This window comes from Bolinopsis microptera, chromosome 12, assembly GCF_026151205.1.
Source record: "Bolinopsis microptera isolate Bmic1 chromosome 12, MBARI_Bmic_1.0, whole genome shotgun sequence".
Lineage (NCBI taxonomy): Eukaryota > Metazoa > Ctenophora > Tentaculata > Lobata > Bolinopsidae > Bolinopsis > Bolinopsis microptera.
The window spans coordinates 5,450,356-5,505,482 of NC_087083.1; the positions used below are offsets into that span (position 1 = coordinate 5,450,356).

Genomic DNA, 55,127 nt, shown 5'->3' on the forward strand with positions numbered 1-55,127 from the left:
CGCGTTACGATATCAATAATTCGCAAATCATTGGTCTTTATGAAGAAAGCCTCATCTGAGTTCTTAATTTAATTTCTAAAGAAAGAAACTTATTTATTATTATCCCGTACTTTCACCAATCACCTCTTCGTTGAAATGCTGGTAGAATTCCGACTATTTTTTAATCCGCTGGGGAGAAGGGAGTGTTTTTGTGTTCTTGAACCACCACCAATCAATTTGTCGTAAAATTTTAGGTCAGAATGATCGCAGATAAAGTTCCCACTAATGTGGCTGTACTTAAGCACTTTTCTCAGAAAACGAAATTTTCAAATTTTCTATTTCAGCGTGTCCCCTATTTACAACCAATGTTTCATCACAACAGTTTTAGGCTAATTTTTTGTTTTACTTTCGATGACCAATGGTTTGAACGGGTCATTTTCATCAGAACATGGAGCTTTTTCTGATGTGGCTGTACTTAAGCACTTTTCTCAGAAAACGAAATTTCAAATTTTCTATTTCAGCGTGTCCCCTATTTACAACCAATGTTTCATCACAATAGTTTTAGGCTAATTTTTCGTTTTACTTTCGATGACCAATGGTCTGAACGGGTCATTTTCATCAGAACATGTAGTATTTGCCGATGTGGCTGTACTTAAGCACTTTTCTAAGAAATTCAAACTATAATTTGTGATTTTGAGGCACTTTCCGAGAAGTTAGGATGATGAAACCTTGTCATAAGTCTCAAAAGTCGACAAAGTACCTTTGAAACATAGTGGGTGCAGTTTAAATTGGACAGTAGCTAGCCCAGAGCAATTACAGAATTGAAATCTTTAAAGTCAATTTGCACAAAATGAACCTTGTGTTACTTAAGCACTTTTGTCAGAAAACGGCAGAGTTTTCATTAGAACCCTTGATCAATGATGTTTCTTTTTTGAAAATTTATTTATCATACATTGTTTTATCATAAACCACAAACTGTCACAAATTCGGTTAAACTTCATATAATATAAAGTAAGTATACAATCAGTACATATTCATCGAATTAAAGTTACATTATAAAATCTTCATAGGCATCCAGCGCCTTTGATTATAAACTTCAGTAAAAATGTAAAAAATTATAAAAATCACTCAAAAGTTATCTCTTAGATGAAAAGGCAAATTAACACTTGGGTAACTGTGTTTAGATAAGAGTCCTGGGGCACGAGATTCTTCTGCAGGATGGACCCAACATTCAACAATTATACTGATATCAAAATGTGAAAGATTGACAAATAATTCTATAAAATGTGAAAATTCTGAAAAAAATGATTATGTGCTTCGAAACAATTCACAATTATTTACTCAGTCTGACTAAAGCTTTAAGACCAAACTCTATAATTATAACAATTTAATAAATTCTAAATTCTGTCATTTTGATAAAAAGCTAAATACATGATACATTCCAGGATAAGAGTTAAGGATTGAAAATGAAAGTTATGTATCAGCTAAATATTGACCATAGATCGAACCAATTAATTTTAAATTTCCTCCGAAAAACCCGATATACCAGGAGTTTTTTACTTGCCCTGATCATGTTTAAAAATTCAGATTCAAAACTCCAATCGGGTGTACTGTACTAACTGTATCATATTTAAACAGTTATTAAACTAATCAAATGGTAAATTTCTTCTGGCTATAATGCCCCGATTCATAAATTAACGTGACTTATAGTTTATTCTTACCAATAATCTTAATTAACTAATCTTAATTACTTGATCTTAATTGTCCAACAATTTTAATTATCATATTTCCAATCCCACCACAATTCTCAATATTCCGATTTACCATTTTCAAACTCAAACACAACAACGAAAATTTCTTCATCCCCAATAAAACAGAAGCCACAAAAACTTGTCACTGCAAAGAACAGAAATTCCGTTTGTCAGTACGATCCGCATTTTCAAGGACATCTTTCATTATGATACTTGCATCGTAGTCAAAATGTGTGTCGTCGTATTGATCCAGATCGCCGTAGCTGAAATTAAGTATCATGATATTTACCACTATTCACTACACTCGTAAATAAGGTATTTATAAATACGTTTCGATTTTTTATGATGAGTTAGGTAATAAATAACCTGGGAAGAAGATCGTCCAGCCTTAAGTTCTTCCTCTCGTAAAACAAGATGTAAGCAGGTTCTGATAATACACGTTTCTTTGTTGTTTTCTTCACCTGTGTCATACAAGGGTTATACTAACACGTAAGAGGGACAACAATATTTATTTATTTTGCGATTTTGACACTTGTTGTTGGTCCAAATTGTTTCCATTCACCATTTTTGCTAAGCAAAAAAGTAAAGGATGGTTAGTTTGGTTATTAATGACATGGATAGTTTGGTTACTAATAACATGGTTTGTTTGGTTACTAATGTGTTTAGTTTGGTTACTAATGACATGGTTAAATTGGTTACTAATGTGGTTAGTTTGGTTACTAATGGTGAAACGGTGAAGAAGAAGGACTTTAGAGATCGTAGTAGCTGGGTCTAGATATGTCATGTGACATGTGCACGGTGTGTAAACTAAAAACTAATGTATTTTACTTCCATCTTATTACTACTAGACAATTTTTAACCCCCCTGCCCCCTCCGTAATCAGCTTTACACATAGCTATTGTGTCAAAATTACACTAGCGTAATCATTTGGAAACCCCCCCCCCCCTCCCTCGGCTGATTTCTTAATATATGAACGCTCCCATTGTAACATTTTCCTTAGCACCCTTCAATACCTTCTGTAAGACAGCCCCGTGACTAACCTCAGATAAAAAGTCTCTGACGTTCAGACAGAAATAAAATAAAAAAGCAGGGCCCAGTGTGGTTAAATTATAATGAATCCTATTAATGTACGAACTACGATATAATGTATTTTTCAGGAATGCAATTTGTACGTGTAATCAAATTATACGGACCACCTTCAGATAGAAACCTTGAAAACACACAGCTGCACTATTAAGTTTTTGTGATACTCCGAGGAGCATACTGATTGTAATGTAATGTATGAGGTTATGGAACTGCAAACCGGAGAAATATCCGGAGAAATATCAGTAGACGATCTCCGTCTAATAATTTGGCATAATATCCGGCCATGGAACTGGGGGGAATGACCATTTTAAAATCTAGCGGATATTTGATCTCGTCACTTAATCAGTGATATCGTCACGTAAAAGTTCGTTCGTCAAATTTGTGTATTCTTCTAGTTCTACTTGTCTAGTAAACAACCATAACGGGACCATAACAAAATTCAATATAAACTAAAACAAGGATTGTTAATTAGTAGAGGTAAAGTGAGATTTGTGTACTAACGATCAAATAATGTTATCGAATGTGGGTGTAACAATACATGACTGAATTTTCAGAGTAACAATCAAACTACCGGGGTATTCCATATTTAAAAAGGAGTTTCAGCAGATATAAAATATTTTACGTAAAATTTAAGTTCGTTTGTTACGTTAATTTTAAAGTTCGTTCGTCAAATTTGTATCTTCACAGTTCACACGGAGTTATCTTTAACAGTGAGATTGAATAACGTAGCTACTTCCTACTTTGTGGCTTCAGTTCCAGCCGGTGATTAGCAGGATTGGAGTGATATCTTCTCAAGGGGATTAATAATAATATGTAATAGTTGTAAATTTGAACTAGAATCAACCTGGAGGAGAATTTTTAATTTTTTGCAGCATTATGAAATATTCACGTTCTATTTAGTTGGCGAGATTTCATAAAGTATAATTTATACTTACTTATAAACTTATTTACTCATGACTTATGACTTATGAAAAATTATCATTCAATGATAAATTTCGATCACTATGTATCTATGTGTTTTTACGAAGTGATTTTATAGTCTATTTGAAATTACAGAACAACTTTATACATTGATTTCTGACATCTGAAGACTTGATTTAATGTTTAAACTGCAAGATTTTCAATTAGGGTTTTTGGTGAATTCTTCGCGATTTCATTAAAAATTCTAAAACTAATTTCTTCAGAAAGAGCTTAAAACAACATAAACGGTAAACCAATACAATCACAATCTTATTAAGATTCATTCACAATGACGTGAATCCAATAGTTAGGCACAAAGTCCTCCTGTTCATTCTCCCTGAAATCTGGCAGCAGCCGATGCTCAGCTTCCTCTCCAAAAACTGTTTTAAGCAAGGCAGTAAACCCATCTAAAGTGTGAGGGTACATGGGGATGTTATTCAACTCCAATGTAGGAACCATCTTCCCATCTCTTTCCATCAACTTAATATCTGAGTCCCCCTCCAGCTCAGTGCCAGATACGTCCACATCCCATGATCTGAAGGTCATCTTAGCTGCCACTTCTTCCTTCTCGATAAGATCTGCTTTGATGTTGAATACCCTGTCTGAATTGTAGTAAATATTTCCGTGTGAATTTGGAGGAAATGTTTTATGAACTAAAGTGTAATCGTAGTTACGGTGATCAATAATTAATATCCCACCCTTCTTCAACAAATCCTTGAAGTTTTGAAGAGCTTTGAGAAGTGTTTTGTTCCCTCCTTCGAAGTCTGGAAGTGTGCAGAAGGAATTACCGATACAGACGATAGCATCATACCCCACTGCTGGGTGATCAACCTCTGCTGACTTCAGATCTAGCCAGTCTCCAAACCCGATCTGCCAATCAGCCAATTCCTCACGCTTCTGCTTTGTTTGCCGTGCTTTTTCAAGGAAATAATCTTCTGCATCAGTACTAACCACCTTGTACCCCTCCTCTAGCAACATCACACTGTCAATCCCAGTTCCACAAGCACAATCATACACCGTCAGAACAGATCGCTCCTCAAGGATCTTCAGGAGGGTTCCTTTGTAGTTTGAGAGTCGAGCGTCCACATCACCAACGTACAAATGCCAGATTCTAGCTTCCCTCCCATCAGCGTACGGTCGTTCGTCCTTACTCTCATAGTTCACTGCCATATTACAAAAGACTCGAAACTCACAGAGTGTTGATGATACACGAAACAAACAGAAAATTAATGAATAGAGGAAACTGTAAGGTGAGCCCCTATTGTATAATTAGGTATGTGTAGGAGACAAGAATGTTATTGTAATCGAATTGTTATTGTAAGAATGCTATTGTAATGTAAAGAATGTGGGTGTACAAAAAAAACGTATTTAACAGTGTAAGAATTAAAACATCTCGGGTACACTTGTTCGTCCAAGTACCTAGTGGTCGACACTTTGACAGTCATCACACTTAAAACACTTCAACACTTCAAAGCTTCCAATAAAATTCACAAACATACTGCACTGGTATAATATACTATTGTAAATGGAGACCATCCCACGTTTACAAATTCCGTGCCAAAGTAATTTGTAGCGTCAACACCCCAGTCAGGACCAGGACCGGCAGGAACCCTCTGAGGGGTTTCCCTGGCAACCAAGATCCTTCAGGAGTAGGCAGACCAAAGAAGTAGCGTAGAGATCCGGACTTGGTAATAAGGTAGGTGATTGTTATGATAAGAACGGAGGTAATGATAAGCATTATCGGAAAAGTTCGGAGGTAAGGAACCCAAAGAGCTCCTGCGGCGAACGCATCCAAAAGTTGTCGATGAATCAGATAGAAAGGCATAGCCATTACTCTGCATTTCTTGTGCCAATCCTGGGGAGTTGTGAAAATTTCCCTCGCTAAGGCTATAGACCCGATGAGAAACAGCCACTGTCCCATGCCTCTCGTGAAGCCACCTAATAAACCTGTTATAAAACGGTTTTTATGAGTGTCTTCACCATAGATAACCATGCCTATCAAACTTGTAAACGCCTGGTTATTTTCATTGCTTTTACTACTTATACCGTAAATAACGATACCGACTCCAAACACTGAACAAAGCACTGTTCCAACCAAGAAGCAACTCCAGGACCAAACCTTGCTGTGTTGTCTGATATCTCTCTCCGCCGCTGCTGTAGCGTAACCCATCAAGAAAATTACCAAGTAAGAGAAGATAGGAAATGATCGGAAGTACCCACCGTAAAGAAGATGAGCCGTCTCCACAACTCCTATCACTATGCCTGGTATGAGAGCAAGCCTGATTGGTCCACCTAAATACCATTTTACCGCAGAGACGAACTCTTCTGGAGTTAAAGCTGGCTTGAGAAGGAAATTCAGGCAGCAGAAGTATCGAGTGAGAGCGCTAAATGGTTTCACTGTGCAGCAGCAAGTAGTGGAGCCACAAAATGACAGCGTGGTGGTCTCAGCAGTGTTGTGAGCTGGATGAAATGTTCTGAACCAGAAAGTGAATAATTGGGCGAAGATGAAGAGGTACAAGAGAAACCATGACTGATGAAAGTATGGAAATCTATAAAAGCCTTTTGCGTACTCCCAATATGATTCCTCTACTAGAGGAATATCACGAGGAGCAAAGTAAGACATGGTGAAAGGGAACTGAGTTACCGAACACAGGAACAGAGTTGGAACCAGAAGCCGGTGTACTCTCTCGTCCCTGAACTTAGTCTCCGATCTCCGGAACAGAGCAGAGTAAGCGTTTTGTCCGGACAAATAGAAGAACATAGGCATGTTCCAAGCGTGCATGAACCCAGTGAACCAATGTACGATGGGCCCGAGGTAGATAGTGGTGAAGGGATCCTCCGAGGTAGACGAGTTTATCAAGTATTGGTAGCGCACTTCATGGTGGAGGTTACCAGTAGGTGTGTAGATTTTGCAAAGATGGAACAAGTAGATACCGTAAGTTAGGAATATCATCAACACATCAATATCTGCTCTTCTGCCGGGCGGTTTGTGTTCCTCTTCCAGGGCCTTCTCCTCGTCTGCAGAACTCTTGGAGAGGATGTAGCTGGTCTCGGTGTAGCCATTTGTAGTTACGCTTGTAATCGGCGGTGATTCATCCATCTTCGGGGGAGATTCAGCCATCTTGAACCCTTCTCCAAATAATGTAAATTTAGTTGATAATGGTAGGCAGATGACGCAAATTTTGTCACAATTGTATTCAACAAGCTTCATAGGACAAACTGGAATTAAAAGATTATATTTAATGATACAAAACAATAACTTGTAAACCCCAGTATCGTTATGAATCGGTATTCAGTACACTTACTGAGCTTGGAAAAAATCTATTTAATGCAAAGATTGACATAATGATATAGGCAGCTGTTGAAAACGTAAAGTTTTCTCCATCAGTCGATCATAAAGGTCGGTCGATAGATCCGTTCAGATCGGTTTAAAAAAGATTCAGTACCATAATAATCATCTTAAACACGTACCAGTGCAAGTGATCTAACAAAAGCAACACAATTATCTGTAAGATGTATTCAAATTTCAAACCAGGTAACTACAAACTAGGCGTGCTGACAGTTCGAGTTATACGCATTATATTTGGAATACTCTAATTCTTTATATAATTATTATACCGCTAAAATATCCGGAGATAGTATTATGACAACGTATGAGATAATAATACAGTTGAACTTATCTCGCGCCTTTTTTCACGCCGACGTATTTGTCGTGGCGGCCTTCTCCCCTGCCGCCATCAAATGCTGCTGGCGGAACATATGATGTCCAACAACTTCCTTTCTTGCCACCAATAATACCGACTAAGAACCCCCCCCCCCCCTGGCCACGCCCCCCCCCCTCCCCTCCCCTCGTGATTTCAAATGATTGATTTAAAAAATATGGATCACATCCCCAACATTGACAAGTTTCTAAACAGACGAAATAAATGATCACCGATATTTTATGACTAAAGACAACGCCTGAACAGAAGGAGATCTCACTGTAGGATATGTGCATTTACTATTGAGTAGAGATGTATTCTCAATTATCCTACATTTATTCTACATGCCGAATTATCCGCAGTCTTTGTCATCCAATCAAAATATCAAATGTTTTGCAACATTTATTCGGTGATAAAGGTTACAGAAGGTTATAATACCTAAATACCTTTATGGTATAGGATATTGAGCCTATTATACGAAGAGAGAGTATTAGATATAATATTGATTATGCCTTGATTAATTAGTTGATTATACCTTAAGAGTCAAGCTTATTTGTCAACAAAAACATGGGTTCGGCTTCAGCCGACTGTTTCAAGTATCTCAATTATTCCTCAGAAAACGGTGGGTTGATTAAATTATGGTCTACGATGGTGACAAACAAATCCACAAATGGTCGCAGAGGATGATTTCGGTATTCCGAAGTTGTAAAATATATAAAATGTTGGTCTCATCATAAAGTAGCCATAACCATATAAATTTCAGACGCGCCAATTATTTTGTCTCCCTATATTGTAGTATTCACGCAAGCTCACTGGCCAATGCTGAATACCAGTAAAGTAATTTCCGTATTATTTTGTAGAGCTATTGAGATATCACAATACCAGCCTAGTGGTGCATTAAATAATATAGCTTTACATCAAAGATGTTACACAGCAATACTCTGAAGCTATACCGAATCTTTCAGAATTTATCATAAAATATTCTCCCACAGTCCATATTTATTATCTATAGGCTCTAGCAATTTGTTATTATGTTCACGTGATATCCGGACGTCACGTGACAGTATATGCGTTGTATTGCTTTTTAACTCATCTCTCTGTAAAGGCTCAGTCGTTTCCAAGTTGCTCAAAATAACGAGTGTTTAACGAAGCAGTTGATGAGCTGTTTCGAATTTAGTCAACGTTCCGTCATCGTTCTGTCATCGTTCCGTCATAGTTCCATCATCGTTCCGTCATCGTTCTGTCATCGTTCCGTCATAGTTCCATCATCGTTGTCGACTTATCTATTATCTAGCTAACAGTTACAATCATCAGCTTAAGACTGTGCGGAAGGTATTGAGCCCCAAGTATGGTGTTTCACTAAGGCTTTTGACCTGACCAGTCTCTATAATTATACTTTAATAATTCCCCTTCTCAATAAAGAGCACAAACAACGATTCTCTTTCTAAAGGTATAATAGCCTGATAGCAAGGAGTGGCAAACTTTTAATTGAAGAACAAAGGAGCTACAGATGGCATAAAGTACAAGTCTGAACAAACGTGGTTTATCGCCACTCAATACTGAATAGTTAGTGTAGATCTTTTATATTGTCGCTTAACATTTTGTTTGGTTTTTGTTATCTGTTAAATGTTTGTTCTTTCTAATATCAGCTATTAAAGAGGTCTACACGGGCTTCTCGGTTCAATTTATCGATTGTAAATATGCCACTATCCAAATTGCACAAATTATAAATCTCGTTTGTTTACCGAAAGATAGGAGATGGCAGAGTCACACCCTGCGATCACTGGAAACCCAGAAACGCCACCAACTACTATTGGCTACACAGAGACCAGTTACCTCTTTTCAGCCCCTCTGGTCGAAGAAAACAAGCCTCGAGTGCGAAGAGCTGATGTAGACGTGATCATGATATTTCTAACGTACGGTATCTATTTATTCCATTTGTGTCGCATCTACACGCCCAATGGGACCCGCGCAGGAATAATCTACCCGAACATGTCAAACATTTCCACCTCTGAGGATCCGTTTACTACCATCTACCTCGGATATATCCTGCATTGGTTCACTGGGTTCATGCACGCTTGGAACATGCCCATGTTCTTCTATCTGTCCGGACAGAACGCTTACTCTGCTCTGTTCCGGAGATCGGAGACTAAGTTCAGGGACGAGAGAGTACACCGGCTTCTGGTTCCAACTCTGTTCCTGTGTGCGGTCACTCAGCTCCCTTTTACCCTTGCTTACTTTGCTCCTCGTGATTATCCCCTAGCAGAGAACTCCTACTTAGAGTACGTACGAGGCTTCTATAAGTCTCCACAGGTTCACCAGGCTTGGTTTCTCTTGTACCTCTTTATCTTCACCCAGGTATTCACTTTCTGGTTCAGAACATTTCACCCAGCTCACAACACTGCTGAGACCACCACGCTGTCATTTTGTGGCTCCACCGCCTGCTGCTGCACAGTGAAACCATTTAGCGGTCTCACTCAGTACTTCTGCTGCCTGAATTTCCTCCTCAAGCCAGCTTTAACTCCAGAAGAGTTCGTCTCTGCGGTAAAATGGTATTTAGGTGGACCAATCAGGCTTGCTCTCATACCAGGCATAGTGATAGGAGTTGTGGAGACGGCTCATCTTCTTTACGGTGGTTTCTTTCGATCCTTTCCTATCTTATCTTACTTGGTAATTTTCTTGATGGGTTACGCTACAGCAGCGGCGGAGAGAGATATCAGACAACACAGCAAGGTTTGGTGCTGGAGTTGCTTCTTGGTTGGAACGGTGTTTTGTTCAGTGTTTGGTGTTGGTTTTGTTATATCCGGTGAAGATAATGACGACCCCCGTATTTTTACGAGTTCAATTGGAGGCTTCACGAGAGGCATAGGACAGTGGCTGTTTCTTATCGGGTCTATAGCCTTAGCGAGGGAAATTTTCACAACTCCTCGAGATTGGCACAAGAAATTTAGAATGATGGCCATGCCTTTCTATCTGATTCATCTACAACTTTTGGTTGCGTTCGCCGCAGGAGCTCTTTGGGTTCCTTACCTGCGAACTTTTCCGATAATGCTTATCATAACCTCCGTCCTTATCATAACAATCACCAATCTCATCACCAAATGTGAGTCTCTACGTTACTTCTTCGGACTACCAACCCCTGAGGGATCGTGGCTGCCAGGGAAACCGCTCAGAGGGTTCGTGCCGGTCCTGGTGCTCTCCATGATAGTGCTGCTTCAAATTATTTTGGCACGAAATTTGTAAAAGGTTTTCACTGTACGATTGTATACTAAATTAATATGTTTCTATGGGTTTGATTTGAAGTGTTATACAATTTTGATTTAATTTTAATGGTTCGTTTAAATAATGTAAATGTACAGTGTACATGCCATAATATTCTTCAAGCATAAGGATTGCGCAGATGATACAAAGTTTTCTGTCGACATGAAATATTCGGCTTTGATGAAGTATGAATATAAAGTTGCTTATCATTTAAGTTTAAGCTAGGCACCAACCCCTCTTCCTTCCTCCAACGTTGTGAAATCACCGATGAACCGAAAAAAATAACACAATCTTTAAATGGCATAAAATGGAGACTTTTTCTATGGAAAAAATGGGAAATCACTTCTCCATTTTATGTCATTGGCTCCCCCCCCCCCCCCCATCTAGACTCATGATCAGCTCCTCTAACCTGAGAATCGTTGTAGTAGTACCACTGTCGATTTGGGTTAAGTGCAAATGCCATGTAGTGACCTCCTCCTATTTGACCCGTGTGAGAAGTTACCGCGTACAGGTCGTAGAATGGTCGAATGTCGTTAGCTTTCTTAGAAGTCTGGAAGTAAGAAGTAGTAAGTTATGGAGGGGACGGAATTTAAAGTAGAGAAGTAAAGCTGGTTGAATTTGGGTAAGTTAGTGCGTAGGTAGACCATCATTAGACAAAAACTTCAATTCCAAAAAAGCAGAAAATCAGACATTATTTTCTCAAAACCAGACTAAAGATATACTCACGGTATTAGACTTCATACTGTTCGTAATGTAGCTTGAACTGTCCTTGCTGGATTCGAATGGGTTCCGGTTGTTGGAGTTCATGACCTCGTCATCGTCCATACTCGCTATTGACACCTGGTGACAATCAAGATAAATTATATCCGTCGTCAAGATCCAAAGTTAAGCGGTGTCACATGGCCACAATATTTACTGTAGATATGCCGAATAGGGTCTGGGCTTTCACTAGACAAATTTACCAAACTCGTAATTACACTCACTGCTAACAATATCACGTGGCGTGCACCCAAACTCGCGCGCAAAAATGCAAGCATTCAGAAATGACGAAAAGATATGGCACTCCACTGTACTGTATAGGCAAGGACCCTTAAGCACGAGGTCCTGGGGCAGGGCGTTGGAACCACTAAAAGTAAAAACCAGGAACAAGGAAGCACCGACAGGATCACATTTTTCACTGCCAGGCAGGACTTCAGGAAAAGTAAGTCAACAACGAAAGATTGAAAAGAAAACCTCTCACCTCATCATAATCATCACCCCCGTCACCCTCGACAAGCACCGTGTTGTGTGTTACACTTTCCGTTCTCATCCTGTCAGACAAGCTTATCTGACCTGGAAAGATGTGGTGAATGAAGTTTGATAATAGACAAAGTACCAATTCCTCAAAATATAAAAGAAGCGAAGATATTTTCAGGAAGTCTCTGACCTAAATCGAAATGAATTCGGAAATTGGAGTTGAGGAAATTAGTACACACAATAAAAACAAAAAACAAGCAAACATTTTGAAAAATCCCGGTTTGATCCCGGCCGATTTTGACCGGGACCGGGATTAAGCCGGGATTCTGGTCGAGCCTTGATACAGTTCTTTTGTATGATTTTAGGAAATCGCATGATTATGATCAGTGATTCACAACTTCTTGCGACAAATGTCGATACATAAAAAATACCTCACCATAAATTCATCACAAATGACAATAATATAAGATTACACCTACTTGACTGAACTAGGAATGGAGATGGGTCGAAGCTGTCTTGGAACGACACCGTTCGTTTACACTTCACCCATTTACCACCTGCAAATAGTTCAATTATTCTTCTTACCAGCTTGTGGTCTAGTAATACATGTATTTTGATCATGGATAAGATTCAGTGTTGGTCGATCGGACAAGTTTTCTTAGAAATTGAACTTCCGGTGCCTCTAGTTTCGATTTAAACAAACATTGCATCGATCTTAGCTCGCACGCGTCGAGATTGCGCGTTTTTCGCGCGATTGTTCAATGGTAAATAACATTCGGAGTTCACGGCGGGACGACACAGAAGACATTTCCCTTCATCATTGTAGAGTTTACGAAGATAAGCTTTCAGAGGTCTCACTAAACTGCTCGTACTTATAGACACTATGATATGAACAACTAAATAGCACCTTAAACCCAACTTGGAACCACATCCAAGGGCCGTACACACCCCAGAAAAGCTATAATTCAAGTCAAAAATATATTCACTCTGCCCTGTATGCGATTTGTGTTCCCGGGTAGGTGGCACAGCTATAATCTTCCAATCTGTAATTATATTCGCAAAGTTCACCAATCACCATGCAAGGATCCCATTTATTTACGGAAGATATACTCTAGTGGCGGGTATGTAAATATTTGGCACTTTATTCAGGATCAATCAGGTGGTTTAATAACCTTGGAAGGAAAACCGCTTAAGATGTATGATGAGGAAAGGAGGTAATTTCCAGATATCAAGTTTCTTGATCGCAGTCTTGTGAGAAGAACACCGTGTACAGTACCTTTATCAGGGAGATAAGGAGTTAAGATAAGAGTTACATTAGGGGTCACGTTCACATATTACGTAATCAGCCGAGGGGGGAGGGGGGGGTCGGGTGGGTTTCCAAATGATTACGCTGGTGTAATTTTGACACAATAGCTATGTATAAAACTGAGCACGGAGGGGGGAGGGGTTTAAATTTGTCCAAAAAGTGATTACGTAATATGTGAACGACCCCTTATTACAGATATTGAAGAATCTGTCAATTTCTAGTCAAGCCTTGAAAATTCGCCAATAAGACCAGCAAATAAATACGTCAAGCAAGATGCAGGACATTGAAAAATACTTTTGGTAACGTTTAAAGGATCAAACAGATATTGTATAAATGATAGATTATCAAGTAATTTGAACGAATAATGAACCAAACCATTCAGCAATCTCCTCTTCTTTTGTGAAACCTTTCAGGCAAAGCGATAGGTCGACCGACTGTGACTGCCTCAGTTTCGCCTCTTTAACGCTGCTATCCTGAATTATAAAACTCAATAATCTAGCTTTCTCTTGATATGTATCAGTATTTATTTAATTAATTTACTCGAAAAGTTAGTTCATTAGAAAAAAACGTGGATATTTACAATATGAATATAATAGCTGATGTATTGACAATTACAGTTGTTTTTAAATTGGTTGAAATTTATTGTTGGTGAAATCCATGTTTTTGTGTGCATTGTGCAAGCTAATCAAGATTAATTACATTTTGGCTAAACTGCCGCAATTCTTATCGCCGAGAAAAAAGAAGTATGGACTATCTGCATGTTTCATTTTAAAACAAAGTGCTTTACTAAATTTACTAAGAACCTAATACGTATCACTACAAAGTAATACAACAGACTTGGGCAAGTAAATAGTTGGCTAGATCTATTTAATTGTATCATGACGTAGCGATTTGTAAATATTACATTCAAATTAGTAAATAAACGTAATTATGGATGATTCTGATTTAAGCATTGCATAAAATTTCGCATATTTGTAGACAACAGACATATTACTATAATCAGACGAATATATGATTTGTTCTAATCTAAGCTTAGACTTACCTGAAGAATAGTTACATCGTCATCATATTGCCTGATAAGGTGAACAACAGCAGAACTCCAATCAACTGTCAGATAACCGCAATCTCCCAGATCTGCGGGACAACAAATGGTTTCAATAGATAAAATTAGAAAACTAGCCTTTTAAAACATTATATCTGAAAATTAAGATATTTAGTCCACTATTATAGTATCAAGCTGATCAAACCATTCCATTAGGAAAATAACTCAAACCTGGATCATCGAGAAGTTTGTGTCCATAACATAGCTCTCTCCACTGACAAATACAACAGTCCCTTCCGCCCTGTTTCACTTTATTGATATTGATATTGTACATCATATTATCAATAAAATCGTCATCAAACCCGTACATCTTAATCAGATAATTCCTAATCCGCTCCCTGATGGTCACAGACTGGCTGACATCCTGGGACGCCATGGTGGGGATAATAAAGGGGGTCCCGAACAAGTTAACCTGACGGTGCTGCCAGTCGAAGAAGTACTTGTCAATGGTGACGTAATGACGTGAGTAGACCACCACGTAGTCGTCAGGTTTGGGGCCCTCTCCCGGCAGCTCGAACGCGTATAGAGGGAAGTTTATGTTGTGGAGGGGTTGGTCGATGCCGATGATGCGTTTAACCACGCTGTTCTCCACATCTACGAACAGGAGGTGTTTGATGGCGGGGATCTTGGCGATGAGGCGTTTGCGGACGTGGTTGAGTGTGTATTCGTTGTTTAGCCAGAGGCAGTATTGGGTGGTTTTATTGTCGGGATCTAGTCGCACTACGAATACCTGGGTCAGAGATTTTATTAATAACATGTATAATTTTTATATAATATAACATGTGTTTATACATAAAACAGTATTTCATAAATGAACCCCATCCTTTCATTTAGGACATATTGCAGTTTCTTCACGCTAGTCTTTGTAAAAAAAGATAACATAAAAAGACCGAATATTTTAAAAATAAATAATAATAACGTCACGTGACAAGCAACATCTTTTTCTAACCTCGATTATGACATTTTCATTCTCCGGTAGGGGAAGGGAGAGGAAAGAGAAGGGATCGAACGTAACTGAAGTGAATCCACACGTGCAACATCTTAGGGTCGACTTAAGTTGTCCGTGGAATAGATCCACGATAATTGACCTGATCAATTAGTTCATCATTAGTAAATCTGTTAAAAGTTTGTCATAATCTTCCAGTCTTAGTAATTGATAACGATACTGTTATCACTATTAATCTACATCCATTTTTATTTTCTATGATTGCGCGAATATCTTTTTTTTGCACTCGTTTTCGAAATGCTGCACTAATTGGTATTATATAATTGGTCCTATTACCGCCCCTTATATCGCTCCCTAATACCGCGCAGAATATCATTACTACCTCCTTTATATAAAACTAGAAAGCCCGTGGTAACAGGGACGAAGCTAGTAGTATTTTTTGAAAGAAAAATTTAATCGCATCAAAAAAGATCCATCCCGACCGAAGATACAGCCGATTTAAATATAAAACACTTTAAAGTTTAAACACAACGTAATTACCACAAAACGGATAAAAATGACGTTAAAACAATCTTTGCACGTGCATGTGTGCATTAAAACACCGTTGCTATGGAACCTTTTGGTTGTTACCTAAATTCCTATTTCTCGTCTGATTTGCACGTGGGCGGTCGTACATACATACAGACAAAAATAATTCTCTGAATTATAGTAGAGACTAGAAAGCCCGTGGTAACGGGGACTAAGCTAGTAGTCTTCTTCGAAAGACTGTTTTAATCGCATCAAAAAATATCCATCTCAACCGAAGATACAGCCGATTTAAATATAAAACACTTTAAACACAACGTAATTACCACAAAACCGATCAAAATGACGTTAAAACAATCTTTGCATGTGCATGTGTGCATTAAAACACCGTTGCTATGGAACGTTTTGGTTGTTACCTAAATTCCTATATTTCATCTAATTTGCACGTGGGCGGTCGTACATACATACATTCTACATACAGAAACAATTCTCTGAATTATAGTAGAGATTACCGGTTGCGTGCCACGTGGTTGTTCCAGAACTCTACAGAAACTTCTAGATCGGACCGGTTGTTGCTGTCTTTCATTGGTGTGTACGGTTTTGTTGTAATCCTGAAGGGTGATAGTTGTACTTAAATTAAAGTTTCAAACTATTTGGTTATTCAATTGATAATAATTGGCATGATAATCAATTGATTGTGGGATACATTTTCTAAGCTTTAACATTTTCATAGAGCTTATAGATATGGGCAGTTAAAATAATAGCTTCATTACACGTGACAGTGATTCTGGGTTTTGATTGGTCTCACTCCCCACCAGTATCCAGATCTATTACAGCAAAACCCCAATTTACCGCGGAGTTTGGGGGAAAAGAAACATCCGCGGTAAATCAGGGTTTGCGGTAAATCGGGGCGCGGTAAATCGGGATTTTACTTTACTTTATTATAATCACCTGTTTAGATCTTCATGCAAACCATCCAACAAGAAATCAAGCAACTCCTGTGCGTCGTGTTGCCCAAACCCGCTAAACTGAGGTGCGAACTTGCCGACAGTCCACCGCATCTTGAGAGGCGCTATCGTACGTGATGAACAACTCCACAGATTCTTTATTAGAGTTCCGTACCTGAAAATCTAGTCGTCAGAAATGTGTAGCTATAATGTTAAACGGAAAAATGAATTATGATAAGCGGGAATGTTAGTCAATCCAAGGAAGTCGATGGGGATTTGAACATGCACCCTAAGTACTTCTCCATATTCATAGGTGAAAATAAGTTTAAAAAGTGACACCTTAACCTAAGCTAAAATTTGTTAAACCTGGCTTTTTTTGCGAGAGATTCAAAAAAGGTTTTTGCAACATCAGTTTAAGTTATTATTAATTCTCTGGGTATTTGTCCATGTGCTTGCTGTGACAAGATGATCAGGGTCCCTGTCATGTGCCTGGGGCAAAAGGGCAAGGTGTCCACCGAAATATCGATCACCCTGAGACCACAAGGGCTGAGGGGCAAAACATTTGGAGCAAAATGATCAATTTTATTGCTCTCAGGGACTTTCAAACAGGTTAAATTAACCTCTCTTCAGTTAAATTTCCTTCAGTATAATCTTTTCACATGAACTTTTCAAAATTTAACCTGGCTTTGAAATGTTCACCTAAGGAGAGGGACTGAGAGGATACTGTAAATTAAATTATTTTTTGTAAGTAGTGCTGAAAGTACATAACTGTGTATTATAATAACTGTGACTTATGAGACCATTCACCAGAATGATAATTACATTTAAAAGATAAACCAATTAAACACCACAAATGGTAGCAACTTAATTAACTCACTTACCTAAGAGCTAGAAGACCGTTCAAGCTGTCCGGATTATTCTGGTTCAGTTCCTTCTGGTGCAGCTCCTTCAGAAAATATACCGTCAGAGCACGGGTGTTACTGAGACACTGAGAGAGAGGAATGTTATTTAAAGAGAGAGGAATGTTACTATTTAAGTAATGATTCATCAAGTCAACATCACAATATCATTTGCATTGCTGAAGGTCCCATAGCATCCACATACTGAGATACAACATTATGCTAATAAGATTTCAATTCCCTACACTTTAATCTATATAAAGTCGACAGAGGCTGACCAGACAATGATCTAATTAACGTCCCAAACTTTCACCAAAATAGAAACTGCAGCAACGATTGTGGTGAACAAACTAACACTACGCATTTATTGTATAATTTCAAAAGAAGCCCTGAAAATTGAGTCTAATTTTTGAGTGAAATTCAATTTACACGAAAGGTAAGTCTAAACAAAATATTGTCTGTGTTTTATGGCTTAATATCTTAAGTTCTAATTTCATCGAATTTTTCGTTTCGATGATATCTAAAGTTTTAGCTATTTTTGGGGAGGCTATGGGACCTTTAGAATGGAAGCGTTAACGTTTTTGAGATAAATCGAATGATAAAAACTGTGAAATCAAACTCAAGATAAAGCATCACCTGAATGCTGCTGTTCATAAAGCAAGTATTGCCCAAGTTGTTAAGACCCGTTGTCCCGTTTACACGTGCAGTTGGCGCGCGCCTGTCTATAACACGATTCTGTGTCACGATGTTCACTACTTCTTCCGGCCAACTCATATCCGTATTCCTCACCTGAATATTAACTATGTTAGAACTTTTAAAAGTATGGCGACCAATTTTAAATTACGTCATGATCGTAAAATAAAAATCCATACTTTGTACAGTACGGAGCTAGATCACGAAGAGAAATTAGAACATAAATTAGAATAAAGCTTTTAACTTTAAACACGTTTCTAGTACTTATAATTTTGTGCTGTTTTTATGTCAACTATGTCGATTGTCGAAGTCTGTAGAATTTGGAGAAACTAGTAAGAAAGAAATAAAGAATACCACTGAAGCACTACCTCAATCAGAATATTGTTGAAATGTTGAACACCTAAGCTATCAAGAGTTTTATCCTCTGTCTCGTCCAGAAGTATTACTTTGTGATTTGGTAGTATTTTCCACAATCTGAGATCTTCACGACCCAGTTTAAGCTTTGTGCTGAGATAAATCACATATATCATCAGCAGTATGAATATTATGTAGTTTCTAAATAGAGTAATGACATATTTATTTGTTTTTTGTAAAAATGTCAGATACCAACACTGGAGCGTTGTTCATGAAACACTGTGTCTGTCATTTTGCACCATGTGACATCACCACAACACCACGTGACATCACCCCAACACCACGTGACATCACCACAACACCACGTGACGTCACCACAACACCACGTGACATCACCACAACAACACGTGACGTCACCACAACACCACGTGACATCACCACAACACCACGTGACATCACCACAACACCACGTGACATCACCACAACACCACGTGACATCACCACAACACCACGTGACATCACCACAACACCATGTGACATCACCACAACCTTAACCCACCTCAAGAAGTCGATAATAGAACTGAGCGTATCATCAGTATAGAACACCCCAGTGTAACTGAGTACATGACGTGGAATATCAGAGACTGCATTGAACTCAATACTGGACTGCAGGTTGAGAGGGATAGAAGGGGCGTTGAGGGCTTCTTGTGCCGTGTGGGTCGGTCTCGGCTGCCTAAATAGAACAATAGCAATGTATAGCAATATAATATAGTATTATATATAACAATATAAAGCAAGAATTGCGCCCGTTTTCTCAACGATAGGCGGACACTAGATAGTAGATTCCCATCCACTACCTATGCCGTGGAAATTGGGCCTATACAATATAATAACATATCATTATTATAGTATTACATTTCAGACTAAGAAATACTAATTGGGCAGTTATTAGTTATACGATGGTTAACAAACTTTCCCTCGCTTCACCGTTACGACTACTGATAACTACGCTACCGAGGTGACAATGACTTGCAATTGATCCAAATTCACTGCCAACATTTTAAATAGATTTAAATTCTTCAATTCCTTGTTACAAAATCTTTTCTTGGAGCGGAACCCCTACATTCTTATCGTTTTTATCTTCTAAAAAAAGTGGCATAATTTGCATTATTGTAAAATTCAATTTATAAATTTCGAGATAAGGTAGCGATAAGAAATTTAATGTTTCATGCATATTGGAAAACAGGATGTGCAAAAAAGACATGGCTTGTCTTTTTCCTTTTTCAAGGTCATAGGAAAAATTTGGTAGGGGCACCAAAATTTTCAGCAAGGGCGCTATTCGAGCTTTTCATCTAGAATTAAAACAAGTCCTTCATATTACGGAGCCAAGGTATGGACTAGCTGCATGTGCACCTTACATCCCATTACGTCATAATGATACTCAATTATTTGCTATAAGGACACGTTCATTTGAGTTTGAGGATATTGGTAAATATAAGTGACCCTATTAAAAGGCACAGTGTAGTTGACTTTGTCACACTATGAAATTACACAAACCCTTGATGGTTAGGATAATCGTTTCATCCTCTAGGCTAACTTTGTCACTTAACGATATCTTAATCAGGTGATAAGATATCGCTTAAATACGGCCGGCACGGAAATGGTTACATTGTCACACTATAAACATGTGACGGAGTAAATATGGACCCCTTGCTGCCGTTTTTGACCAAATTTTTTAGTGTCCAGTTGATTGGATGGGTACATATGACCATTACCTACATATTTGATGACTTTTTTCGTTAGATGGTGCACTCAGGTTTACTCTGTCACACATTTAAGAAAACATGTGAAGAATGTTTAGGGCACCCTGATAAGCAATGCTGAGTAGTGTAGGTTTATTTGATGGCCTGGAAGTGCTAGGAATTGTTATTATATCATATAGTCGTAAGGAATTAAAACACAGAAGGTACAAACAAGTTTACTTTGTCACATAATCTTGATGATATCTGAACATGTGTGAAATTAAACAAATAATGATATACCAGCTTAAACCCCTTATATTCAAACTATGGATCAAACAACACTGCTAGTACCACGCACCAGTCACATAAATCACTATCGGGTGGCAATATGTTAACAGTGTCACAATTAAACTACCGCAACATGGTCAAAAATAGGGTAATTTCGTCACACAAAAATTATTATAACTCTGTTAGCTCCTTGCTGGCAAAATAACTAGTTCATTGATGATAAAGTTACATAGTATTCTAATAGAAGTATAGCTCTTAAAAATAGGGGCAAGACATGTTTACTTTGTCACATCAGTTATTATAAGAGTTAGGTAATCGTCATCAGATTAACAGATCTTTTTCGTAGTTTGGATCGATTAATATAGGCAATAAAGCATCCTATGCCAATTATAACACACTATCTTGATATTTTTGGGGCAGGGAAAGTTAATTTTGTCACATTTTCAGCATCTTTGACAAATTAATCTAAAATTGTTAAACTTGAGCCCTGATGTTCTAGACAATATTCTACCAATCGTTTCCGAAAGAATGCTGAATTCTAATAGAGTTATAGATCTTCAAAATAGGGGCAAGACATGTTTACTTTGTCACATCAGTTACTATTAGAGTTAGATAATCGTCATCAGATTAACAGATCTTTTTCGTAGTTTGGATTGATTTATATAGGTAATAAAGCAGCCTATGATAATTTTTACACACTATCTTGAAATTGTTGGGGCAGGAAAAGTCAATTTTGTCACATTTTTAGTGATTTTGACAAATTTAACCTAAAATTGTTAAACTTGAGCTCTGATGTTCTGGACAATATTCTACCGATTTTTGTCTGAAAGAATGTTGAATGCTAATAGAGTCATAGAATATATAGATCTTCAAAATAGGGGCAAGACATGTTTACTTTGTCACATCAGTTATTATAAGAGTTATTATAAGAGACTATTTCATTTTATAACCATTATTTTTAACCTATTTACGATTTCGTATCATTTTTTGTGACAATGTAAACACTGATCTTAACTTGCATCAACTACATTGTCATCAAAGTTTTCCCGCCTTTCAAACCAAAATCAGATATAAATAATTCGCCCAAAATTTAAAATTCCAAATATTGTGGCGGAATTTACCTCATTTCCCAATAACCACCTGACCTATGTTGAGTTTCGTCAAGACTTGAAATTGACGGGGCCATCACATCTTCTGACCACCCCATAGCGAAGTAGAGTCTCGCTCGTTGCGCCAGCACAGCAGAGAGTTCGTATTTGGAGGAGTATATCCCCTGATCGGCGGCTTATCAGGGAGAGACAACATGAACTTTGTGAGCTTATCTTTGAAGTGCTCTAGATCTTGAATGACATTCAGATGGTAGGGGATTGCATTCCACAATTTAGGTCCCTGAACTGCAAATGAGTTGTCAAACAAGGTGAGGTTTGCTGTTGAACTGGTTCTACGTTTTGATGGAATTACTGCAAGGTTTCCAAGCCTTGGGCGTGAAACAAATAGAACGTTCAGATCATTGCTGGTCTTTCCGTGGAGGATTTTCCACATATGGAGAATGATGAATCGCTCCCGCCTTCGTTGAAGAAACATCAGAGATAGATAGACCAGGCGATCCCAGTAGTGGAGATCGCGCATTCCTGATATTCTGGCGGTGAATGCTTTCTGTACACTCTCCAGTTCTTGGATATCGCTGATTTTTGAGGGATGCCATAATGGACAGCAATATTCAATCAGACTTCGAACCATTGATTTGTATAGCGTCAGCATGATGGAGTGAGATCGTGTGTGAAATACACTGAGAACCCATGATGCTTTTTGGCGAGCTTTATCTGCAATGGCTCGTATGTGAGGGGACCAAGAGAGATCACTTGACACTATGACGCCTAAATCCCTGAGCTGATGTATTGGCTCAAGTATAGTGTCTTTGGAAACTGAGTATTGATAGTGTTCAACCACAAATGGAAGTTCAGATAGTACATATTGGTGGTTGAATTTATGACACATGTACTCAAATTTGTCTTTGTGAAGGGCCATATTATTTCTTTCAGACCAGTCAATGACATTTTGCAGATCTTCTTGGAGGAGCTTGACGTCATGCTCCGATTTGATAGCAATGGATATGCGAGTGTCATCAGCAAAACATCGAATTATAGAGTGCATGATACAATGTTCGATATCATTGATAAAAATCAAGAAAAGGATCGGCCCCAAAACAGTACCTTGTGGAACTCCGCTGATTATCAGTGCAAGGATGGACAGATGACCGTCAACAACAACTGCTTGTTTCCGGTCTGAGAGGAAAGATTCTATCCACTTTATGATTTTAGGATGGATTCCATAGAGTTGGAGCTTTCTCAGTAGGAGTTTGTGATCGACTTTATCGAAAGCCTTGGCATAGTCGAGGTATATTGAATCAAAATCTGAATTGTTGCTCAGAGAATCCAAAACGTCATCAAAATGGTGGAGAAGTTGAGTAAGGCAACTCCGGCCAGATCTAAATCCGTGCTGCCTTACTACATATGAGGTTGTTGATCTCCAAATAGTTTACCAGCTTTTTTCTTATCACCCTCTCGTATACTTTAACCACATGAGAGGTGAGTGATATAGGTCGGTAGTTAGCTGGTTTGGCTCGACTATCCTTCTTGTGGAGAGGAAATACGTGTGAGAACTTATAGAAACTAGGGACCTCCCCAGTAACTAAAGAGCGGGACCAGATGATGTGCATTGGTTCTGCTAGGGCTTTCTTGCAGTTCTTGAGAAGGGTGACTGGAATTTCGTCAGGACCTGATGCAGCATTAGGTTTGATGTCTTCAATGGCCTTAATGATGTCGTCCACGGAGAAATTCAGCATATCGTCAGTAAAAGGATGCTTGATTGGAGGGGGACTGAAAGAAGCAGAGTCGATCCGAGTTTTCGAAGGATCACTGAATACTGACAAGAACTGATTCTGCAAGAGGTTGGCAATATCTTTTGGATTTGATTTGATGGCACCGTTTCCATCAAAAAGCATGCTGATGTTGCTTTTCTTCTTCGAAAATTTCTTAGCGTAACTATAGAAATACTTGGGATTTTCTTTTACCTTGCTTACGGCTTGCTGTTCACGGTACAGGAGATCCTGGTTGATGGCATCACGAATATCCATATGAGCGAGAGCAAGTTTCCGGTTCAAAGATTCAATCTGTGTGGGAGGGCTATGAGGATTAATTTTTGCAGCCTCTAGCTGGGTTTGAAGCTTTCGTTTTCTGCGAGAGGGGATGCGCACAGATGAGCGAGTTTGGGTTTTGGGAGGGATCTTCTTCGGACAGCCAATCTGGCAGATTTGTAGAGTAATAAGAGTGAATAGCTCTGGAAAATCCTCTTTGTCGCAAAGGTTGATGAGTTGAGCCCAGTCAACAGATGAGAGCATGTCATTGATCGATGAAAAATCTGCTTTATTAAAGTCTAAGCTTCTAAACGAAGAATCAATGAAATCCGGAGGATCTGAATGAGTAGGAGAACAAGGATTGTAAGACAAAAATATCTCTACACGTCTGTGATCTGATAGTGGAGTGTCCGAAATAGAGACGTGAGAAACTAGATCCTCTGAGTTTGAAATGTACAGATCTAATACATTTCTGAGTCGGGTGGGTTCCAGCACATGTTGAGTACATAGATTCTCAGACATGAAGTCAAGTAAAAGAGCTGCACTGTAAGTTGAACATGAGGAACCACCGGGTAAGATAGAATTAGTGGACCAGCCAATGAGGGGAATATTAAAGTCTCCAAGAAGTGATAGCCGGTATTCGCCATCGCCACTGGCAATGTACTGGTCAATGAAGTCCAAACATGATTTAAAACTGGGAACTGGACACTCGGGCGGGCGATATAGAACACAAATGATTGACTTTTCAGATTCGCTGGTACACATCAAAGCCTGACAGTATCTATCATCATATGTCTGGACGTTAGTTATGGGGAGTTCATCATGTGTATAAAGTAAAACTCCACCTCCAACCCTAGCTTCTCTATCACTTCTGAACAGAGAGTAACCCGGAATTTCAAGTTGAGCATCCTCAATGTAAGACTTAAGCCATGTCTTTTTAGCTAACTATTCGAAACAACATATTTTAGGGCTATGATTGGTAGATCAACCATCAAATAATGAGTTAAAAGGTTTTTGAGGACATCTCATAGTAGAATAGAGGTATGGTATTCTGAGTGTGACAAAGTTACCCAAATATTGCCTTGTAACCGTTCGATCCGTGCCCTTTAACCAATGTTGTATCATAATTGTTAGATTGACCTAATCTACTATATTTCAGACCAAGGAATGATATTTTGACAACTGCAGTTAACTAAGTCACACAAAATGTGACATTTGAACCATTATAGTGCCTAACAACAATAGATTTTCTTTCTGAGCAGTGCATATGGGAGTATGGGTTACGTGGCTAATGTTCAGAACTTCTGAACGTGCTAGGTTAATAGATGTCAAAATTAAGCCACTATCGTCGAAAACGCTATCATTTTTGTTTACCAATATCCTCAAACTCAAATGAACGTGTCCATAAAGTAGTGTTGAAAGTATTGGAAACAATAAGTTGCCGGCACAGCGCACATCGACAGAATTGCAGCAGAGATCAAATAATTATAATGATAAAATCAATAAAATGATTAACCAAAGAAATTAATAAATACTTGTAGAAGTTAAGTTTGAGAGGGAATAGTTCCAAGATAACAGTACCAGTAGGGGTCAGTCTGGCTCGTCTACATATTGCTGTGTCACAGCCGTACCAGTCTTCTAGTGTACACCACAGAACCTGCAAATTGTTACAGTAAATACAAAATAATAAATAAACATTTATTACACGCTTCGACATTAAAATATGCCCAACAAAGATGTACATTTAAGTCATTCAAGCGAGACTTAGTGTGGAAATATCAAGATTATGTGCTTCTTCATTAGTTCAGAATTTATGGATAAATATTGGTATTACCAAAATTATATTTATAGTAAATGTATCAGTCATGATGGTATCACGTTATGTCAAATATGGCTGAGTTATAAGCCAAAAACTATACGTCCATATTTATTATTTACGCACCAATTTAGATATATTTTGGAGTATAAATTAGTAAAATATCAATTATAAAATATCAATTATATACTGTATATATTTTTGAATGAAACTAACTTTATAAGAAATGTAAATCTAAACTACATAATCCTATCTGTGATATATAGCTCAATATCTGTTGAAATGTGGATACTAAGGCGAAAAGATCGCCAAAAATGAACATAATTGCCTGTATCTTGGTTCATGATATTCGCGAAAGTTGAAATAACCCAATCAGCCTTCAATATTTTTGCATGAAATCGATGTAGAATCGCATCTCTACCTTATTGTGGGTGATTAATTTTTGATTTAGGTGATTTGGAATAATTGTGCCAAAAATGAATCAAATGATTTCTTAGCATCAATAACATACGATCTTAATTTAGAGAAGACATTTAAAAATATCCTGACCTGCGAGATAATCTGATAGTCGACCCCCTGAAGTAGTCCAGTTCTCAGGGTACCTCCCTCTCTTGTTATGCTGGGTACTGTTTTGTGTCCTGTAAAGAGAGGGTGTTAAGGTGATACCTCCCTCTCTTGTTATGCTGGGTACTGTTTTATGTCCTATAAAGAGAGGGTGTTAAGGTGATATCATCACCCATCTGACACACCTTACAAACTACAAGGATAAAGTCACAATGCCAAGTTTTACAAGTTAAAATGTTTTACTTTTACAAAAAAAGGTGTTTTAATCGGATGCCCTCTGCTTTCAGGTTTGTATTTAAGACAAGTAAATTCCTTAATGTATGCAGGTAATTGAGAATATGATCCTTACCGTTTACTTGTCCTGGAGCTAAGATAGGACTGTTGTTAACGAACCCACCCGATCCTTTGAACCACTCATTATTTGCAATGTAGTACATCTTTCCTGTTACAAGCAATGTGATAAACAATAACAATAGTAGAAAACCTGATGAAAGTTTGGAAGCAATTTCATTAAAAGTACATGCTGATTGATTAAATCAGAAGCAGTTAATTCTAAACTAATCAATAAACATTTACCAGTAATAAGATTCATGTTAGCCTCCATTTCCATCCACTGGCGTATAATGTTAAAGGTGAGGTCGGGTTTAACCCCGAATACAATGTAGACTATGTTCTTTAGGTGAGATAGGAACTTGTACATGGACAAACTGTTGTTGCACCAGTGGATAAACTCTGGAGGGATAATTATATTTATGATTATGTGCATGTATTAAAGATAAAGTAAAATTAAATGAAAATTCGGTGAAAAGGGATGAAAAAATTAACTAAAAATTGAATCTAAAAAGCAAAACAGGCTTGTTAAATTGTAGGAAAAAGTCATAGAAACCAAGTGAAAGTGAAACTATTAACTAAGTGAAAGTGAAAGATGCTAAAAACTGACCGCTGACAGGGATAGAACCCTCTGGAAGGGTGTGGTCAGTGTCCAGCTTGAGCGAGTCTGTGACTAGACAAAATGTTGATATCATCTGAAGAGGAAAATTTTAACCAAAAACTACTTCAAATAATGGAATATTATATGAATTCAAATTTTAGTATAAGAGTATAAGTCCAAGTTAAAAAGAATGTTATTTCTACTTTATTCCTACCTTGTTTGGGTGCCCCTCTTATTTTGGACGGTTCTATTTTATATTAATTTATTGCTGTACTCTGTAAAATTTGAAAAGTATTTAATTAATCTTTACAGAATGAAGTTGAGACAAATGGATAACAAGTTATCCAAAAAGTACATCCTTGCAAGACTTTTGAAGCACCCTGTATATGTACATACCCGAGTGAAATTCTCAACCTCGTCTGGCAGCAGAACACCTGTTCCGTTCTCGTCGAACATATCGAACACAAACTTAGCAAAACTGTCTTCCCCTTCAAGGATAGCGGACAGACCGATTACCAGTTCTCTGCAGTCGATAGTTCCTAAGTACAAGTGTGTATTTTTTATTATAAGGACAAAGTATTGCTTTAATTAATTTCTTAAAGATACATTATAGGTAAGATTCTGTGTTCTGATTATATCTTATTATACATATTATACTGGTTCATTGCTCTTGTCGTAAAGAATGGCCAGGAAATTTCGAATTGAAAATAAACAGATGTTGCCATGTGCTTTTTGGTGCGTCATTAAGCCTGCATGGAAAAAGAGAAAAGAACACGCAGTATTTTAGCTCAATTTAAAAATAATCTGCATAACGTTTCGAGCTATTCAATCTTAATCTTGAATCGTTTAACTTACCATCCTTGTTGAGATCGAAAGCGTGAAAGAAGCGCTGAGAGAACTCGAAAGTGTAAAGAGGATGAAGACACTGGTACATGGCATCCAAATCAAATCTCTTAGATCGGGAGAACAGCATCCTCAGTTTATTGTAATGTTTCTCTGTGGGTGGTATCACGTGACTTTGATAAGACTGCAAGTTTGTTTGCATTTCTTGTATCGTTACGGGGTTGATTTGAAGTTTAAATTACAACGTTTTAACTTTTTCCAAAGTTAGTCTATCTAGGATGTAAAAATAGGGTGTTAGCTTATCAATTTCGAAAAAGATTTCCGTTGAAAAGAATAACAAATCAGACGCCCATCAATAGAGCCCTTAGTTATAGTTATACACAATACACATTACTTGTATCCTACCTAGAGCAGTGACTTGCTTCTCAGTAAAGGAAGCCTGCTCAGCCAGGAACTGGTGGTATGTCTGGAATGCCCGGACTCCCTGGCAAATGAAACCGTAGCCCTCGTTATCAAGAACCCAATCGTACACACCTGCAGTTATCAGATATGGTTACTATGGTTACAGTACTGATTATTTCTAAGAGATTCGTGTGCAATTTTACAATACCCAGTATAATTCAGTATTATATTCTTGCATTGATTATATAGTTATGATTATATAGTTAGAGCGAGAATAGAAATTAATGGAACCATCTGTGAATTTATTCACAGGGTTTATTACTCTTGCCCTAACTTATAAACATTTACCCAAATTTGGTGAGAATTTCTCGATCCATTTTAGAAAGTGTTCGAAAGAGCAAGCCTCCGAAACAGTGAAGAGAAAATCGAGGTTCTTAGGAATCTCAATACCCCAGGATACGAGGCTACTCGCCATGTCTTCTTGAGAAACCTGATGGGTCGCGTTACTAATCACGTTGACAAACATGTGTCTCAATCAGTGACGTAACGAAGGGCCCCGCCGACCCTGGTGTGTGAGGGGTGAGGGGGGTGGGGGGGGGGGGGCGGGGTCGTCATCTTAGGGGGGCGGGGTCGCCATCTTAGGGGGGCGCCAACAAGCAACTGTTCTCATTCAATCGCAAGATCAATTTCAACAGCAATTATTGCTCTTTCAGAGTGAGAATAATTCGCCATTTCTAAATATCAGACGACACAGTTGAACAAGAAATACTGAGATACTGAGATACGGACAGGTCACTTACAGGCTAACAGTTAGATTAGTCGGTTTCCATGTTAAAGTTGTTTAATAAATTCAGGTTTATTATTAATATTAAGTTAATCTTTAAAAGTATCACTAACCTTGTTACCATCACTTGACATTGAGTAGAAAAGAAGTTGTAACTTCTCACTTCGAGTGCCTCGTATCATGATTACTAAGCCGACTAGTAGCTTCTCCAGTGAGAGGTTATCGTACGGAGCGAACACTTTGTACACTTGTGCTGTAATGGGATTACAGTTAAACCCCGACCTTTTCTTCCCCACATTTTGCTTAACATGTATTTTGTATAACGTGGACAAGCAAAACCCTGATTTACTGCAGATTTTACTTTTCCCCAAACTCCGCGGTTATTCTACTGTATTATATTGACATCGTGAACCCTGATCTTAATAAATCATTTTTTATCTTTTACTGAGTGTGTGAAAATCAGACAATATCATAGGTAAGTTTGACAAAAAGTTAAAAGTACCTGAAAACTTTTCAGGAAACCCCAAGAAAGCTTTAGAAACAAAACTGGTCTGATCCGGCAAGCCAAGCAGATCTTCGTACGATGTCTGGAGATGCTCATACTCTTCAGCTGTTATCCTTGACAAAGCTTCTTCGTAAGTTATAATACTCGTTACCAAGGGTTTCACGCTTTGAGAGTTCCCCATTTATAACTTTTGATTTAGCAGCAGGTGAGATTCAGCAGATTATCAACTAGATGTTGTATTGTTGTCGAGCTTGAGTGTCATGATTTTGGGCTGACGAAAACATTTGAGGTAAGTTGGCAAGATGGGCATCAAATGCTCATTGACAATATTTAAATTATGATGCAGGCCCCTGGCCCACAGACTTATGGGATTGGCAGGTTTTATTATTCAATCATGATGAGCTATTATATTAAGAAACATTAAATTGTCCTCAATTTGATAAATTATGTTCAATACATTAATATTACTACTGTGATATCTATATCTACTACTGGTAATAAAAAATAGTACATTGTAACTTCAATTATTTAAGCTAAAATCTCATTACTATTGATCTGCAAATCTCATTAAAGTAATTAATGACAATGTATGTAAACAAGCCAAAAATCTAAAAGGATCTTATATATATATCAATTAATATTAAACATATTATCTAACACTAATATGATAATATTACCGTACTATAAAGACGTGATATGATGGGCAAGAAAAACCACAAGAAATGGAATACATAATGTACATTTTTAGAAAGGACTAACTTCTACACTCTACAGTACTTATAAAGTCCAATATCTTGATTGCTATGATTTGATGCATTAAATTGCCACATTATACTGAAAACAAAAAAAAAGAAAATGAATTCCAATCATTATTTCAATGTGAGGAAATTGATAGGATAATATTTTTAACAAGCTCACAGCTACTTATAATAATTAAAATGTCATGTTTTTATTGATGAAGTCTGACAAGAATTGTATACTAATATCTCACAGGTGCAAAACACAAATAACAAATTTTATTCACATGATAAACAGTACTAATATTAAGAAACTATTATATCAACAAAAATAAAATTATAAGATTATACATTTTTCTTAGATCCTAGAGAGTCTTTTTCTTCCTAACACTAACAAGACCCCATCAAGAATGCTAAACATTTCTGCTTTGCACTCTAAAAGATTAACATACTTCACCATATATCATAATCATATTGTAATTGATGATCTGGTCACATTACAGCTCAGCTAGGCGCTTAAGTTGAGCTTCAATGTCATCATCAGTTGGTGCTCTACTGCCTCTGACGGAGCTTGGACCTGAATGTTAAATATTTGTAATCAGTTTATAATGTATGCAGAGTTTCAGGATTGAAATATGTAATTTTATGTCAACTAGCTGACCACTGATTTAAACAGACTATAAATAAAAAGCTGCTTAATAATGACAGGATATGATCGTTACATGAATTATGTGCTCAATCAAAAATCCCTTTTTTAAACGAAATATTTGTATTATATTTTTACCAGCCAGAGATGACGAGCCAGCAGTAGGTGCACTGTCCATCTTTCCTTTAACCTCAATACCAATTTCATCAAGCACTTGGTTCATTATCTGGTAGGGTCAATTTATTATGTTCATGAAATCATGTTTTTAATATTCCTAAGGTATACAATTTATCATAATTTGCACAATTTCAAATGTTATGTTATATACTTATATTAACCTGGTTTGATTCTTCTTCATCTTCACTGTCACCCAAAACATCATCCAGAGTGTCTTCCATCATTTCACCAGTCATATCCATCTTAGCACTTTCACGCTCAAAGCCTTGCATAACTTTTGCCATATCCTGTGTCGTGATACACTTTCAATAAATCGAAAATGTACCAAATTTCAAAACTATGACACTAAGAGAATTCTTGCTAGATAACTGAAGATATTTAAGTAGCATTGATTGATACTTTGCTAAATTTCAGTAATTTATGATAGTATAAGTAAAATACAATTTATACTATATGATACCTGGGGATTCATCTGTTTGTTCATCTGACCCATGACTCCTGTTGTGGTTTTCATTGTCTGCGCCATGTTCATGCTAGCTTGCATGGTTGTTGTTTTAGATTTTACAGCTCCAATCTGACCTTTCATACCCAACATTCTCGTTTTTTGCTTTCTAATGTTGATCAGTTGCTTTGCTAAAATCTGGGGAAATTCTTGTAGATTTACAATAAAAAGATAACATTATCAATCAATGACAATTAAATTTAATCTTGAGTGGTTAGGTTAACCATGAAACTTTGCTTACAGTTAAGGTCTGTTTATCTCCCGTTTTGGCAGCTTTCTTTATCTCATTTTGAGTCTGTTGCTCCTGTCGCTCCAACCCTCGAATGTCCCTATCAATATCTCTCTGAGCACCAGTCAGCTGTCGTTGCTGCTGGCGTATTTGCTTCTTTGGATCCGGCTTTTTACCAAACATTCCATAAATGATAACTACATGATGAAAAAGTTAGTATATTTTATGACAGTTTCTGTTTAATCTTGTTACCAATCAAGATGATATTATGATTTATTGGATTTCGTGGCTAGACAGAAATAGTAAAAGTGGGCGTTTAAAAATAGTGTCTACGTGCATGTATCTTCTAAAATCACCTAAATTGTCTAAACTAATCTAAACTAAGCAGGATAGATCTTCAAACTGTTTGGGATGTTATAGACTTTTATTAGACCTATATTTTAAAAGCCATAGTAAAATTAGACATTCGCACTTTTGAAAAAACCACAACTAACTAAACTAGCGTTTTAGCGAGTGCAAATGAAATTTCATTGATTTCATGATTACCTACATACTATACGCCCAAGTTTTTAAAATCACCTAAAAGTGCCAACTTTTGACTAATTCCTAGTTCCTTACACTTTTGTGGAGTTTGGCAAGGCCCAAGTGGCAAGGAATTACATTGGGTCTATTACAGTTGATTACTGAGGGGTAAGAATTGCCTGTAAAAAAGTTAAGGCAGGATTGCCAAAAGCTGCATCCTACCCAAACTAAATTGGCTGATGGAAAGCAATGGCTAACAGTTCGCCTTAATTTCAAATTTGTTTCGAATATTTTTCACCTAGAAGGCCTTATATTTTTTATATATAAAATTTTTCAAACAATATACACATAATAATTGACCGACGACTTAACGATTGTGAGTTACGACGGACTTAACTGTATGGGTCAACTACTAAAACTGCATTGTATACTATCTTAATCATTATACTGGACATGAGATGACGAAGTATCTTGAGCAGCACTTTATACCTCCACTTAGAACTTGATTAGTCACGAACAATAGAATCATTATAAATCAATACAATAAAACATCTTGATCAATAAATGCCTAGCAGCACCAGACAGCAGCCGTGTACCTTTTTCGACTCCACGGAGTCCCTGATGGACTTTTGTTTACTTTTGTTAATAATTTGACCGCAACCTTTCTTTCTCGAAACACAAATCCTACTGTACTTCATTACAGTATTAAGATAATATAAAGCAAATCATGTGAATATATGACTACGAAATAGATCTATAGACTTGTCCATAATATTTAATACCGTATTGATGGTTTTGAATTTTGTATATTGAATTTTAATGTGAAGCGTTTACTCTTCCCCCTCGGCAATTAATTAGAAAGTTAGATTAATGACAATAATTGCCAAATGACGTAGTAGATATAGATGTTCAATGTTGTAGAGTGATTTCAAGAGTAGTGGTCCACAGGGGTCCGAAAAAGCCGTACAGGCACTTGGGTCCTTATCCTTGTCACTAGTCCCAATTGGATTCACTTTACACAAAACATGAATGTTTACAATTTAGACGTACACATTGGCACGATATTTATTAGAAAGCAAACAGTATAAAATAATACGTGCGTGCGCGGCTTGAGCCGCGCCGCATAACAATTTATGCGTTTAGGGGCTGGAGTACGCGTGTTTACAGATTAATGAATTGTTGCATTGTAAATATTTAAAGTTGACGATATATTATGATTTAATAGTAAATTTTTCAAAGCTGGCTTTGGACTTAGGTAAAATTATTATTTATTTATTTAAAAGAAAAAACCACGGATAGTTTTAAATTTACATAGTCGTATAACTATAATCAAGTTAATCCTGTTTTCAAGAATGCGCGGCTTTGGCGGCCAGTTATTGACTTGTACATAAAATTGAATTTTAAATAGAAATGTGAATGTATTAAAATTTAAAACTTTCAAAACGGAGGCTTATAAATATTATTATATTATGATTGTAAAATAAAGGATAAAATTTTAAATTTGTTTCACTAAAAAATTTGTTTCACTAATATAGCATTGACCCTATATAAAATCAACCCTTCAATTCAAAAAATTCCCTTCACAATCAAAAATTACCCTTCAAGGCCTTGTGGCTCCAAGTTAAGATCTAGACTGTTTATATCAACAATGTTTTTTCTCGCACCTCTGTCTCCACGGAGAGAAATCACTGTTGTTCACCTTATATTAAAGCAATTTAGCAATAGAGATCATAACAACTTTGCACAGTTCTTTAAATCAAAGGTCGACAACATATACAACAACATTTATTTAGAACAACAATCCCAAGATTCTCCTAACTCAGATGAATTTGTTCCTCTTTCTAATAGCCCAAAGATAGTACAATTCCGTCATGTGTCTGATGAAGAACTAGTAAGCATCATAAAGAATATGTCTAACAAATTCTGTGATCTTGACCCCATGCCTACAAAGATTCTCATCAAGTGTCTCCCAGAACTCCTTCCTCTGATCTCATTTATAGTCAATGAATCATTAGTTAAAGGTGAGTTTCCTATAAAACTTAAGGAGGCTCTCATTCGTCCAAGTTTGAAGAAACGTGGCCTTGACGGTGAATCTCTATCTAACTATAGGCCTATTAGCAATCTCTCATTCTTGTCAAAAATCATTGAGAAGTGTGTATCTATACAGCTCACCAGTTATCTTGAGGATAACAACTTGCTTTCTAAAGTTCAGTCCGGCTATAGGAAGTTTCATAGCTGTGAAACTGCAACAACCAGAATCCATAACGACATCTTGATAACTATTGACAAGAAAACTAAAGTTGTTCTTTTACTTCTAGATTTGAGTGCTGCCTTTGATACTGTCAATCACCCAAGATTAATCAAGAAGCTAAGATCTGCTTATGGCATTACATTGATTGACGATGTCAATCCTTCGCATCTCGCCGATCCTTCGCATCTCGCCGATCTGTGGTTGCGAGAAGCATTATTTGATGCGCGCGCGACCCAGTAGTGCATCGCGCTACAAGGCATTACAGGCATTGCTCTTACATGGATCAGGTCCTACTTGGCTAACCGTTCATTTTGTGTCAAAGTCAAGGATTCGTCTTCCTCAGCAACTGTTCTTGAGATAAGTGTGCCACAAGGTTCAATCCTTGGCCCCCTGCTATTCATATTGTACACCAAAGATCTTGAGAACATTGCAAGTATGCATGGGTGCTGTATTCATTTGTATGCTGATGACACCCAGCTGTATTTCACTCTTGATTCTGATGACCCATCACAGCTAGAGCACAATATGGAACACTGTATGTCTGATATCAAGAAATGGATGACAAACGATTTCCTTCAACTGAATTCTTCTAAGACTGAAGTCATCGTTATATCCTCTAAATTTGACTCAACAAATATTCCAGCCTCTCTACAGATTGTTAAGGATCAAGAGCCACATGTTGTTAGTGGAACTGTGAAGAGTCTTGGGCTGTATTTGGACAGTTATCTTTCAATGAGTGATCAGATTACGTCAGTGGTTCAAGCATGTAATATTCAGATCAGAAATTTGTGGTTTATTGCATCAAAACTGTCTTTTAACCTTAAGATTCAGCTTGTTCATGCTCTAGTACTCTCTAGAATTGATTATTGCAATAGCGTATATTTTGGACTGAGCTCTTATGATTTAAGTCGTTTACAGAAGGTGCAAAATTCTGCTGTAAGATTTATTTCGGGAGAGGAAGAAAGGCACACACTACTCCACTTCTTAAGAAAGTTCATTTTCTACCGGTTAGATTTAGAATAGATTTTAAGATTGCCCTACTTGCCTACAAGTGTTTAAATAATATAGCTCCTCCTTACTTAAAAGAGTTGATATCTCCTAGGCAGCAAAGTTTAAAAAATGTACGTCTTGATAATGATTATTTTTACCTTAGTTTTCCGCCCTCTCCTAACTATGTAAACACAGAGAAAGCTTTTAGTCACTGTGCAGTTAAAGTATTTAATTCCTTGCCATACGACATAAGATCAGCTGAGTCAGTTACATCTTTCAAGACCAAACTTAAAACATACTTCTTTTCTCTAGCATTTGATTGATTTTGCATTTACATAGGTAAAATGAACTTGTCATGTCTAATTTTCAATTAAACTAAGCTCAGTTAATGTAAGAGCCGCTTTAGAAAGCACTGGAGTTTATCTCCAGGATTAAATTATATCGAGTTATATGATTTAGCTATAAGGCGGTTTATAAATGTTGTATTTATTATTTATTATTATTATTATTTTCAAAATCAGTTTCAAGAACGATTCATATAATTCGATAAGTATATAAGCTATATATATAAGGGCCTGCCAGTAGCTCTTCCGATATAAGTTGGGTTCAAAAAAGGGATTGAAATCTAGCAAGGGTGAATCTGGAAAATTTTCGGAAAATTTTTTTTGAGGGATGTCGAATTCTAGCAGTGATGAATGTCAAGTTGGGCCGGAGCCAGTTATGTGCAGTTATGTCAGTAATAAAAAACATAACGATTATCTTTGATTTCGACCTCATGTGGCAAAGAAGCGTTTTATAAATTTATATAATTCCACTGGCAACTGGGATGTTTGATCTTAAAATAGGATAATGTTTTGACTTTTGATAAATTGTTAACGATATTGTAATTGATAAATAATTAATGTTTATCATGATTATCATTGTCATACGTTGTATGACACGCCGCGCACAAATGCACGGCTCCCCTGTATCATAGAAACTTTACAGTTTCTACAGTTTCACTATAGTGAAACGACCGTGTGGGTCACGACGTGATACCAGTGGCGTAACGTTACTTCTTGGAGCCCCTTGACGGATGTTACTCGTCTAAATTTCTTCGAAGTAGCGCGCACCGCTTTCTTCTCGTACTACGAAGTAGCGTGCGCCGGGCCAAACCATTAACAATGGTCAAGGTTAATTGACGATGTCAATTCATCTCAGCTCCCCAGGAAAAGTTACCGGCCAGCGGGCGCGCCACCAATATGATAGTTTCGATACAGCTGAAGACACTGTGCGTGTCTGTCAAGTAATTAGCCATTACAATTCATGTTTAGATTGCGCGCGCATAGGAATTCTGTCAAGAATAGTTAAATTTGACCACAAAATACCATAAATGTATTCACAATGCTTGGATAATGATGGTAAAAATTTAATCTTTAAAAGAATTTTTGAATTTTTAGTTTTCGTTCAACAAAACCGATTTTACAGTTCAAAAGCAGAATTTTCAACTTTTTAATAACAATCCCTTCACGCCGCGCCGATTTGTGTTTCTGTACTAATTTGCGCTCTTATTTCGCGTTGGATACTTTTACCTATAGATATGTCATTTTATAATTAGGATTGTTTCTGGGGCTCGCTTGCAATATATATATTCAACATTTTCTTTCCTATTTCCGTACATTTTGTATTTTCCTCGTTCGTGGTAATTAGTTTTTATTAGCACAATGAGCAAACGATCACGTACCGAAATAGAAGTTCAATTTCTTAGCGACTGTGTATACTCTGCGTTAGTCAAATCTGTAGCTTCCCGTCTTCTATTGTATAATTTGAGTTCAGGAGTAGAAATGAGACAAGGTGTATAAGATAGGGCAGTGTAATGTAAACGATGAAGATACACTATAATCTATCCGACAAGATCACAACTAGAGTCAACTAAGATCACAATAGAATCACACTATAGTTACACTAAAATCACACTGAATACGGTTGAAATAGCTAGTATATAAAGAGGGCCAAACGCTTGCGGAGGTTAGCCACAACCTTGCCTAGAGGCCAGTTGTGGCGTGCAAGCCTTTGCAATGCTTAACTGTTAACTAATAATTGCATGTCATATATCGACTGTTACACAAACTACTATAATAACCTAATCAGATGTTATATCTATTACTCAGCTCTATTACAAGCAAGCGATATCATTATTAATAAAGTAATAAGTATGTGCCCCCTACACCTACCCCCTCCCCAAAATTTAAGGGCGGTGTAGTGTTCATATCAGTTATCACATATAATATCACATATAATAACTTTACAGTCGTATGATAATAATGATGACCTATAATGATTTGACAACAAAACTCATTATTGGAATTAACACAAATGAAAAATTAAAATACTTTTAAGCTATTCTGCTGGTGTTCATAATCATACAGTTTACAAAAAGTTCATGCTGCTATTGTTTGTAACGCAGCAGACTTAAATCCGGGTAATTGGTACTGGGCGTTGGCGGCGCTTCTATCGTCTGGCTCTGATGCGTCGTCTCGTGCACTTCCATAGCGTCAGTTGTGATGGCTGCGATATCAGTCGGGTCTGCTGGCTTCTTGCAGCATAGCCATACGGGTAGGGGAAAGCGTTCTCCGTTTCTTCTGAAAGTGACCGCGAAAGTTATTCCTATGATTTGGCAAACCAGTGACACTGATATGTTTATCAGGATCATGTATTCGAGGCTGATATGGTCCCGGTTGTGTTCGGCCGGTCTATACTGTGATGTTAGCTTTATTTTGTCTTCAATCTCCATTTGATGTTTCAGGAAGGTATCTTCTGCGGCAGACTTTAGGAGGAGGAGGTCGTTGTTGTAATTGTCTGAGTCCCTCACTTCCTCGCGGATATTGGACGGGCTCTCGAAAGTGTACTTGTTGAGCTGTACTTTTTGGTAACGATCCCACGTCAGGAATGTCGCTTTATTCCAGGGTTTTAGGATATTTATCGACTCATTTACCGCTAGGATTTGTGAATACCCACTTACGAGAATTCCTGACTTTACCACGATAGTCCTAGGATCGCTACAAGAGCTTGGCGTCATAAAGTGGCATGTGGTGGCGTTGTACAGACATGATTCTATGAGCTTTGAAGTCTCCACCATTCGGCAGGTTGATATTTTCTTTCCAAAATCACATAAGCTTGGAGGGAGCTCGTAGATTTTTCCTTCTTTTTTCAGAACATAAGGCTCGTGTCTGATGTAAGCACACTGTTGTTCGTCTACGTGAACTCCAACCTGTTTCAGGGCGAACAGAGGGAAGGTGTTCGTTGCTGATATACGCGGGATGTGTAGTAGGATGTGCAGGTTTATGGTGCTGTTGTCTGTTATAGTGGCATCCACAATGGCGGCTTCACTGATACCATAGATTGTAGCGGCGTTGTCGGCATATAGTAGCTGCTGAAGCTCACTGTGAGATTTCACAAGGTGTTTCAAATGATTTATAGGAATGTCCTCTGGGGAGAGAGGGCCTGCGATTGATCCTGAGATTGGGTTGCGGAATATTCTGTCTAATTTTACTTCCCATCTGGTTGCGATTTCGGCGGCGGCCAACTGATCGATTTCGTTTTCAAACTTGCAGCTGAGGTGGGTCATTCTGTTCTGGACTTGCGCTGAGAAATCATCGAACATGTGGATTACTCCGTCGTGGATTGCGACTATGTCTGTTCGGATGTCTGTAACCTCCCCTTGGAATCTTGCAAATTGGGCATCTAATTTGTTGATGTGGTGAGAGAGGGTCGCCGTTGAGATGCCTGTGAACACTGTACTGAACAGGGCCATCCCGGCCGCGATCAGTCCTGCGAATCTTTTCTTGCGGTTAACTGCATTGGGTGGGGTGCCAGGTGACGCGGATTGAAGGAATGCCGTTCTTACGTCCAAGTAGTCTTCGATGTGATGCTGGGCCATTTCTTTTAGGTGTGTCATTTCCTCTAGGTATGCTGCTTCTGCTCCATTACTTTTACATGTCCATCTTCTTTTACAGGACACACATGCTCTTGTGTATCCGCACGTTGAGTTACACCGGGGAACAGGGATTTTAGGAATGTCGATTTTCTTAAAAACCGATACCAATACGTTTTCTTTCGTCAGTGTAACATGGCCCTCTTGTTGCAGGAGCGACCCAAGGTCCTCCAGTACTACTGTTGTTTCCGCTGTGTCTTCGCTGCTTCGTATCGAATATGGATCAACGTTGTGAAGCAACACGGCGATAGAGAGTGGAACCAGGAACTTTGACATGTTTCCTAAGATAAAAGCTGTATGTTAGGATCTTGAATTTTCTTTTTGACTTTTCCACAGCGTAAATATAGCAAAAAAGGTGACTCTAAAACGAGAGCGAGTAGAGAGCGGGGACGAGATCCAAGTCCAGCGAAGAAAAAGGTGGTGTTAGGAATTCTTTTTAAATGATGAGGATTAGTAGTATGGCTTCAGCTGGGTGATCTGTGAGACAATGCTTGTATCGTAGTGTCTCGAGGGCGGTCGTAACGTTGACCTGGGTCTCAATCCGGTTCTTCTCGTGGTCCTGTTAGTAACATCGGGAGGTTGGGCAGTCGGCTCCCGATACTGTTGCTGTGTCACCTCCTCATCATTGTTGACTTCTGGCACGTCTGCTGGTGCCTCTACCATGCCTGGTTCTGTATATGTAGCTGGTGGGCTATAACTATAATCTTGATACCCGGAGCCTTCGTCAGAGTCGTCGTCACTTTCGGAATCTTTTCTGCTTCTTGTCCCTGGTGGTGACTCAACTTGGTTTAGCGGCGGTCTGAGGTTGTCTGGTAGTTTCCTCAGCTTATCAAAATGTACAACCTGCTTTTTCCCTGTCTCGTCCGAGGTGACTTCAAAGTTGACTGCCCCTAGTTCGCGAGTTATTGTCTGGGGACCCGTATAAGGTAGCTTGAACTTGTTGTACTCTCTGCCTGGCCTAATTGCAGGAACGTAGATCATGACTTTGTCTCCAACTTTGTATTCGGTAAATCTGACACACTTGTCGTAGTACCTCTTCTGCTGGTTCTGAGACTCCTTGATAGTCTTTGAGGCAAACTCCCACGTTTCTTTTAATTGATGATACAGCCGTGATGCAAGGTGGTGATGGGACTGATAGTACTCCGACGATGTGGTCCCGAAAACGAGATCATTGGGTACCCGGGCTTCTCTACCGTGATTCAGGAAGAATGGTGTGTAGCCAGATGACTTACAGACACTCGTGTTCATCGCAAACGTTAGCACTCCGATCTTTTCTGACCAGAGGTCGGGGTGGTCGGCAATGAACTTTGTTAGACACACCTTGATCTGTCTGTTCTTGTTCTCAGCAAGTCCGTTAGTTGAGGGTTTGTAGGCTGTCGTCCTGGACTTCTTGATCTGTAGCACGCTGTAGAGTTCTTTCATGACGCTACTTGGATCCAAGTTAGCTCCTTGGTCAGATAACACTCTCTCTGGCACGCCGTGGTTGATGATCCATGAGTCTACTATGGCCCTCGCGATGGTCGGTGACTTAGCATCAGGAAGTGGAACTGCTACCACCCAGTTAGTAAACTTATCAACCATAGTTAGACACCACTTGTACTTATCGATCCGAGTGAAAGGCCCGATGAGGTCAATACAAAGTAGCTCGTTCGGCCTCATTACCGAGATAGGGTTGAGTCCTGCTTTAGGTTTGGCTTTGTACGCCAGGTTGGGTAGGTAACACTTGTAGCAGGTGTTGCAGTAGAGAGTGACTTCCAGCTTCATCTTTGGCCAGAAAAACATTACACGTATCTTTTCCAGAGTCTTTGCTGGTCCAAGGTGTCCGGCTGCTTCAAGGTCGTGATTCCCGGATATCATCTTTTCCCTTAACTTTGATGGGACACATATTAAGAGTCTGTATTTCTGACTTGCCTTTCCGTACCACTTGTAACAGAGGAGGTCTTTTTTGTTTATTGTGAGGAGTTCAAAACAGCTGTAGTAGTGTCGTAGATCTGCGTTGAACTGGGTTGTGTCCTTCTTCTCCGGTTTGCCATTAGTGAGCCACAGTTTTACTGTCCTTGTAGTGTCGTCGTCTATCTGGGCTCTTCGTAGGGTACCGTCTCTATCATTAGGTGCGGGTATTGGGTTATCAACCGAGCCTACTGGTCCTGTACTTAGCTCATCTTCCTCTTCTTCAGTCTCTGATGACTGATCATCAACAACTGTTACTGCACTTGACGTTGATGCCTTACTCGGTGATTTACTTTGAGGCTTCTGGTTTCTGCGGTGAGACGGCTGACTGATTTGCGGCACCGGCGGCAAGGAGCGACGTGATGACGACGAGTGTGAACATCGACTACATGGAGTATCAGAGGGGCTGTCCATGTCAATTGGGACCGGGTTAATGACGTGTGGAAAACTTCTTGTGTTGGAATTATCTTGATCTTTTATTGTTTCCAAAAAGTTGTCTTTCTTCTCCAATGACGAGAATCTGTTCTCCCACCACTCGTAGAGCTTATCGCTGTGCTGTGGGAGTCTTGACAGTGCATCGGGAACCCCCATGTCTTCGCCCTTCGTATATGTGATCTCGAAATCGTACTCTTCTAGCTCCATGATCCAGGACAGTAGGACGCCGCAGTTGGTCTTCCTGAGGAACTTGTCCTGTGATATAGCCTTGTGATCTACATGGACGATAAATGGCTTGCCGATGGTGTAAAACCTCCAGTGAGTAGCGAAGTGCTTTAGAGCCAGCAGTTCTCTTTTGAAGGTAGGGTAGGCGGTCTCGGCAGGGGAGAGTATCTTCGAACCATAAGATATCGGATGAAACTGTTCGTCGATAATGTGACCTATCGAGCCACCTATGCAGTATGAGCTACTATCCGTGAAGAGGTGGAGGGGCTCTGTCATGATAGGATATATTAGGATGGGCGCCTTGGTCAGGGCATCTTTCAATTTATTGATGTTCTCTGTCGCTTCTTCGGTGAGAATGAATTTAGGTTCTTTGAGGGTGTTAATCATGGGCCGGGTGAGTTCAGCGAAGTTCTTGATTACGTTCCTGAACCAGTTGAAACTTCCAAGTAGGGCCATCATCATCTTCTTTGTCTTTGGGAGGCACATGTCTTGAATTGCCTCAATCTTCTTTGTGTCTACTTCGATTCCGTTCTGGGTGAGATCAACTCCTGCGAAGGAAACTTTCTTCCGGAACAACTTACACTTGTCAGGGTGGAGCTTCAGGCCTGCAGATTCCAGACGTCGGAGTATTTCTGTTAGTAACTCAAACATCTCCTCAAAAGTGATTCCTCCTGCGATTATGTCATCAACGTAGCCTGCTGCTTTGTCTCTCAGGCCTTCCAATAGTTTATCTAACAGTGACTGCATCGTCGCTGGGCACCCCTTAAGCCCGAGACTCATAACGACGTTGCGGAAGTGTCCAATGGACGGGATCGTCCACGCGGTCCTGTCCCTGTGTTCCTCCTTGATAGGGACTTGGTAGAACGCTTCTCGTAGATCGAGGCTGCAGAAGTACTTGCACCCATGGAACGTTGAGGTGAGAGTGCTGAGTGCTGGCAGTGCTGCTTTGCTGGCGATAGAGATTTTGTTGAGCTCCCTGTAGTCGACGCAGATTCTGAACTTGTTTGGCTTCTTCACGATGACGACCGGTGAGGTATACTCCGAATCCGATCGTTCGATGACTCCCCTCCGTAGGAGAGCGTCAATCTCTTCGACACAATCATCAATAGCATGAAGGGGTACAGGTCGGTATTTGCACTTGACTGGAACGTCGGATGTTAGTGGGATGGTGTGTTCTACGAGGTGAGTCTGACCTACTTCGTCTCTACTAAGCGCAAATACGTGTGAGTATCTGCCTATGAGGCCCCGGATCTGCTGCCTTTGTGCCTCGTTCAGAGGACTGTTCTCGAGATCCAGTGACTTGCAGATCTTGTCCATCCGTTCCTTGTTTGGTAGAGGAAAGTCTTCCACCTTGTTGATTGCCGATAAGGATATGAGGGGCGTCGTAAAGTCTTCGTTGTGGAGCACTCTCCTACGGTAGTTAATGATCAGGTCGTGACCACTGATAAAGGGTATCCCAAGGATAATGTGAGGAGGGAGTTGTCGATCACGATGAAATTAGATTTCAGGTTGGTTCCATTTATCCGTATGCTGAGTTCGATGGATCCGCGGACGATGATCTTGGTACCCGTTACTCCGGTGAGTCGAGCTGTAGATTTGCCGAGGTTGCTGAGGTTAATGCTTAGGTCTTCTAGGTGTTGTGTCGTGATGAGGTTCTGTGAAGATCCTGTGTCTATCAGCATGAACTCGGTTGGCCGACTGCCGACTTTGGCTTCGATGTAGACGTCTCCTTGACAGAGGTTAACATGTGTCGGGGCCCTCCCTCCGTCGTGCGGGGAGGGCCTCAGTAGTTTTCCGGAACCGGGATGTTGCGAGAAGTGGGAGCTGTGTGTTGATCTGGGGCTCCTGTCATCGTACTGTTATAGCTGTGGTGCTGGCTTCTGACATCGGGGTGATGCTGACTATCAGTCGCAGCTATAGTGTTGTTGTTAGGGTCGTACCCTGTGTAACTGGATCGTGGATTCGCCGGACTTTGGTGCTGTCGGTAGTCTTGAGGTTGGTAACCATGAGTGTTGGACCGTTCTCTGTCCTGACTTCTGCTGTCTAGTCTTTGATTATGGTTCCTGTTCTGATTGCTGTCTCTCTGCTTCGTTCTGCAGTCTCTTTTGATGTGGCCAACTCTGTTACAGTAGAAGCAGGTCCGTGTCTCCTGGTACCTGTTGTATCGGGGTGGTTCACTTTGCCTTACATTACCACCTCGAACTTGTTGGGGATTGGTGTTACGATAGTTAGTGTACCCGGGGGCTTGTTGATGATGGCGTGGTTCGACATTGTGGGGTTCAGCTGGAAATTCTGCCCTGGTTCTCGAGGGTTCTGCTCGGTTCCTGTTGACTGCGAGGATATCGTGTGTCTGTTCGTTGGTGCTGTGGTTCTCTGATGAGGCGTTGAGTCCCATGGCTGACTCCACTTGCTGAGCTCTTTTTAGGGTTTCTGCAAACGTCTTTGGGGTGTCTGTCACATCCAACTGCCACATTGACAGGTGCAGTACAAGATTTCGGTCTCTTAATCCGTTCTGGAACACCGTTTTCAGCAAATCTTCGTTTGCTGTTGCCCCATATGCCTCCAGGTACGATCTTTTCACTCTGGTGCCGAAGTTGGCGATGTCTTCTCCCTGTTGCTGGGCAATCTTGAGGAAATTGCTCTTCAGCGCTTCTTTATCTATGACCTTATCCGAGTCTAGCAGTGTCATCAAAGTTGGCCTTACTGTCTTATCCCATTCCGACTCCTCTTCTGTTAAGAACTGTCTTGACCTGATGAGCTTGAGGGTCTCCGTCCCCAAGAAGGTTTTGAGGATTCCCAAGTATTTTTCTTTGGGTAGCTGGAGCAGTTTCACGTACGACTCCCAGCCTAGCAGCCAGTCAGAGAGAGTTGAGTGTGCTGGGTTAAACCGTTCTGGTTTCCGTGTGGGCAGGTAAGGGACCTTACCATGGCTTTCCTTCTCCAATTGGTGCTGAAGACGTTCCGCTACGTATGTTTCCAATTCTTCTTGCGTGTTGAAGGTTCGTGACATTATCAACTACCGTTCGCGCCAGATGTAGCTTCCCGTCTTCTATTGTATAATTTGAGTTCAGGAGTAGAAATGAGACAAGGTGTATAAGATAGGGCAGTGTAATGTAAACGATGAAGATACACTATAATCTATCCGACAAGATCACAACTAGAGTCAACTAAGATCACAATAGAATCACACTATAGTTACACTAAAATCACACTGAATACGGTTGAAATAGCTAGTATATAAAGAGGGCCAAACGCTTGCGGAGGTTAGCCACAACCTTGCCTAGAGGCCAGTTGTGGCGTGCAAGCCTTTGCAATGCTTAACTGTTAACTAATAATTGCATGTCATATATCGACCGTTACACAAACTACTATAATAACCTAATCAGATGTTATATCTATTACTCAGCTCTATTACAAGCAAGCGATATCATTATTAATAAAGTAATAAGTATGTGCCCCCTACAAATCTGGATACTCAAAGCTTCCTTTCTGTAAGTACATTTTGGCACATTTTGTATTGTCAGAATTTGACGGACGCGTAGAAGACCATGTGAATCAATTTCCCCATTATTTTGGTTACGTTCGTAATTACTTGGATTCGCGAAATTTTCGTCGAATTATTGGTCAAGCCAAGTGTATCGCCGATAAAGAGGTTTTAGATTCTCTTAAGCAGACTTATAGGAGTGATCAAATTCGCATTTCACATGAAAACAGTAGGCCACAAGTAGAAGGCGTCCCTTGTAGTGTTTGTTTTAATATGTCAAACAATGACGGAGGTGATAATTTGAAAAGTAGATGCAACAAAATTTTATCCGAATTTGCTAATAACGAGTTAGGTCGTGGAAAGAGTTTTAAGGAAATCCATGAATGCATATGCAGGACTTCCTACGAAATTCTTTCTAGCTACGATAAAAGTGTCGAAAATTTCGAAATATCTTTGAGCGAATTAAAAGTGGAATTTGAGCGGTACAAATCGGAACTAACCATCAATGTTGCAAAATTCAATGATCATTTAACCGAGGCTAGTGCGCTTATCCACTATTATATGGCAGTGGTCTTTCAGGAAGTCAGGTCGAGAATTTAGACCGTACTATATTTTGCACCGTACTATATTTTGCACTGAATTTTCTAAAACAGACATCGAGCAACATCTGTCTAATCTACCAGATTATCGCCACATTAAGTCATCCGATCCAAATATTGAGCTTGGGGACCTGTTTAATGAATACTGTTCGCACGTCCTTACGTACCATTTCGAACCAAGTTTCTTTAAACTGGGTACAAAATATAGTTTAACTGGCCCTAAAGGAGGGAAAAGATTGTCCGATTATGCACAATCTGTCTGCTTAAATTACCTTTTACTTCCGAGAAATCATGGTATTTACAGTGAGTTAAGACCCATACTTGCTGTCCACAGTAATGCTCGGACACGCTACAAGCCCCACCCTCTAGTTGACGATCTTTATATCCCAAGAATTCCTAGTGTCGCTGATGAAAAAGTTGAAATACTAAGAGAACTCCAATCAATTTTGCTGGGGACTCCCCAGATACCACTTTTGTATGAAGGTTGGGATTTGGTTAAATCATGTCCTAAACAGGTAGCAGCTAACTCACGATTAGTTGACCTTATGTCAATTAGAGAACATTCCCTAAGTTTCCAGTCTGGTAATAATTTCTTGAAGGCCAAACCAAAAGAGCATTACCAAAATTTGTCGATTGACGAGGTGAAATGCACCTTAAAGAGTTATAGTTTGATTTGTGAGAGCGACTTCCAAAAATACGACGAAAGTTTTCTTAGAAAAAAACTTGAAGAAGCTGAGTCTACAAGGAGCTTTGCAATGTGGTATGATCACGCCGTTATTTTAAACAGAAGTTACATCCTTTTTGTCGTTTGGCTTTTATACAGCAAGTCCCTTTACCAATCAAATGATCTATGTGAAGGGGATTTACAAAAAGCTGTCGAGCAAATTTACATCCAATATATAGCTAAGTCGCCTTCGACAACCAAAAGCGAAGAGGCATTACAAGAATTTAGAACTAACCAGTTAGCTGCCTTTAAAGTTACAATTAAAACAAACTGCGGAATCGAATTCTCGGACAGATTAAAATTTGTGAATGGCGATGCGCCTGTAAGGAGTGTTGAGAATGGTTCAAACAAGAGTGGACCGTATCGTAATCCTACCTTATTAGAATGCTTCCCTATAGATCATTATGAATATTACGAAATTGTAAAATTTGAACACATGACATTCGACAAAACTACAAAACATGCTAATAAAGGTGGGTTCTTCGAAAATCCTGAAAATCGCGGAAAATCGCTACAAGATTTAAAAGATAAACCCGCCTCAGCATTAGAACTAATGAAAATAAGATGGCCACATAAGCGTCTTGATAATATGAATAGCGAACAGATAAAAGAGTTTTTGAAAAATGACTTAGGGGGTATAAGGCGACCCCCTATTCTATTCATGGCTACTCCTGATAAATCACCTGAAGAAATTGGTCTTGAAGGGGCTGAACTTTTGGGAAATGAATGTCTTCATGGTCTCAGAGGCGAAACCCTCAAATCATTCAAACACATTCCAGGACCTCAAGGTGACGGACCATTAAAATTAGTACATGAGATTATATCCAATTGTTGTAATTTTGATTACGGATCAAAACACGAAAAATCTGGCGAGTCAGTTTTTAAGAATTTAATTGAAATTGTCCAGAAACTAGAAATGAAATTATTTCCAGACGGGTTGTCCTGTAATATTTGCGGGGATATTTTTACTTTGTCAATTGTGACCAAGTGTCCTAAATGCCTTTATTATACTTACTTCAGAGCACTTCTAGAAATTCATATATTTGGATACAAAGATGAGTCTAAACGGTCAGGTGCCTCCACATTGCTGCTTCATAATATCATTTTTGTATGGTTTAAAACTTTGAAAGAAATACAGATTACGATACCTACTGCTCTTAAAGTTATTAATTCTATTTACTTCCTCGGCATAGTTTACTACATGGGTCCAACATTCGAACTTACTAACTTTTTGTCAGTGCATGCCGGACGCATGGAAGATATTTTTCGGCAACTGAAGGTCTCTGCTCACAGTTTTACCAATCGAAAACACTTTCAAGAGAGTTTCCTGCTTAATGTCCTAAAACGTCAAGAAATCTCCAGATACTTTAAAACTGCAAACAATTTCAAAACTTATCGTAGCACAGTTTCTTCTGCCATCACTGCATTTCATCAAAGAAGTCCTATTCCTGACATTGTTTTTACCAAAGAATTTATAACGTCCAACATCCAAGACTTTGCAGGACACGTTTATCGCATTTCAAATTTTGTCGTTTCCAATACTAATGAACGATATATGAGTTTGTCCTCGGAAAACGACCTTAAATTCTTTTCCTCTAGAGAATGTCGCTCAGAAAACTGTCTGTCATCATGCCCACCATGTTTATCAAAGTTATTTCCTGATTTCCCAATCCACAATATATTGACATCAACGATTGAGATAATTCTAAATACCAAAGCTGCTATCTATCAGAAATTTGCTTGCAACATTTTTGTCAATGGTGGGGTAGATTTCTCCAATTTGTGTAAACTATTAGGTCAGGGCCCACTATTAACACCTGATATCATAACGTCAAGCGAAATAATAGAAAATATTAACATTGATAGGGAAAATCCTAGCAGACAAAAGCTGCCAGCAAACTTTTCGTCAATGTTGAAATTATTGATTGAAATGTTTCCCTCTGATCCTGAAAAATACGATAAGCTTAAACACAGCAACATGGCTAAATGTATTTCCAAAATTCTTAACGCTGTCCCAGATGAAATTATTCACTTAGACAGTAGTAGTCGCAGATTAGCCTTGGCATCATCTAGTTGTATTAAGGATCCAAAAGACAGTAATAATAATAGACAGCATAATGAATTAGCATACTATAAGTAGGATTACGGACTCAATTGAACTCATAACTTCATAAGCACCAAATTGTTATCTTACCAAAAAGACATCGACAAACTATCAGGTGCCGTAGATAAATTAATTACTAATAGGCAATCAACCGATTCCATTGAGGACAATCAGTTTGTCAAGAAACTTAGAGAAAAACAAAAATTAAAGCTCATAGCTCTCGAAGTCTTGAACAAGCTCACCTATGAAATTAATACTCACAATTATTTTATGTACAGATCACTATAAATATTAGAGCAAGCAAGTCCTTGTAACCTATTTTGTATCATTCAGTATGATTTATTTTGTGTCGATTTCAAGTATTATTTATTTTGTGTCAATTGTTCGGTGTAAGTATTAAATAAGTCAGATTGATTCTATTGCAGTTATTTTATGTATCGTGACAAATTTATTTTATGATTGATTTATTCCAAGTTAAGTCATTGCATTTATATTATTTTTATTACATATTTTTATCTTGACTAAATTCAACAAAATTCAACGAAAATTTGTCGAGCAAAACATGTTTACATGTTTTTGAATCCAATGGAGTAGTTGCGAAAATTATTTGTTTATTATATACATTTTTAACATTATTTTTGAGAGAAAGATTGAGAAATTGACTGTTGTGTGAGGAGCCATGAAGTACTCATTGAGTTAAGATCACCTATTCGATCCTGCTAGTTGTGTGGTTGAAAAACACTGCATTAGGCTAGATTGTGGATCATAGTGTTGAGCTGGCTCAATGACTGCCTTGGAATTCACACCAGGAAGGAAATGAGCTACCAAATTTAGTTATGAAAGATAGGGAAAGGATTTAATGTAGTAACTTACATTTTTACAAAGTAGTTGGGAAGTAGTTGCTAAATAAATGCAGGGTAAAGTTTAGTTGGTGTAGTAAAAGTATCATGTTAAGCTTGTTTTCTTCTGGAAAAGGTCAGTGTCTCGTTTTATTATTATTTTATCGTCTGTTATTGTAATTATAAGAATCATAATTTTGTAACGTTTTAAATCATTTGTAAAAACATAACAAATATCTGATGCTGCTTTAATAGGTAAGACCTCCTCGTTGGTAAGCAGTGGGTGATGCAGATTTTGTTGGCTATGATTAACCGTTTGTGGGATAATGGCAGGGAGTTTATCCTTATTTTCACGTTTCACAGTAATCGAATTAACATTTTGCTCTTAGAACATTCGCTCGAGAAATATATTCCCTGCCATTGCTCATTTAATGCTGTAAAACATCATCTACAAGCTTGATGTTTTACAGTATGTTATTTTTCCAGCTACAATTTTTGTATTAGCAGACTATACCTTATTTTATTTTTAAATATTTTAACTGTATTTTAAGTGTGAGTGCAGAATTGAACTGTGTTGATATGTTCCTACAAGATTACAACTGGTTGTACTGTAAGTCTTCTGAGTACCAGCTCAGTACCTCTCACCTTCCTGGTAGAGAAAATCTGACTTTGCCACAACTACGTTCATATTTTGTACAATACAAGGTGATTTTCATTCAGTTTTAAGTCTGTTTAGTAACATTTTAACGTGAATATGACATCACCTGACTATCAGCTCTGTTCTATGCTCATTGAGAACGTTCAAATCAAATTACAACAAGATTGTCATTTTTTCCGATTCTTGGAATATAGTTTAATATTTCATATCCCTTTTTGAATGGTGATTATGTTATTTAAAATAATCTTATCTTAACTTCAGACAGTGTTTCGGAGGGTGACAGTTCCTTCGCTTAAGTACACCAAGACTTCTTTTGAGATGAGGATAAGAATTAGGACCGGTGTCCAGCTTTCCCTGTACGAAAGGTAAGTTATGTTTATCTCTGAGAGCACGTTTCCTTGATGTGTGTAGTGGATTTCACAGGTGTAGTGGATTTTTGTTCCGGGGTAGGTGAGACATGTTTTGGTGGTTAAATAGTTAGTACCTGTCTCAAACCATCAGAAAACCGGGTTTCGACCTCTTGACCCACTCAGGCAACTCCCAGGGGCCACTTACTTACTTACTTGTACTTGATTAGGTCTCCTCAATCATTCGAGTGGCCTGCACCAATGAACTCCCGTTTGTGACGTATCATCTCCCTCCAAAGTTTGCGGTCACTAGCCATCTCGCTCGCTCCTTCTAGGTCTATGTCAGTGTTTCCTGTAAACGCTGCAGCATCTTCCAGCAAACATTTCCTCCAGTTCTTTCTTGGACGGCCCCTAGATCTTCTCCTATGGGCAGGGGTCCAGTTAAGCAGGTACTTAGGAAGCCTAGTGTCTGGCATTCTGGTGACATGGCCAAACCAACGCAGGCGGTTTGCTCCTATGTACGTCTCTACTGGATTTATCTTTGCACGCTCCAGCACTTCAGTGTTTCTAACCCGATCGAGCCATCTTATCCTAAGTATTCTCCTCAAGCAACGCTGATGGAACACCTCAAAGCGATGTAGCTGCTTTTTGGTTGTGTTCCAAACCTCACTACCATATAGCAATATTGTCAAAACCGCTGCCTTATAAATCCTGATCTTTGTATAAGACTGGATGTTGCGGTTTTTCCATATATTACTCAGTTGATTGAAGGCTCCGGAAGCTTTCTGAATCCTCGCTGACAGCTCACGGTCGATAGTACCGTCGCTGGAAATAATTGTACCTAAGTACGTAAAGTCACTAACTTGCTGCACTGGTGTGTCTTCAACAGTGATGTTCACTGTGGCTTTTTTCGTGTATGGCCGTTGAGAGGTTGCTTTACCAATGACCATAGCCTCAGTCTTTTTACCATTGATTCTGAGACCTCCCTGGGCACCATACATACACAAAAGGTCAGTTGTTTCTTGAAGACCTTCCTCGCTGTTATCCAGTACAGCCATGCCATCTGCATAATCTGTATCTAACACAGTGATATCATCAACAAGCGGACTGATAGGGGCCACGCCAATCCCAAAATTACTCCAATCTAGGACAAATCAAGGCTGTAAAATGTTACCCCTGTAGTGGATTTTTGTTCCGGGGTAGGTGAGACATGTTTTGGTGGTTAAATAGTTAGTACCTGTCTCAAACCATCAGAAAAACCAAGTTTCGACCTCTTGACCCACTCAGGCAACTCCCAGGGGCCACGCCCATCCCAAAATTACTCAAATCTAGGACAAATCAAGACTGTAAAATTTTACCCCTGTTGTGGATTTTTGTTCCGGGGTAGGTGAGACATGTTTTGGTGGTTTAATAGTTAGTACCTGTCTCAAACCATCAGAAAAACCGGGTTTCGACCTCTTGACCCACTCAGGCAACTCCCAGGGGCCACGCCCATCCGTAAATTACTCAAATCTAGGACAAATCAAGACTGTAAAATTTTACCCCTGTAGTGGATTTTTGTTCCGGGGTAGGTGAGACATGTTTTGGTGGTTTAATAGTTAGTACCTGTCCCAAACCATCAGAAAAACCGGGTTTCGACCTCTTGACCCACCCAGGCAACTCCCAGGGGCCACGCCCATTCCAAAATTACTCAAATCTAGGACAAATCAAGACTGTAAAATTTTACCCCTAGCTGTATAGTAGAGGCTCTTACGGGCAAAAAGACGTGTTTTCTGCTACGAGTTTAGAGACCTAACCGCTAATTGGACACAATAGTATGATGTCTAAGGATCGATAATATGTTAAGAAGTATAAATTTGGCCTTATTAGTCACGTGCTATACCAATGCGCGTTTTAAACTTTGACAGTCTATTACTCTAAGGCAAATAGAGTAATTATATTCATATTTTGTCAGCAATAAGATCACATTATTTTCTATTTAGTGTGAAAATATGAGCTAGAACGGACATAATCTCGCTGAGTTATAGCTGTTTGAAATTTATGATGAACGCGCGGGTGCCAATTGATAACAACTAAATGCTTTTGCGCGTAGTGCGCGTCGAAAATTTGGCAAAAACGCTTGCGGAGTGAAAATATTCAAACTTCGATAAAGTATATTAAGTGGGTACTTCTCGGAAAGGAAAAATTTAGGCAAACACGATGTGACTATTTTTGGGTTGATTTAATACAACTGCAAAAAATTATTCAAACTTCAAGCAAAAAAGTCAAAATTTTTACCACTTTATTGGATTTTTACCTCAGAACAAATAGAGGGATTTGTTTTATTTTTATACAATCTTGTGCGGCTGTCTTTTAGCTATCTTTATGCAAGTTTTGCCGACATGCCAACAAAATTAACTTGCTCAAAATATCAAAAAACATGGTTTTTTGGCCTATTTTTGGCCCAAAAATCGGTTTTTTGCGATTTTACCCCAGAACAATCAGTCCAATTATCTTGAAACTACTTTCAATCGATTCTACGGTCAAAAATACGTCTAGAAAGGTGTATCTGGGGTCCCTAACGTATCGAGCAGACAATGCCCGTAAGAGCCTCTACTAGTAGTGGATTTTTGTTCCGGGGTAGGTGAGACATGTTTTGGTGGTTTAATAGTTAGCACCTGTCCCAAATGGTGATTATGTTATTTATAATAATGTTATCTTAACTTCAGACAGAAATTCGAAGGGTGACAGTTCCATCTCTTAAATACACCAAAACTTCATTTGAGATGAGGATAAGAATTTCATTTTGGACCGGTGTCCGATGGAAGGGAAGTTATGTTTCTCTGTCAGCTTGCCAAATGTTTTCTATCCTTCACTGCAATCGTCAAAAACACGTAAGTATTAATATGATCTTAAATTAAGAATTCTATAACAGACGCGCGCGGCCCTGAATCTTACAGTGCCTCTATGTCAAGGTGACACCCTTTTCCAGCCATTCCATATAAAAAGAGATAGCTTAATTCACATTCTTCTACTGTTCTAGCAAGTTTTTGACTACAAGTAGTAGTAACTGACGCTATTTGCTTTATACATCATAAGTTTATGATGTATAAAGCAAATAGCGTCAGTTAAGTAAAACAGAAAGCGCGCGCACATACGCGCATATTTTCTTTTTGGTTGTATTGTCGATATTATGTATTATTTATGTCTACCCAAATTTTTTCAGGGAGTCTACTTAAAGATCATGAACATTTTCAACATTCGTCTGAATAAACTGAAGGAACTGTAGCGTAAATATATCTGCAAAGACAGAACATTCTAACTTACTCACCGGATTGGATCGAGCTGTTTTGAAATGTGAAACAAATGAGTAACCTATAAATATTTGTTTTATTAGAATTGGTTTAACCCCCCAGTTCCATGGCCAGATATTATGCCAAATTATTAGACGGAGGTCCATTCCCCGTAGATCATCTCCGGAGATGATTCTCCGGCTCCGTCAACTGTATAGTTTGACGGAGATTAAGCTCTGAGCTCTCCGGGAATTTCTCGGAGATTAATTCATACAGAATCATACAGAATCAACAAAATTACCGTAGATGGTCTCCGGTCGTGGAACTGCAAACCGGAGAAATATCAGTAGACGATCTCCGTCTAATAATTTGGCATAATATCCGGCCGTGGAACTGGGGTGTAAGGAATTGCTTTCTTATGATTTAAATTATTTATAGCGTTATAGGGCCCTGAAAGTAGATGTTTGGGGCCGTTCACATTACGTAATCGGAGCCCAATCGGAGAGAGAGGCGGTGTTTATATGATAACGTTTGTGTAATTTTAACACAATAACTAACTCGTAACTGTAAAACTGGTTATATAGGGAGTAAGGGAGCTAAAATAGGCTGAAAAGTGATGTCTTAACATATGATCGGAACGACTCTCAGCTGTTTTATTGTAATTGGTGTATCTTGCTCTTATTATTTAAATTTTAGCGTTGTCATG

General features: G+C 38.7%; 3 protein-coding genes and 1 long non-coding RNA gene across 5 annotated transcripts; 1 reads left to right on the forward strand and 3 right to left on the reverse strand.

Moving 5' to 3' along the window:
• Positions 1–964: 964 nt before the first annotated feature.
• LOC134824584 (ubiquitin carboxyl-terminal hydrolase 32-like) lies at positions 965–30,030 on the reverse strand. 2 transcript variants are annotated; one of them, XM_063836490.1, is made up of 28 exons: positions 29,755–30,030; positions 29,366–29,505; positions 28,817–28,958; positions 28,472–28,600; positions 28,079–28,219; positions 27,620–27,762; positions 27,233–27,317; positions 26,869–27,024; positions 26,642–26,734; positions 26,278–26,366; positions 25,448–25,569; positions 19,306–19,479; positions 18,761–18,899; positions 18,336–18,488; positions 17,682–17,788; positions 16,805–16,975; positions 16,366–16,464; positions 15,332–15,470; positions 14,554–15,112; positions 14,323–14,414; positions 13,656–13,753; positions 13,147–13,250; positions 12,454–12,531; positions 11,979–12,070; positions 11,465–11,578; positions 11,148–11,288; positions 2,097–2,191; positions 965–1,993 (listed from the first exon to the last, which is right to left on the reverse strand). In XM_063836490.1, exons 1-28 carry the CDS (start codon positions 29,936–29,938, stop codon positions 1,873–1,875), a joined length of 3,900 nt encoding a protein of 1,299 aa, XP_063692560.1. In that variant the 5' UTR covers positions 29,939–30,030; the 3' UTR covers positions 965–1,872. The 2 variants fall into 2 exon arrangements, with proteins under 2 accessions (XP_063692560.1, XP_063692561.1); XM_063836491.1 differs by lacking the exon at positions 26,869–27,024.
• Positions 3,992–5,106, reverse strand: LOC134824273 (glycine N-methyltransferase-like). Its single transcript, XM_063836073.1, has one exon. It carries the CDS (start codon positions 4,944–4,946, stop codon positions 4,050–4,052), a length of 897 nt encoding a protein of 298 aa, XP_063692143.1. The 5' UTR covers positions 4,947–5,106; the 3' UTR covers positions 3,992–4,049.
• A 135-nt stretch (positions 30,031–30,165) lies between the features above and the next one.
• Positions 30,166–32,241, reverse strand: LOC134824039 (charged multivesicular body protein 2b-B-like). Its single transcript, XM_063835717.1, has 5 exons — positions 32,061–32,241; positions 31,778–31,957; positions 31,479–31,604; positions 31,279–31,366; positions 30,166–31,071 (listed from the first exon to the last, which is right to left on the reverse strand). Exons 1-5 carry the CDS (start codon positions 32,229–32,231, stop codon positions 30,992–30,994), a joined length of 645 nt encoding a protein of 214 aa, XP_063691787.1. The 5' UTR covers positions 32,232–32,241; the 3' UTR covers positions 30,166–30,991.
• A 13,617-nt stretch (positions 32,242–45,858) lies between these two features.
• Positions 45,859–54,579, forward strand: LOC134824576 (uncharacterized). The gene is made up of 3 exons (XR_010161432.1): positions 45,859–45,885; positions 53,858–54,022; positions 54,355–54,579. It is a non-coding gene; the product is annotated as an uncharacterized LOC134824576 (long non-coding RNA).
• The last annotated feature ends 548 nt before the right edge of the window (positions 54,580–55,127 follow it).

Coding starts and splice junctions, on each gene's coding strand:
- LOC134824273 (XM_063836073.1), bottom strand. CDS start 4,946: ATGGCAGTGAACTATGAGAGTAAGGACGAACGACCGTACGCTGATGGG.
- LOC134824584 (XM_063836490.1), bottom strand. CDS start 29,938: ATGGGGAACTCTCAAAGCGTGAAACCCTTGGTAACGAGTATTATAACT. Junction 29,506..29,754: donor GTTTCCTGAAAAGTTTTCAG/GTACTTTTAACT, acceptor ATCCCATTACAG/CACAAGTGTACAAAGTGTTC. Junction 18,489..18,760: donor TCAACAATATTCTGATTGAG/GTAGTGCTTCAG, acceptor GTTAATATTCAG/GTGAGGAATACGGATATGAG.
- LOC134824039 (XM_063835717.1), bottom strand. CDS start 32,231: ATGTTTGGTAAAAAGCCGGATCCAAAGAAGCAAATACGCCAGCAGCAA. Junction 31,958..32,060: donor GAGATAAACAGACCTTAACT/GTAAGCAAAGTT, acceptor GAATTTCCCCAG/ATTTTAGCAAAGCAACTGAT. Junction 31,367..31,478: donor ATGAAGAAGAATCAAACCAG/GTTAATATAAGT, acceptor TGACCCTACCAG/ATAATGAACCAAGTGCTTGA.